The sequence below is a fragment of the Phascolarctos cinereus genome, unplaced genomic scaffold (genome assembly GCF_003287225.1).
Source record: "Phascolarctos cinereus isolate Bilbo 61053 unplaced genomic scaffold, phaCin_HiC Scaffold_726;HRSCAF=1367, whole genome shotgun sequence".
Lineage (NCBI taxonomy): Eukaryota > Metazoa > Chordata > Mammalia > Diprotodontia > Phascolarctidae > Phascolarctos > Phascolarctos cinereus.
In genome coordinates this window covers 26,871,113-26,943,201 of record NW_027556098.1, presented here as the reverse complement: position 1 = coordinate 26,943,201, position 72,089 = coordinate 26,871,113, and the positions used below count along the sequence as shown (strand labels likewise).

At 38.1% G+C, this 72,089-nt stretch overlaps 1 long non-coding RNA gene across 1 annotated transcript; it reads left to right on the top strand.

Annotated features, from left to right (window-relative positions):
- Positions 1–36,527: 36,527 nt before the first annotated feature.
- LOC110212733 (uncharacterized) lies at positions 36,528–47,950 on the top strand. The gene is made up of 3 exons (XR_002325746.2): positions 36,528–36,610; positions 47,139–47,304; positions 47,792–47,950. It is a non-coding gene; the product is annotated as an uncharacterized LOC110212733 (long non-coding RNA).
- Positions 47,951–72,089: the final 24,139 nt, after the last annotated feature.

Genomic DNA, 72,089 nt, shown 5'->3' with positions numbered 1-72,089 from the left:
ATATTTGGGTATCAGCCATCTCCTTACTCATTTCATCTTTTGTTTGCCTCTCTTTCTAATACCCTGCTTTGGATCTGTGTAGCCCCTAAACTCATTGCCCTTGCTAGCCTGTCCTAACATTGGTCAGAGGCTTGGTTATAACTCTCTATATAGATCAAGATTTCCTGCCTTGATGAATACTGGGCTAGTGTACTCTCTCCCTCAGCCATTTTAAAGGAACATGAATGAAAAATTGCATTAGGGACGCCTCTTAATTCTTGGTGAGAGCAGCTGAGTCTAAGCCCTGAGTTGCTTTTGGGAACTCCAAGATTTGGTGTATGCAGGGGTTGTGTTGAGGCTTCTAAGATCTGAGCATTTAATTCTCCCTCCGAGCATTTACGTCTAGGAAATAGGCAAATACTGTGCATTAGGGCTCGTCTTATCTTTTTATTGATTGTCTAGACCTAGTAAATCAATGGAGGAAGTGTGAATAATGCAGATTAAACTTAAAAGTGCATTTTGCATTTTTGGAGAGCCAGTTTTCAAACATTTACCAGAATAATACTGATGTATGCCTAGAATTGCCTGCCTGGGAGGAGCCATGTGGATGCAGCCAGCATAGTAATTGTTTGAATACATTTTTATGTTAACAACTGGCATTTGAACAGTACCTAAAGTCTTACAAACAAAGCACTTTCCATAGGCTATCACAGTGAGGTAGATGCTATTATTATCCTAGTTTTCCACATAAAGAAACTGAGGCAGAGAGATTTGAAGTAACTTGCTTGGGGTCACACATCTACTAAGTATCTGAAATGAGATTTGAACCTAGATTTTCTTGACTCTAAGTCCTGTGCACTATATGTTACACCACCAGTTAGCTATCCTATTTTGATTTTGGGGTAGGTAGCACAGTGGATAGAGTGCTGGGCCTCAGGAGTCAGGAAGACTCCTCTTCCTGAGTTCAAATCAGTCCTTAGACACTTACTAGCTATGTGACCCTGGGCAAGTCACTTCATTCTGTTTGCCTCAGTTTCCTCATCTGTAAAATGATCTGGAAAAGGAAATGGCAAACTACTCCGGTGTCTTTGCCAAGAATGGGATCACAAGGAGTTGGAAACAACTGGAAAACAAAAACAAACTATATGTTAGCTATTACATGGATAATCTTGAATAATATATTATTAAGCTAGGCTCAATTACCTTCATTCTAGTCATAGGTGATTCTTTTCATGATATTACGTTCTAAACAGAATAGCTAGAAGTGTTCTTCTTATATCCTTTTTATTGCTGGCGAGGACCTTGTGATTAGCTCTGATTTCCACCTGTTATCCCAGGGAGTACATGAACTTCAAAGAAGAGAATCTTACATTCAAGAAACGAACACAGTCTTGTTACTTGACTAGAGCAATCATCCTTTGAATGGTTTTAATTTTCTAAGCTGTAGATAAGGAGTCATACTATGACTTTTAACCATTCAACTCATCTCTTCCCACCTTGATTTTTTCCCAAAGTGCCACCAATCTTTTCTTTGACGTGTCTGTGCAAGCAGAGGTAGTCCCTCACAACAGAGCTAATCTTGGAGCAATATATTTTAGATCCTTTCGACTTGACATGAAAGAGTGAGATGAAAAGTGAAAAATGTAGGTTTTGAATACCTTGAGATTTAAAACCATGTGCCAATCAATCAGCAAGTATTTTTGGAGAGTTTACTGTGTGCTAAGCACTGCACTTGGCATTGTTGGGGATACAGAAACAGACTCACTCTGTCTTCACAAGAAGCTTTAGTGCAATTGGGAAAACAAAATGAACTCACCTGAAACATTAGTGAATACAAGACAGTATATAATTGAGTGCTAAATTGTGTGGTGTGGTTATAAGCCCTATAGGATTTTAAAAGAGAAAGAGATCAATGAAGACTATCAATACAGATCCAACCTTAGATTTTTGAAATGCTTTACTTTTTAATGATTTAATATTTTATTTTCCCCAATTACATATAAAAATTTTAAACATTCATTAAAAAAAATTGAGTTACAAATTCTCTCCCTCCCTCTCTCCCTCCTCTTCCCCTATTGAGAAAGCAATTTGATATAGGTTATACATGTGCTGTCATGAAAAACATATGAAGTGCTTTATTTATGGAAATGGAATATGTTTTTGATATAAGCTGGACCACCCCATTATATACAAAAGACACAAAAAAGTACAAATAAATTATGTATATGAAAGCACTTTGAGAGCCTGTGAAGTAAGGTAAATATTTTAAAGTGATAATTTATCTTAAAATCTATCCTCTGGTCTTCTCTGTCCTACAACCCGTGACTGAAGTGAACTCTGTCTCCGTTCATCTGCAGGCTGTGTGGGTACCAGTAGAATGTATGATGCTGGAGGGGCTGACACTGTTGATTGTTTTGTTTTTGTGCCCTTGGTGCCTAGCACAGAGCTTGCAAAGACCATGGTGCTTAATAAATGCTTGTATAAAGGGGTCTTTGGAACATGCCTCTATTGCCAAAAAAAGAGGCAGATTGCGTCCCCTACCACCTGGGTAGGAGTAGCATCCTGCAGTTGGTTGTAGAGCCAGAACAGACTGTATCTTTAAAAGTGGGCTCTTTCTTGCTATTTCCAGAGGGTGAAGATCATGGTTTACCTACAACTCAGGAAGATGAACAATATCGAGGAGGGAGAGATACCTCTTCTCCCTTCCCTTTTTACCTTAGCTCTGAGAAATGTTCTCCTCAGTTTCAGGGACCAGGAGTTGAGTGCCGTGGACCTTGGTGCCATGATTGCCTTTGGGACAGTGCAGCCAACCAGCCTGGAAGGGAAGCTTAGAGATACCAGGATGCCTGGGACTCATGCCCAAAGGAAACTTTTTGATTTGAAACTGAGATAGACTTTGAACTTAATCCCCTTCCCTTCCCCAGAGACTGAGGTGTTATGGTGGAGGGACATTATGCATCATGTATTGAGGGAATAAGTTTGTATATTTGTGATTATAACTTTTGAAGTAAATATTCTTTTGTAACAGCTAATTTGAATGTTAAATGGTTAAATGGAACTGGAGTATAGGGACACCTTCCCCTCCCCCTTGAGGAAACACCATGGGGGGAGGGGCTGGAGTTAATTGCAAAGGACCTAGATACCACCCAATCCCTGTCCCCAGTCCTCCAAAAGGGTATTAGAAAACACTGAGGAAAACATCAGATATGTATTTTTGTAATATGTGGATATTTAGTCATTCAACCTTGTGGACTTCAGTTTTTTTAATTTGTAAAATGATGGATTTGGCCTCAGTCAGGGATTATTAGACTTTTTTTTTTGTCATGGAAGCCTCTGGCAGTCAGTTAATAAACATTCATGTGCCAACCACTGTGCTAAGTGCTTCAGTTACAAAAAAAACACAAAAGACACTCCCTGCCTTCAAGGAGCTTACAATCTAATGGAGGAGATAACATGTAACAACTTTGTACAAACAGGCTATATGTAGGATAAATAGGAAATAATTAACAAAAGAAAAGCACTAGAATTAAGAAGGATTGGAAAAGGCTTCCAGTAGGAGGTGGGATTTTTATCTGGGACTTGAAGGAAGCCAGAGAGGCCAGGAGGCAGAGGTAAGGAGAAGAGAATCCTATGTATGAGGGCCAGTGATGAAAAATGTCCAGAGCTGAGAGATGGAGTGTCTTATGTGAGGAATAACAAGGAGGCCAGTGTTAAGGACGAAAGAGAACGGTAGGAGCAGGGGTGTAAGGTGTAAGAAGACTGGGAAGTTGTGTGTATATGTGTGTGGGGGGTAGGCTATAAAGGGCTTTGAATGTCAAACAGATTTAATTTTTGATCCTGGAGATGGTAGGGGGCTGCTTGAATAGTGTTGACCTGATTGGATCTATGCATTAGGAAAATCACGTTGGCATTCATTGGAGGCAGGATTGCAGTAGGGAGGGATTCATGGCAGGCCAACCAACCAGCAGGCTATTGCAAGAGTGCAGGAATGAGGACCCAGAGTGGTGCCAGTGACAGAGGAGAGAAGGGGGAATATGCAAGAGATGTAGCAAAGGTGAAATCCACAGGCCTTAGCAACAGATTGGATGTGAGAGGTAGGAGTTGGTGAGGAGTTAAAGATAATACCTAGATTTCAAACTTGTCAGTCTGGCAAAGTCTATGGACCCCTTCTCAGAATGATGTTTTTAAATGCATAAAGCAACATGCATATGATTACAAAGGAAACTAATAATATTGAAATTAAGATGTATTTTTTTCCCATCCAAGTTCAGAGGCCTCCTGAAATCTATTCACACACTGCAAGTTAAGAATCCCTGGCCTTCATGAGCCTTACAGCACAGTGCTTGATAGAGCAGTATTTAATAAAAAAAAAACCCAAAAAACTTTTTCATTCATTCATTTCGATGGACTAGAATTTATATGTTCCCAAAGAGGATTATCCCTCCCCCTGGGGGGCACTGGAACAATCCAGGGGGGCTGTAGTAGCCTTGGGTGCAACTGGGGAGTGTTGAATAAAAAATAAGGGGGTAATGGAAGCATAAAGGAAGAAGAGAAGATAAGAAAATTTTGAAAAACCATTTATACATATTTTATCTGTTGTTAACAGAGTTAAAGTCATAGTGATTACATTAATTTTCAAATAAACATACAAAATGTAAGTTATAACCTATCAGTGGTCAAGTTCGCCAACAGGTCTTAAAGAGCAAGTGTGGAGATGCGAGCATGTAGGGCATTGTCAGGAAGTCCCGCATGCATTGGTAGGAATGTGAGCATATAATGACTTGTTTACAATATGATACTATATGCTTACATGATGCAATACTGTGGCATCAAAATTTCCATGTAGGAAAACCCCACAAATTTACAATAAATTATTAAATTTGCAATGTGTCATTTAAAAATACATTTTTTTTAAATGGTGCAAATTAAAAAAAAATTAACGGGTTAAAGAAAGTAGATTCCTGTGGGGAGTAATTTTTTTTTAAAGGGAGCGGTAGGCCAAATAAGTTTGAGAACCTCTGGCCTGGTGATCTTGGAGATTATGCCATCTCTAATAATAATAATAATAATAATAATAATTAGCAATTATGTTGTGCCATAAGTTTTGCAAAGCAAATAACAATCCAGGAACACACACAGGTGCTCTTTTTAATCTCCACTTTATAGATAAGGAAACCCAAAGTTACAGAGGTGGTAAGTGTCTGAGATCATATTTGAACTCAGGTCTTCTTGCCGCCAGGCCCAGCACCCTATGCTCTGTGCCATCTAAGTACCATCTGCAAGAGGGTCAAAGGATGTGCCTTGTCCAAATGCAGAGAAATGTTTAGTGCCACTGAAAGCCATCAGGACTGTTAATTCTGACTTGAGACAAATTCAATGAACAAACTCTAGCCCAAGTGGAAACTAATTCTGCTTCCTTTCTCATAAAATGAGATCATATTTCTGAAGCATTTAGCACAGTGTCTGGCACAGAGCAGGCGCTTAATAAATACTTATTTCCTTCTCTAACTTTCAGACTCCACTTTGATGAGAATCAAAACAAAGCGTTGGAAGGCACTATGATGTAGTGGAAATGTCGCTGGATTTGTAGTCTTAAGATCTGGGTTCAAATTCTGGGCTCTGTTACCTATGGAAAATCACAAACCCTTTGGTCTTCAATTTCCTCATCTATAAAATGAGGGTGTTGACCTAGATGATCCTTAAGTGTCCTTCTACCTCTAAAGATGAGTTTACCACTTCAAAAGAAAAATCTTACCAGAATGGCCTCCATTTAGATGAGGTGGCAAAGAGTTATTAATCAATGTTATTTGTTACTAATGCTAATTGTTATTAATTAATTATCAGCAATGCCCCAAATAATAATACATGCTCCAAACAAAATTATAGAAATTGATATTATTATAAGCATTAATGCTGCTGGAGACTGCTTGGTGCTCTGTTTGTTGGTGGTTTCTTTCAACTACTCTTATACTTCTGATTAGCCCATACTTTGCATTCAGGCAGAACCATACCACTGAGGTGGGACTCCATTTTGTTTTGAAAAGCTTTCAGAACACTTCTCATGAGCTCATTTTGTCATTCATCACTTTGTTAAACCACAAGAAATTCTTCCTTGCTACTAATCTTAATTCCTCAATTGATTTTAGGCCATTTCTTCTTTTATTTGCTCAATTAAAAAAATTGATATGTTTTAAAACATTTCACCTTCTTTTCCTAATATATGCGTTCCTTTCCCCCCTCCCCCAACCAATCCAGGGAGCCATCCCTTATAATAAAGAATAAAAAATAAAATAGAGAGGAAAAATCAGCTCATCAAACTAGCTAAAACATGACAGTAAACTCAATGTTCTATACCCAGATTCCACTACTTCTGCAAAGAAAGGAGGGCAGCACATGTTCTCATGTCTTCTTTGGGGCCAGAGATGGCCCCTTAGCATTTAGTTTGTGTTATTATTTCCTTTTCCTTTTCCCTCTTGCTTTTAATTGTCTGAAGATGACTTCCCGTAGGCTGCTGTTGGTGAAGAGTTGCACAATTGATCTTCCTTCAAGACTTCAATCAAACACCAGCACCTGCAAGAGACCTTCCTACGTCCTGCTCTGTGCCACGCACCCAGCCCTCCCCACCTCTTAGTACTCTGAGGTAATTTTCCATCTGCTCTGCATATACCTTGTACTGCTGTTGAGTTGTTTCAGTCATGTCTGACTCTTCAGGATCCCACTTGGGATTTTCTTGGCAAGGATACTGGAGTGGTTTGCCATTTCCTTCTCCAGCTCATTGAACAGATGAGGAAATTGAGGCAAAGTTAAGTGACTTGCCCAGGGTCACACAGCTAGTAAGTGTCCGAGGCTGGATTTGAATTCAGGTCTTCCTGACTCCAGACCTGGTGTTCTATCCACTGGGCCGCATAGCTGCCTCCATATACCTTGTCTATTAATTTCCATATTATTCTCTCCTATGACAGTGTGATTGCCTTTAAGACATGGGCTGTTTTTGCCTTTCTTTGTACCCCTAGCACTTAGACCAATGCCTGCCACTTAGGAAGTGCTCAGTAAATGCTGGTTGATTGATCATATGAGAAATCAACAAACATATTTCATAGGATGTAAGCTTCTTGGGGCAGCTAGGTGGTGCAGTGGATAGAGCACCGGCCCTGGATTCAGGAAGACCTGAGTTCAAATCCAGCCTCAGACACATAACACTTACTAGCTGTGTGACCCTGGGTAAATCACTTAACCCCATTGCCTATCCAAAAAAAAAAAAAAGGAATGTAAGCTTCTTGAGGTCAGGGGAAGTTTCATTTTTGTCTTGGCATCCCCAGCACTGAGCACAGTACTCAGTACCACGTGACAGACACTTAAGAAATGCTTATTGTCTTTGAATATAGCTCACTAATTTGGTTGTCTATCAGCTTTCTTGTCTCCAAGATAAAGCAGTTTTAGTTCACTTAGCTTTCCCTCATAGATTTCCCTAATTTTTTACTTTATTTCCGAGGCTTTTATCTATATTTTCTCCATGACCTTAAGATGTAGAGCCTAAAACAGAACCAAGTATTCCTTGAAAAGGATGCTATACTGCTGTTCGGGAGCCCCCAAATCCTACTTGTATATGAAAAAAAAAATGGAACTGAGAGTAGAATGATTAAACTGTCTTGAAGCACCACATAAAAAGAGACTTCTTTTATATTGCAGAAGAGAGCCCAAGTGATCTGTCAGACTTAAGGAATTTTTGTCTGTTGCTGAAATCAGTGGCTGAGTGGGAGTCTGAGCTGGTCAGTCCTGGAGGGATAAGTGGGCAAGCATCCACCTTCTCTCATCCTTGGACTTTTACATTCAAAGCAGCATTACAGAGAGAAAGGAACACAAGCCTGTACTGCCCCCAGAACCTGTCTATCATCAGGGTCCTTTTGAGAGCCTTGGCTGAAGCAGGGTCAGGAGGTTTCCTTCCCCGTCTGGGTCTCATTTGCTGCTTGATGCTATGGCTTGGGGATGGTGACATCATAATTGGCTGCTGTGGTTATGATTATGATGTCAAAGAGGTCATGACTGCTGAGCAGTAGCAAGAACCCACATCAATAAACCTTTAAAAGGAGTGACATCGGCATTTTATCCAATTGTCCATGGAAATGGCAATGCAAAGGTGGAACACCAGAAACTAGAGCGTATAATGGGAATGATTTCCAACCAGACTATTTTTCAAAAATGTCTGTGACTATTGGCATGTTTTTTTTTTCATTCTTATTAATGGCAATAACATTACCTGCAAAGTATTTATGTAGCTTTGAAGCCTGGCCAGAAAAACCAAGATTTTCTAATAAGCCCAAAGTAGCAAGGGCTCCACACCTCCTCCTTGCCAGAGGCCTTTTATGGAATTTCCATCATTGTCAAGGTACTGTCAGGATGCACTTCAGTTTGCTTGTCCTAGGATCATACAAGTTCCCTTTCATTAGAAGGACACTATATGTCCTGAGCCACTCAAATAGTTAAGTTTCATAATACTTGCTGCAAAAAAAAAAAAAGGCTTGAAGACTGGAAACACAATGACATTTTTCCAAAATCTATCAAATCTGTGCATTAACACAGTGACAGACTTCTGCAGAATGACACTAGCCAACGAATTTGACTACCCATGTTGCAATAGATTTTGGGGAATGTCAACAATCAGTGTTGTGGTGACTCAAAACACCAAGGCCAACATCCATCTTCCTGAAGTGACAATTTAAACCCATTTTAATTTTATTAGCCCAATCATTTCAAGGGCTGGCAGGAGTAACCACAGCGTGCTTGTGTACCCTCTTGGTCATATGCTTTTCTCTCTCTTTTTTTAAATTTTAATTTTTAATTTTTCCCCTAAAGATTTGACCACATGTTTAAGAGGAGAAATTTTATCATACTAGAAAAGAAAGAGAAAGGCTTTGAGAATCTTAGTTGAGAATTCACACAACTGAAGAGACCCTGTAAAAGAACGCCTTGCATAAAAAAGGACTTGTGTTTTTTTTTTAACCTAGTGATCACAAATGTCAGCTTGAGGAGGCATTTGTCACCTGTTTTAGTCAATCCCATATTAAAGAGGTTCATCACCCCCCTTATTTTTGAGTGGCTTTTAGGGCACTGTCCTTGAAAGAAATTATTGAAGCACTCTGTAATGGGTGCCATAATTGAACTGTGACACTCTACATTGGTATAGTCCTAGTACATCTGGAAAGAATTAAGACAAATTCAGTCTTTACATATAAGTCTCTCACTATTGTAATGCTGGGGTGTATCAGTGCATCACGTCTATGGTACAGTATCACTGAAACCTGGAATATGGGGGATAATGTTTATGTGAGCATCTCGTGGAATTTTTTGCCTGCTATCTTGTTAGTGAATTATGAAAGCAGATCATAGGACAGTGCACTTTTCTATTGAAAATATAATACAACTTTTAGCAAAGGTATATGTAAGAAGAAACCACAGTTGCTTCCTAACATGAAGGTCTGAAATTCCCGAGAGTCTTTCTCTCTCTGTCTCTCTTTCTCTCTCTTTCTCTTCTTCTTTCTTTCTTTCTTTCTTTCTTTCTTTCTTTCTTTCTTTCTTTCTTTCTTTCTTTCTTTCTTTCTTTCTTTCTTTCTTTCTTTTCTTTCTTTCTCTTCTTTCTTCCTTTCCTTCCTTCCTTCCTCTCTCTCTCTCTCTCTCTCTCTCTCTCTCTCTCTCTCCCTCCCTCCCTCCCTCCCTCCCTCCCTCTCTCTCTCTCTCTCTCTCTCTTTCTTTCTTTCTTTCTTTCTTTCTTTCTTTCTTTCTTTCTTTCTTTCTTTCTTTCTTTCTTTCTTTCTTTCTTTCTTTCTTTCTTTCTTTCTTTCTTTCTTTCTTTCTTTCTGTTTATTTTGTCAAAGAAATAGAGGGAAGCTATAGCCTATTGTCTTTTACTTATTGCAGATGGCTTTTTGAATTGCTCTATTTATAGCAACATAAGATTATTTTGCTTATGGATTTCAGCTCACCAGGGGAATGATAAACACACACACTCTGCCTTCCTGCCTCAATAAAGCTGGAGGCGGGTTTTCACCTTGTCCTAGTTAGACCAGCCATTGATATGAGGTGCAGCCAATCCTATTAACTCCAGCTGTATATTTTTCTCTTGACCTACTCTTCTAAGCATGTCTTATAGCCACATATGTTCCGACACTTAGCCAAACACTATATAAGAAAGATAAAATCTGAGTGCCGAATGGTTCATATGTTTAATTACACATTCATTTATCAGAATGCTGCCCTAAACACTTGTGACAAGCTAAATAAGCATTAATTACCTAATTTAATTTAAGCCTGCTAGACTAGCTTATAAAACAAAAAAATGTAGTCTAATGCACGTACCCTTTATTGCCACTGCGTGTCAAATTGAGCTGGGATTTGCCTCAATTTCAGAAGAGGGGCTTCAATATGATATGGCTGGGGTTCTGTAGGAAAATCATTTTTACCCTGTTTTCCCTCAAGACTATGTTGTCAATTTTATTGGGTACCTCTGAATAAGAATAAGAGATATTTTAAGTCATTGTTGCTTGATTTTTTTTAATCCCTTGGGCGTTTTTTTTTTCCTGAGGACTAAAAATATGCCACATATACAAAATAGGGAATTAGATTTTTAAAATAATGCGGGCATTAATTAACCAATTTCAGGCTAGTTATATGCCACTTGGTAGATGTTTCTTTAGGGCCTTCCACCCTGAGGCCTTTTGAGCTGTATACACCTAGATACCTGTCTTGCCTGAAGGCAGGGACTGGACTGGGTGTCCCTTTTAGTTGTAAGAGTGGCTATGTGGCTATGGCTTTGTGGTAGGGGGAAATGCCCTCTATACCTCTGGGGTAAAACAGGGCAAAGCAGCCACAAGAGCCATTTTGGATGATGCTTTATGACAAAGCATAGATAGTATCTCATGTAGCGGAGATTCCAGTGAGAACTTCCAAAAAAAAAAATAGACTTCGTCTGCCAAAGGAAGGGACAAAAAAGGGCTGAGACAAGACATCATGGAGGTGAGTGCTTCTAGGCATGCTAAACTCTTTCCTGTGACTAGTCAGACCTGGATTTTTTCCCTTGAAGGAAAGCTAAGCCTTAGAAGATGCCCAGTGTCAGAACTTATCTGCCACTGGCTACTTGGCTAAGATACCAGGGCTTCATTTCCCTTTTTCTTGGATAAAAATCCTATGTAAAAATGAATCTGAGAAGAATGGGAAAGAAAGACCTAAAGTATATTAACACAGGCAAGACGCTAGGGCTCATGCATGCTTTGCAAGAGGCCAGTTATATCTCTTTCTCTATTTGGGGCCGTTTGGTTGATGTAACTGCAGGATGAGCTAACATTATAGACTTATTTGGGATTTAAGGCTTAGTTAAATATGCCCCTCAAAAAAGTTTTCTCACTTTTTTGATACAATACTTTTGTTATCATTGTGTTAATAATCTCCAGGACGTGGTAGAAGACTGTACTAAGCTGTTGCTGTGTCAATTACACAGAGCTATATTTTTGTGCTCATTATTATTCTTGGATGTCTCTAATTTACATCTAAATGTACTGACTAATTTTGATCCAATCATGTCAAAAATGATAGGTAATGTGTGGGAGGAGATGACAGTCCTACCATCAGGAATTTCCAGAATGAGAATTCCTCGGGGCAATGATTTAATGCCCAAGTCAAGCAGGGCTGTCAGAATTGGCGGCCAAATTATGACACATTATGCTGTACTATGGACTCGCACATACAATACATATGAAAAAAGTGACTGAGATTGGAGTTATTAAACTGTACTTTAACCCTCCCCCGCCTCCCAACACATGGCTCTCTGTCTCTCTCTCCCCTCTTACAGTCTATTCCCTCCCTGCTGATTCCTACTTCCCTCTTCCCCCACCCCTCCACCCCCTAACCTTTAGATGTACTAATCATAGTGTAGAAATTTCTTCTGTAGCAATGAGTGTTCTAGGCCATTGCAAGGAGGAGCTAGTGATTAAAATTAGGAATAAAATAATGGCATCTGATATACAATTCTGCTTAGTCCTTTAAAAAAAAGTCATTTACATTTTTTTTCCCCCTCACAAACTCCGAGGCATCTAGATGTTTGCTGAAAGGGAAGACTTGATTCATTCCATTGTGTGTGTTGTTTGTGTGTGTTTGTGTATGTGTGTGTCTCTGTGTGTGTGTGTGTGTGTGGTGTTTTCTTTTCTTTTTTCTTTCTTTCTAGGATTCCCTCACCCCTTGCTTTCTCTAATGGAAACCCACAGTAGATATGGAAGCCCCAAAGGGACACTGGGAGCTGCTTTGCATATTAGATAAGTAATCCTAATTATGACGCTCTAGCTGTCTCTCTCCTCTCCTTCCTCTTTTCCCTCCCCTCCTCCCCTTCTTAGCTTAAGGGGATTTGCCTGTCAAAAGTGAAGACTTTGTGATAGGAAATGTTTATTTTTGTACCTGGCCTTTTAATTCCTTTTTGGGGAGAAGGAAATTATTTACGGTGAATGACATATATGCAGTTTATTGCATGTGATGTTATTGTTCTGTCAGTGAGAAAAATCAGATGCCATATCAGCATGCCAAGTGAGGTACATACAACTATGTCATGCATTTCTGCTGTAGTTCTCTTCACCTTGTTCTTAGCTGTCTGGCTCTAGATTGAGCTCCCAGGAGTACTTTGAAGACTCTTCTTAATGGGTATGAAGTCCAAAACCCAGGGCTAGAGAAGACAAATCCTTCCCTCCCACTCTTAAGTCTTTCAAAAACTAGATTTGCTTGGGGAGGTAGACCAGCTTTAAATGTTTTGCATTGAATCTACTTATCGTGTTTTCCTTTTCAGAAGCACAGTTAAATGCTCTTGGGGTGAATTTCCTGACAAAAACTTCTCTCTGCCTTGCCCTCCCCATCCCCATTTATGATGAATTCTGCTTATGATATTTTCCTTCTGGATTTTGTATTGTAAATGGTAAAAATAATGGTGGGGAGTTTGGGAAGAGGGGAATTGTTTTCCATTGGAGAGAAAGAAAACAGTTTCTAGAGTGCAGAGTTTTTCATAATATCTATCACATCCGAGAGAATGGAAATCCTCTTCTCTCCAGACTTAAGGATGGGAATTACCAAGAGGTCCTATCTTCTTGGGAGGACAGATATAAAGCCAAAATCCCTGTAGAATTCTGTGATGGACAGGGTGTTTTGGTAGATAGCTCCAATGTGGGTAAGAAGTGGATAGGGTAAAGGGGTAGGGACAGTAAAGGGTAAAAATGAATCATTAACTTTCATCTTAGTTATACTCATTTATGAAAATTAGAGCTAGAAAGGACAGAGGATCTTAATGTGGTGTTCATGAATTTGTTATTTAAGAAAACTTCGATAATTTTATTCTAGTTTAATTGGTTTCCTTTGCAATCCTATGTATTTTATTTTGTGCATTTAAAAATATTATTCTGAGAAGGGATCTATAGGCTTCACCAGACTGTGGAAAGGAATCCATTACACCAAAAAGAGTTATGCACCCCGATCTAGTCCAATCCCTTTAGTTTGCAGATTGCAGATCTAGAAGTGGAAAGGACCTCAGGACCATTAAGTTCAACTACTTCCCTCCATCCCTATTGCACAAATGAGGAAACCAAGGCATTGGGAAGTGTACTCTTGTCCAAAGTCACACAGATAGTGAGAGGTGAAATTTGGACCCAGTTCAGAAGTGTACTGGAGCCAACTCAGACTGGTCACAATTGTTAAATTTTCACCTTGGGGAGTCGACAAACTACAAATCAGGGCTTCCATTTGTTAAAGCAATTTACTAGCATGCCCCTGACCCATTTCCTCTGATTCCCGTGTCATTGCCCAGGTACTGAGTAATGGGGCCAAGACTGGAACTCAGGTATATTAACTTGAAATCCTGGGCTTTTTCTACCACAAAACTTTACCCTACAGAACACGGATTCCAACCTGCTGCCCTACACAGGAATGCCCAATAAAGCATCTGTGAAAGTGATCCGTAAGAAGACATAAGAAAATGTAATGTATTAACGAAGATATTTAGTACCCCATGCTCCATGAGATCAGCATTTTTCTCTATCTAAGGGGGAAACAACCAACAAAAACACCTCAGCTTTACCATGATGGGGAAAATAAAATAATGAAAAACAGATGAGAAAGGAAAAAACCCAAACAGACAAGTTTTTCCTGACAATTTAATTTTTGGTTTCCTCTGTAATGTATAAGGCACGGGAAGTTCATTTTTAAAGGCTCCCAGACATAGCAAGGGGGTTAGTAGCTATCTCATTTTCCATTGCTTTGGATCAAAAAAATTGACCTACAGTGAATAAAAGGCCCACACCCTTCCCACAAAACTCGAATTGTGCTGGCATCTAATGAACAATTTCCTTGTCTGTTTTTCCCATCATGCATGGTTTGCCTTCCCAACAGTCTGCTCCTAGTTTTCGAGGATAATGGAGAGAAGCAGGTGTGCAATGATATGAAATAGTGGATAATCCCAAAATCATTTCTATTTGTATTTAAAGGGATAATTTTTTCCTCCTTCCTTTCAGATTTAGCTTCCTAACGACATTTTGATGAGGTTTATTTTATAACTGATTCTCATTCCCAGAGCCCAACCAAGGGGAGTGAGGAAGGGAGGCTCAGGAAGAGGCTAGGATGTAGCCAGAAGCCAGATTAAGGTGACTATAGTTGTCCACAAAATGTGTACTTTGGAGAAACTCAAGAGGTAACTACATTTGACATGTAACTATAGGAAGATGAACTTATATTTTTCTTTCGTGCTTATGCTTTTTTCAGCTAGTAAGAAGTTTAGGTGTGGGAGGAAGTACATTTTCCAATCATTTCCCCTGAGGTCTAAGTGATCTTGGATACATCATTTAGTCTGCAGGGACCTCAGTTTCTCTATCTCTAAAATAAAAAAGTTACTACTGAATTTTAGCTTTAGATGATTGTGGGAGGTCTGTCATATAAAGGGACCTAAGAAACTTCTGAAACCTCCTGTCTCTGAGACTATAATAATAATAAATACTGTCAGTCATATAATGCCTTAAGGTTTGTGAAATGATTCTTTCACAACCACCTTATGAAGTATGCAGTATGTATTATCATCCTATCTTACAGATAAGGAGACTGAGGCTCAGAGTTTAAAGGAATTGCGTGCGGCCATGAAACTCATGTCAATGTTAGAATTGGAACCCAGCTCTCTTTGGACTTCCAATCCAAGGTTCTTTTCACTACACTGTTTTCTCGAGTAATTTCTGCCTCAGGGGTGTGTTGTTAAATTTTAACAACTAGCTAATGGGAAAAAAAATCCCCATGACACACTTTTAAGTTTAATATGCATCATTAATATTCTCTCCATCACTTTCTATGTCTAGACAATCAACAAAACAATAAATTGAGACCTGATTTATAGTTTGTGGATTTTTGGGTTATTAATTCTTATTCCAATCGGCTCTAGTGAGAGGGGTTGAGCTGGTTTCAGCACATTGCTGCTCTGCCTATGAGGGAAGCAAAGAACTGTGGTTGTTCTTCACTGATGGGATGGGAAAAGACATGTATTAGGACCATAACTAATGACTTTTATCTAATTCTTCATTGTAGTTTAGGACCCTTTAGAGAAGTGATTCCCAGCCATTGCTTTGTTCCCCCTGATACTTGGAGAGTCTCCTCTTATCTCCAGGGATGTCACAAGACTCTTAAAGCTAAATTGATAATAATTTTGAATTAAAAAAAAAAGACACGGAGACAACATTCCCCAAACAGTACTTTGAGAAGAAGAAAAGTACTGTAAAGTTAAGCTACCTGTGATGAAGTTTTAAAGACTTCCTGGCTACTGAAAGTCAGGGCTATTTAATAACTAGGACTTCTAGGCACTTTCTATTATATATAACTTAATGAAAAAAATATTTTCCATAGTATTGCAGTGGAGACCTTATGGAGGTCATCTGATCCAACACTCTCATTTTCCAGAGAAAGAAACAGGCTGAGACAGGTTAATTGACTTGCCCAAGGTCACTCGATTAATTAACAGAAGACCTAGAACCCAAGTCTCCTACCTGCAACTTCCAGCACTACAACTACAACATATCACAAAAGAAAATAATTTTGAAAATCAAAAAGCTATACCTGGTAAAGCTGACTCAAGTCCATAAAGTCGTGACAAACTATCTTCAGTCCTCTAAACTGAGTTGCCATCTGGAGAACCTGATTTCAAACCCAGCTAGCTACCTGAAACTCTGTGACTCTGGGCAAGTCACTTAAACACTCTCTGCCTTACTTTCTTCATCTGTAAAATGGAGATAATAATAGGAACTTCTTCCCAGGGTGGTTGTGAGAATTAAATGAGGTAATAATTGTAAAGCATTTGGAGTAGTGCCTAGCACATATTAGGCACTTAATAAGTGCTAATTTTCTTCCTTACTTCCTCCCTTTTTTTCTTCTTTCCCTCTCTCCCTTCCTCTTTTCCTTCCTTCCTCTCTTTCTCGTTTCCTTTTTTCCTTTTTCCCTCCCTCCTTCCTTTCCTTCATCATGTCTTTCCTTCCTTCCTTCCTTCCTTCCTTCCTTCCTTCCTTCCTTCCTTCCTTCCTTCCTTCCTTCCTTCCTTCCTCCCTCCCTCCCTCCCTCTCTCCCTCCCTCCTCCTTCCTTCCTTCCTTCCTTCCTTCCTTCCTTCCTTCCTTCCTTCCTTCCTTCCTTCCTTCCTTCCTTCCTTCCTTCCTTCCTTCCTCCTTCCTTCTTTCTTTCCTTCCTTCCTTCCTTTCTTCATCATTGAATTAAGTTCTGTTTCACTGAGGAGAAAAGTGTCCACTTTTACTTTCTTCTTTTTTAGAGGAGATAATTTTCACCTTTCAGTTTTAGGTTTTATTCACTTTCTGAGTGACGTTTACCTATTCATCAAAATTTGCTTTATGTCTTTCCTATTCTTTTCTTTATAGGAATAGGGTTGTTGTTTTAAGCCTTGTCAGCATTTCTATGTTAATCTTTTACTTTGTGCTAATCAGAATTGTTCATTGTCCCCAAATGTATTGAACTATGGAAGACATATATTGGTGTATTGGTCTGGTTTGCATAAGGGCAAGCAAAAGGGTCATTATTGCAAACTCAGCAAATTTGTTAGGGAATAATTTCATAGAATTATAAACTGTTAGAGATGGAAGAGCCTTATTGTTCATTTGGTCCAGCTTCCTCCTTTTACATAGAAAGGACTTTAAATGTAGAGTGATAAAGTGACTTGTCGGAGGTCACCTTGAAACATAGTATCAACACTAGGGCTAGAACCCAAGTCTCCCAACCACTAGTCTGCTCTATCTGGTTGTGAGGGCAATAACAGAATAGTAGTGAGAATAACAATGAGAATGAAGTGGTGCTTTTTTTTTCTTTTGCTAAGAAGTCTCATTAGAGATAGAACATACACCCTTAAAAATAGTCCAGTGACAATATTGATTTAGCAAAAACATGTCCAAAGCTCAGCTTAAGGACAAATTATTTAAAGCAAAGTTTGATACAATATTCCAATACAATGATTGATTTGCCTGGATCTCCCTTTGTCCACCTCATAGTGATAGAGCTATTGTTTCTGCCCATCTCTGGATTCCTTTTAAATCTGTTGCTAGGAGAAACTCTCCTTCAAGTCAGTCTTATGTGTTGAAAGAAGCATTTTTGCAGTTCCTTCTATCTCCGCTCTTGAACATTCTCCATACAATTACCAAAGAGATTTTCCTTCAACATAGATCTGACTGATCATGACATTACTTGGGTAAACTATAAACTCCTCTTTTTTTACTTTTAATTCTCTTTATAATTTGTCCTCCAGCATTTGAGTTTTTTTATATATGGATTACATATTGATATCTATCTCTACATATGTATGTGTGTATATGCATACATAAAATGGAATATATTATATAGAGAACGTGAGTTTATACACACACACACACACACACACACACACACAACACATATACACATAATACGATACAATTTGATAAATATTTAAGAGCCTAATATGTGGCAGGACTGTGCTAAATTGCTGGGGATATAAATAAGAAAGGCAGTCAGGTTGGTGTTCTATCCACTGCGCCACCTAGCTGCCCCTTTATTTATTTATTTGTTTGCTTGCTTGTTTGTTTGTTTGTTTATTTATTTGTTTATCTATTTATTTATTTGCTTGTTTATTTTAGCAGCCAAGAGTTTTGAACTGGGTTGCATCTGAGACCATGAGTACTTCCTTGATCCATAGCTTAGAAACTTTTGGTAGTGGGAAAGGGAGAGGGAGATGGGGAATAATTATTTATATAGCACCTACTATGTGCCAGGCACTGTCCTAAGCACTTTTAAAAAATATTATCTCATCTGATCAATGGACTTTGTATAGAGAGATACTCGTGTTCATGGTCCCACGCATTTGGCCAAAACAAACTATGTGGCTCTTTTTTTTTTTTTGCTTTTAGGCAATTGGGGTTAAGTGACTTGCCCAGGGTCACACAGCTAGTAAGTGTCAAGTGTTTGGTCTGAGGCCGGATTTGAACTCAGGTCCTCCTGACTTCAGGGCCGGTGTTCTATCCACTGCGCCACCTAGCTGCCCCACTATGTAGCTCTTTTGTTGTGAATTAAATTAGCTGTTTTTTCCATAAATTTTATTTCATTTGATTCAATTTAATTTACTAAAACATTTATTAAGCATCTATAGTGTAAGGAGTCCTATATTAGTCACTGGGTTAGGTATTAAGTTTACATAAGATGGGACCTATTGTTGTTTACAATATAGTAGGAAGATAAGACACACAAAAAATACATAACATAAATCATAAATATACATACCACATGAATGCATTATAGAGATGCAAAAATACATTGTAGAGATGCATTCATTCCCCTCCGGCTACACTTCTGACTTTCCTGACTTTAACGTCATGCCTCAGCTGTGAGCTTTTCCTAGAATTTACCTCAGTTCCTGGGGTTCCTCACTTCTGAACATGCATCTGTCCCACTGTCCTTACACTGGCACATCCTTCTGCTATGCTGGTCCTTATTTTCCATTAATGAGTTCCTTCCAAGGCTGCCTTTTTTTTGGTAGATGTCCAGACAAGCTAACCTTTATTCCTATCTTGGATATATTTCCGATTTTCTGGACTTCAATACCATGTCTCCTCATTCCTACTACCTTCATCCCCTCCCACTTTTTAGTTGCCTGGTGTGTTATCTTCCTCCATTAGAATATAAACTCCTCCAGGGCAGGGATTATCTTTCTTTTCCCTGGTATTTGCAGCCCTAGCACTGTCATGTAGCCTGCTCCATATTAAGCACTTAAAAAAGGTTTATTGCCTTGCCTTGCCAAAATGAATTGCTATATGGGGGCAGAGGAAGAAACATATACAAGACAATATAGAGCTGCATAAATTCAAATGATTCTTTTCTTTTCTTTTCTTTCCTTTATTTTTTGAGGTAAGAAGAAAATGTAGTAATGGAAAAAAGCCTAGGCTTAAGGTCAGGAAATTTGGGTTTATGTCTTGTCTCTGACACTAGCTGCACTGCTTCACCTATCTGAGCCTTACTTTCCCTGTAAAATGATGACGATGGTTCATATTATGCACTCACATGTATAGTGCATTAAGGTCTATAAAGTACTTTCCTTCCAGTAACCCAGTGAAGTAGGTAGTATTATTTTCTTCATTTTACAAATGAGGAAACTGAGGTACAGAGAGATTAAGGGACTGAGTAGGATCATATAACTGGCAAGTGTCTGAGCTGAGAATCAAATACATATCCCCTGATTTCAGGTCCAGTACTCACTTCTACATTAGATTCCCTTCTCATTCTGTTGAGCTCTCTGGGTTGCTTTAAGCAAAGAGCTCAGTGACCCTTTAGTTGTTATCTAAATGTGAGGTTTTACTACTTCAACTACTACTACTACAACAACTACTACAACTACTACTAATATTACTACTACTGCAACTGATGGGGTGCTTGGGTGTTTGTGCTTGTACTTGGAACCCAATTTCTCCCTAGTCTCAGAAACACTGTCTCTAACAGCCACTCCGCAGCCCAAGGACACTATGCCTAGCAGTTATTCATGTGTGAGCCCCAGCATGACCCTTATGTCTCTCCCTCGTGCAGCTACACAAAGCTGGGTGAGAGAGTGCTGGGCTGCTCAGGCCCCAGCCCTCAGATCATGTCTCTGGAAGCCTCCCAATTCCTTAGTAAGTTCCTGACTTGTGAGAAAGCTTTCCCTTGTTGCAGAATATTCTCTCATCAAGACAGAGAGAGAAGGGTGCCTTGCCCAGCCCAAGGAGTTTTGTCCTTGGCTGTCCGAGGACTCTTCCTCCTGCCAGACTCCCAAGATCCATACCTCTGTCATCTCCCTCCCTGTCTGGTATACTCCCAGTACTTTCCCATCCATAACTCCCAAAGACACCTGGACCTTTGGATTACCTAATCGGTATCCATGGCATTCCTTTCCCATGCTCTTCTCCATATAAACCCTAGCTCCATCCTCAGTCTCTTGAAGGTTCCTTAAGAATCCTTGCCTGCTACAAAGCGTAACAATAAATTTTTGCCACCTTGACTTAAAGAATGCTTGAGTCTGTGAATTCATTCCAGATGACCCTGTCCTGTACTCCAGTCTTTGAGGGGTCTCAACCTCTCAGACTGCAACACAACAACAACAACAACAACAACAACTACTACTACTACTACCACCAGTACTACTACTACTACTACTACTCCAAGGTTGTTGCTAAATGGGGTGATGGATCAGGGAAAGCTTCTAGTGTTATGATCTGCTATTAGACTTCATTTATATCATTATTGTCTACTCCCCCATTATTTTGTATTTACTTTCTATCTATTTTATATTTATTCATTGAAGTATGTTTTTTCTTTCCTTCCCAGTAGAATATAGGCTCCTGGAAGGTAGGAAATGATTTGTTTTTGTCTTTGTATCCCTAGCCCCTAGAATGTAATAAAAATCTGTTAAATTGAATTGAATAGTCCCATAGCTTACCTGCAACAAGAGCTGTCAGAATTTGTTTCTTCATGGAAGTAAACAAAAGAAAAACAAAACATAATTCTGTGAGATTCTGCACTCTCTTGCCTTTGGTTTAAATAGGCCCCACCCTCAATGATTTATTTATTATTAAAATTTTAAAATGGTACCCACTCTGCTGCCAAGTATGTAAATACACCCTCTGTTTTACATCATAAATTAAAACATAAAACTACAGCAATAGGTCATCCAGCTGTGTTCGGTAAAACACTATCAAGGAATATCCACATTTCAGGCCTAATTTTTTTTGCCTTGGGGAATGAAGGAAGAATGGTGTTCTTGATGGATAACCACAGGCCTAAGCCAACAAGGAAAGCTGAGCATCCCTGCTAGAAGGACAAAGGATGAGTTCACGAGGGGACATAAGACAAATGAAGACAATCATTTCATTGCCCTAACTAGTTAAAACCTTTGGGTGAGTAGTTATTGCCTCTCATAGCTCTATTTCTGGGACAGTCAAGTTGGTTATAAGTGAGGGAGGAAGTTCCAACCTTCAGAGTTGAATATTGGAACGACCTTATCATGTGCCTCTCCGGGATCATAGTGGCCCATCATTAAGCCATTACTCTCTGGGAAGTTCACTTTCTCCAAACCCAAAGACTAGCTAAAAAAAAAAATCTGCCTCCATGTGGCAGGGGAGAGAGCCCCTGGAGAACAGCCCCATTGCTGAGCAGAAATGTCCTCTTCTCCCTTTCTGAAATGTCTTTGGCCTTGGAAAGCTCAAACAGTGGAGGAGCCCTCAAAGCTAGAGCATGACTTTTGCCTTCAGTTCTCTGTCTCAGAACAAATCCTCATTCTGTCCTTCCAGAAGATAACTGTGAGGTAACTGTTCTTATCTCCTGTTACATCTGCTCTATGTTTTCTGCTTCAGCCGAGGAATTACCAACCCTGGGAGCATTACCTCCCCACTTGCTTCTCTGGGCTCACACCATTCTCCTCTCTAAGACTGTTCCTCTTCCCTCCCTGATCAAACCAGGCCCTAATCTGCCTTTAGTACTTACACCAGGAAGCTTTCCTAAATTACCTCATTTAGTTTAAGTTACTTTGGTGGCAGTTAGGTGCCGAAGTGGATGAGAACACTAGAGTCAGGAAGACCTGAATTCAAAGCTGATCCAGACACTTACTAGATGTGACCCTGGGCAAGTCACTTAACCTCTGTTTGCCTCAATTTTCACCTACGTCATAGGGTTTTGTGAGGATCAAAGGAGACAAGATTTTTAAAGTGCTTAGCACAGTAGTGGGTGCACATAGTTGGTACCATATAAATGCTTATTCTCTTTTACTTCCCCTCCTTCACCTCATAGCTTCTTTAGGTCCTTTGTATGTGTCCTCACTGTTACATTTGGAGGAATGTAGACAGATCATTTCTAGGTCCATAATTTTTTTCCCCCTGTTACTCTTATTTGCCTGACTGAATTTCAAGATACTCAAGGTCATACTTCATTTGTATTCTCTAGAGGAGTAAGAACAAGGCTTTGTACATTTCTTAGAACATTAGACATAGAAATGGAGGGGTCCTCTGAGGTCATCTAGTCCAACTCTGTCATTTTATAGATGGGGAAAGTGAGATCTGGCAGAGTTAAGGTGATACACTCAAGCTCACTGTAGCAGCAAAATTCCAACCCAGGTTCTCTGATTCCAAATACAGCACAAACAATAGAGCATATTTCACGAATGCTAAAAGATTGACTAAAGCAGGCTCTTAAGGATCCTTAAAGCAATCCAAGAAAAAGCTCATTATCTCATTATTTAGAATAAACAATGAAAAGAGCTATGAGCTTTTCTCCCTTTGTCTTAGACATCAACATGAATTAAGTAGGACTGCTGAACTGCAGCCTGGTCCTCTTCTGGTGGTTACAGAGCACACGAAGGTTATTCTGATGGGCTCTGGGGAAAGCTAGATATCTGTTAATATTATTTACATGACATTCTTTGCAGAAATCTTTCCTTTTTGGCAGAAGAGTTACAGTATCTTAGTTATCAGATTCCAACAAACTCTGTTTTCCAGATGTGCATCCATTAATTCCTCCAAGATATTAAACTCCCAGTGCCCTCATACTTGACATGTACTTAGACGTAGCCATTTTTTTTAAAAGTATCATCTCACAAAGAAAATATCAAATCCCAAGAAAATATATCGAATCCAACTGGAGTGACAAGTTCTTTATATTATCTGGGAATAATGAAGTTTACCAGCAGCAAATAAATGAATGGAAATGATGTTGGAGACAATATAAGTTTATTAAAAAATGTGAGCCTTGAAAAGAACACAACATCCTGGCCTGGCTATCGTTGGAATGTGGGTGCGTGTGGATGTGAGTGCGTGGGCATGTATGCCTGAGCATTAAATGTGTGTGTTGGGGGAGAGGGGTAGAGAGTGGTAGTGACATGGTGTCATTTTGAATTATCTTTAATTAAAAGAAGGCCTCCAAAATTGGATCGCTAGCTTAAACATGCTTTATTGGAATTGGAAAGTTACTTGAATGCCAAAAACTCTGTCATTTTCTGTCAAGAGCATGTTGGGATTGGTGAGGCCAGCTTCCTCAAGCTTCTTGCTGTTCTGAGAGAAAGTAGGACTGATTGAGCATTGTACAGCTGCTCAACTTCTTGCTTTTCTCTCCTTCCTTTTGCACCTTTCCAAAAAAAAAATAATGGTTTTGTTGCTTCTGTCTGACTTTCATGAATGATCTATAGTCAGGAAAGTGGGCCTCTGTGGAAATGGAAGATATTAATTTCTAGCATGGGCAAAAACAGCTCTGATAGCATTGAGGTAAGAATGGTGGGTTGTAATCAGTGTGGTGAAATATTGACTCTGACTTTTGAAAATGTTCATTTGTTCTTTTAATTTGCCTTGCCTATATGGTGTGTAAGGGATTGGGGAGTTGGAGAGTTAGAAAATGTCTATAGGATGATAGATTTAGAACTGGAAGGGGCCTTAGAGGTCACCTAAAACAGTCTTCATTTGGGGAAATTAAGGTTTAAGGAGGTGAAATGACTTGCCCAGGGTCATACAGGTAGTTGGAGGCAGAGGCATGATTTGAACTCAGGTCTTCTAACTCTAAACCCAGTGCTTTTTACCCTATAAGTTACACTACCTTCAAATTATTCCACTGTAAAAGATTCCTATTGTGATCTCATTAAAAGAAAAAATAGACTAGCCTATACCATAGTCTCCCACAGTTAGTGTTTCTATATTACTTCTTAGGGGGTAGGGATAGCCTGGGAGTTTATGAGATTCAGAAGTGGATCAAAGAGTGAATGAAAAAAAGCACACATTTCCCACATGCAAGCCACTGTGCTAAGCTCTGGGAATACAATAGAAAAATAAGACATTGCCTGCTCTCAAGGAGCTTGCATTCTAATGGAGGAGGCAGCATATATGGAAAGTTTCAACTGCCATTAAGATGGAAAGGTATAGCAAGACTGGTGTGGCTGCTAAGGTTAGGACTGAACAGAAGCTCTGATTCTGGTTTGTTATGGTGGAATTCCTCCATCTGCAGATGCTCAGGGTCTTCCCTACTCATCCTGAAGGTTTTGCATAGTGATGGAATAAGATAATGTTTGTGAAAGTGCTTTGGAAAGTACAAAGTACCAAGTAAACGTGTTATTCCTTGGGAATTATCAACCCAAGGTCAGTTTCACATCTTCCATGGTCTCTTCTTGCAGTTAGTAAAGCAACTCCTATGACCATCAATTTCAAGCTGCAAATTGCCTCTGAGGTCATGTAGTCTAACTCCTTCATTTTATAATTAATGACTTAGGCAAGGTCACATGGTAAGTAGCAGAACTGAGATGTGAACCCAGGGCTTTTGATTCTAAGTCAGGCATGCTTCCCAAGGCATCACAGTGCCAATCTTGGAATCACGGTATTTAGAGGTCGGCATTTCACCTAATCTGACCAAATACTATGGTTTATTAGCTGGGGAAGTGGAACTTGAACCTAGGCTTCCTGACTCCCTCTCATTTTATTTCTCTTTCCACTCTGCCATGTTGCTAGCCTTTGGACTCACTGTATATTGGGTTAGACTTCTAGGCTAGCACAATAGAAGCAGAAGAAGGCAGCCCTTTGCTCTGAACCTCTCACAACCTTTATTCATCCTGGTCACGTACCAACCACAAAGTGTTCTGTGTTGTCTCCCACCAGCTGCTCCTTCTCCATGGTATGCTACTATGGCATATTGTAGACACTCAGGAAGGATTTGCTGCAGGTCTGCCAGGTCTAACACTCCTTTTATCCTTTGGGTTCCCCTGATTGATGTTGATATCCATTGGCATTTGACATAGATCTGAGTCACTCACTGCCGAGTAATGAAATCCTTGACGTTTCTCTATCCCTTTCTTCCTCCCCACATCAATATATCCACTATACAGCGGATAGAACACAGGAATTAGAATTAGGGAGACCTGAGTTCAAATCAGATACTTACTTGATATGTAATCCTGGTAAAGTAACCAAACCTTTGTAAGCCTCAGTTTACCCATAAATAAAAAATGAGAGTTGGACTCAATGACCTCTAATGTCCCTTCTGGTTTTAAATTCTGTGAACTCTAGCAAGTCTCTTAATGTCTTTCCTCTTTCCTATGTCCAATTGCTAATGGTCAAAGATTGTGTTATCTCCAGAAAATATATCCAGCTGGCACCATGTGGGAATAGCCAGGAAGTGATGAGGAAGCCCACTTCTAGGTTAGATTAGGTGTGATTTAACCTATGAGAATCAGAAGACCTGATTTGATTCTTAGTTCTGTGACATGGGCCAGGTGACTTTAGACTTAATCACTATCAATCTCAGTCTATCTGTGAAATGGGGATAGTAATAATGCCTGTTGAATTGAATTGAGTCTCAAATAAGATGATATATGTAAAGCACTTTAGAAATCAACATTTACAAAACAGAACTCATTTTCCCTTGGAATATCTCTCATATATGTCCCCTTCTTTCTGCAAACACAGACTTTTCTCCTTTCTCCTGGACCACTGCAATAGCCTCCTTCTTGGTCGCTCTATCTTTTCTCTTTCCACTCTGAACATTCTTCTCCATAAGAAAGCAATTTTCCCAAAGTGTAGGTGTTACTATGTTAAATCCCATTACTAAACAATCTCCAATGGCAATCCCACCCCTTCTCAACAAGCTATTATTATAGAAACTTGCATCCTAAGATGAGTTCTGCCCTCTAATATACTTAATATTCTTGCTATAATTTCAATTTCCTTGTATGAAAATGGGTATTAAAATACCCATTTCCTCTCTCTCATAGGGATGTCCTTATGTGTTCTGTGTTCAGCTCTGTGTTCTACAGAATAAACATACTACCTGATAATACCTAATATAGATTACAAATTCCATGATTTTCCCCAAGTGTATGTCTGACTGTGTCATTTCCTCTCTTCAGTAAACCACCATGGCTCCCTATTACCTCTAGGATGAACTGTAAAATCCTTGTTTAACCTGGTCCTTTCTGCCTTCTCAGTCTTCTTTATTCCCCTCCGCAAATGCTATAGTTTAGCCATACTGGCTTATTTACTGTTCTTTTCATACGACACCCATGCCTTTAGACTGAGTGTTCTCCATGTCTGGAGTGCCTGTCTGACTACTTCTCAGTCTCCTCACATCCTCTAACCATAGGCATCCCTCAGAGTTCTGTCCTGGGACATCTTTTCCTCTCCATCTACACTACTTCACTTGGCAATCTCAACTGCTCCCAGGAATTTGATTGTCATTTCTATGTTGATGATTCTTAAATCTGCCTCTTCTGCTCCAACCTCTCTCTGGATCTCCAGTCTTGAATCTCCATTGTCTTTCAGATATCTCTAATTGGGATGTCAAATAGGCATCTCAAACTCAGTATGTCCAAAACAGAACTCATTAACTCTTAAACCCTCCCCACCTCCTCCCTTCCTATTACTGCAGAGTTCAACATTCTCTTAGTCCCATAGGTCCCAAACTAGGAGCCATTTGGGATTCTCACCTTCCTATCTCTCACCCTCCATATCCAATCTGTTGCCAAGCCCTGTTGATTTCACTTTTGAAACATCTTTTGAATGTGTCCCTTCGCTCTTCTGAGACTGCCACTACTCCGGTGCAGGCCCTTATCATCTCATGTCTGGACTTTGCAATAGCCTGCCGGCCAGACTGCCTGCCTTAAGTCTCTGCCATCTCTAATCCATTCTCCTTTCAGCCACCAAAGTGATTTTTCCTAAAGCTCAGACTGGATCACGTCACCTCTGCACTCAATAAACTCCAGTAGCTCCCTATTGCTTCTAGGATCAAATACAAAATACTCTAGTTGCCATTCAAAGCTCTTCATAACCTAGGCCCCTCCTACCTCCCCAGTCTTTTTATACCTTATTCTCCACCATACGCTCTTTGATTCAGTGGTACTGACCTCTTGGATGTTCCACAAACAATGCACTCCATCTCTCTGATCTGAGAATTATCTCTGGCCATCCCCCATACCGGGAATGCTCTCTCTCTTTGGCTCTGACTACTGACCTCTGTAAGTCCCAGCTAAAATTTTACCTCCTACAGGAGATCTTCCCCAGCCCTTCTTTATTCCAATGCCTTCCCCTTGTTAATTATTTCCTATTTATCCTGTATATAGCTTATGTTGGATATATTTGTTTGCATGTTTTCTCCTTCATTAAATTATAACCTTCTTGGGGATAGGGACAGTCTTTTGTCTCTTTTTGTATCCTCAGTGCTTAGCATAGTGGCTGGCACGTAGTAGGTGCTTAATAAATGTTTATTGCTTTACCTCCAAAACTTTGACACTCAGAATCTTTTTGTGTGTGTGTGTGGGGGAAGCAATGGGGGTTAAGTGACTTGCCCAGGGTCACACAGCTAGTAAGTGTTATGTCTAGATGGAACCATGATCTCCTCAATTTCCATCCAGTGATACAGATCACCAATCATCTGTTTCCTCTAGTGATACAGTACACCACTCATCCAGGCTGGCCCATCCTATGCAACTATCATTGATGGTCCCCCATTAATTTTATCCCCAAGGAATCCATTCAGTGTTCTGGGGCCCTTCCTCAAGTTTTCATGGTTAATAGTGGAGCACACACACTGTCCATCCTTAACCTGTGATCAGATCCTTTTTTTTAATGGCATACATTTCCCTGGTGACATTTTTATTTTTTTGCTGGATCTTTGAACCTGCTATTACTGTTTGTTATAGGTAAAGCACAATTCAGACCAGTCTGGTGGTTAGCATTCAAGACTGAAATGAAATAAGACACTCACAGATCATCTAGCAGTTAACAAAAGGAAGTTTATTTAGCAATAGCATGGAAAAGGTATTCAGTAAGGTTACAATATCGCTCCAGCTTTCTGCAGCTTCTCTGCCTCTTCATTCGCCATGGTGCCATACTGGTCAGAAAAGAACGTGGAACCTAAGAGAAAGCCTCCTGACTTCTCCAGTGCTGGTTTAATACTTAGGACACCTGGAAACCATGTCAATGATTCAAGGCTTAGCTCCCTGGGCCAATTAAGTCTCAAGGATGGTTTTAATGACTTTTAAGGAAAAAAAAAACCTAGTCTACTTTGTGAGAGAAAAAGCTAGCCCAGATTAAGTGTCAGAGCCCTAGGAAATATTGCTCCTAACACATTCTTTGTATGATATTCATTTTTGTTCTTCAGAAAGTGCTATGTTCAATGTTTCAAAACCATTCAAAAATATTGGTAGGATAGTAGCATTAAACAGATGGTTCTTTTTTCCCAGATGAACCTTAAGGTTATTAAAGGAGATCTGCACTTTCCTAAGTGTAATCCAGCCTACTTTTCTCCTCTCCTCCTCCTGTTTAATTCTAGGCTATAAATAGTAATTGTTTTCTGTTTTGGCTAGAAACTTTGAGGCTTCTCAACTTCCAGACTGATATTTTTGTGATGGCAAATTGGGCCATTTTCTGTCTCAATTCTTGCCTAGCCCTTAGTCGTTGAATGGGTCTCAGACAAATTGAAGCCTAGGAAAGACCTTACTTTAGAAAGGCCAAGGTCATTCACTGCATCCTGGGCCATCACCACTCATCTTAACTTTTATCTTGCCCCCGGACTTCGACTACTCTGGAGGAGAGAGTGAGGCTGATGACTTTAAGCAGCTCTGCCTCACTGATATTCAATTCAGGAGCAAGCCAAGACATCACCCTCATGATGTCATTGGACAAACCACAACAATGACAACAACAGTAGCAATTCCAGGCCCAGGTCATTATCCACTTGCACTTTCTATCCTAGATATACACGCTGATGAATAAGTTCTGTAGTCTTTCTTTCTATCTAGCTAATCTAAGCAATATACAGTTATCCCTTCCACATTGAGGAGGTTAGGGGCATGGCACCCCTGTGAGAATCCATGTAAAATTTTTTGACCCTCCCTTTGTACCAGAAAAGAATTCTGATTTTTCCCTCTTTTTAAAGATGGGGTGTTTACATTGTAAAATTTGGGTTAAGTAGTTGGTCGTAGGCTCTGTGTCATCTGCTGGCCTTCTCACCTTCTGCAACACCCACCCCCCAAAAAAAAATTCCCATTTAATTTCTTAAGCCTACCTGCAACATATTGAAACTGTGATGGGGAAGGAATAACTGTACTTTCTTTATCTACCTGGTCTTTCCTGTATGGATGGTCAAGCTGAACTCTTCTGAGTGGTTACATATTTTATTTTTCGGGAGAATATGCACTTTTCTGAGGTTTGATGTAATCAGCACAACATCATTCACAAACAGAGGGGCCTGAGGGAACTCATCATCCACAGAAAATTCCCCTTCGAATTGGACTCTGTGGTGAATCTTCTTAAACACAACAGTAAATAGTAGCTATTATTGTCATTATTATCATAAGTAATCACTCCAGAGTTCTGAATAGGTAGGAAAAATGTGTGGACCTTCCAACCACCCCACAAACATATTATGTATTGTATACAGTACACACAAGTATGTATAGAATATGATCTGGATGCACCAGTATACCCTAATAGGACAGTGCCATTGGCCTGACCTTGAAGGAACATAGAAAAAACACATATGCACACACATTCTTTCAATTCATCAAACATTGATCAAATACCTGCTGAGGGCAGAGCCATGATCTAGGAGTTGGAGAAGATGCAAATTTAGTTAAAATATAAGGAGCTTCTTTTATGTACATTGAATTCTATGGGAAGAATAATGCACACAGAATCAGAGAATCATGGAATTAGAAAGGACCTAATAGCCATTGGGTTCCACCTGTACCTAAACAGAAATTCCCTTTACAAGTGGCCTTTCCCTCTTGTGTGAAGGATGTCACACCTCTATTCTTGCCTCTGAGCTTTGCTTACTGTATTTCCTTTAACTGAATTTAATTTATTTTGTTCTCCTCCTCTGCTTGTCTAAATCCTGATCTTCAAGCCCCAGCTGAAGTTCAGCCTTCTCCAGGAAACATAACTCTGCAACTTCGGACATATCCCTTCACTTGTCCAGGTCTAAATTTCTTAATTTGATTCCATTTCATAAATACTGATTATCAGCCATCAGAAGAAAGTTAGATTGAAAATGAGGCTAAAGTCCTTCCCGGCTCTAAAATTTTATGATACTAGAAGTTGTCACCCATGGCTGCAGCCCTCAGTGATAACTTCATACTCTTAACTTTGGTATTACTTAATGCCTTTTCTACTTGCATGGTGTCGTTATCCATCTCTTTATGTTTATATCCTCTCTCCAAAATTATACTATGATCTGCTCGAGAGCAAAGACTTTGTTTTAGGCCCTATTATTTCCCAAGATCCAGAATAATAAATGTTCACTGATGAAGAGGATGATGATAATGATGATGATGATGATGACACAATACTATCTGATATGTGCTTTGAACAGTTATTTTATTAAAAGTTCTGTATGAAGTCTGAGATGAAATATCATTATTGTCTACCGGAAGCATCTGAAATATCTTTAGAGGGTGAGATAGAATATTTTAGGCACAGTGCACAGTTTGATTAATATCACAGGGCCAGGAAAATTCATGTTTTTTACTAGGTGGACAGAGAGGGGACTATTTTAGCTGAAGAATACAGTGTATATAGACAAGTAACATAGTGAGACCAGAATGGTAGCAAAACTATTGATTGTAGAGGGCTTTGAATGTGAAACCAAAGTAATTTGTGCTTTATCAGAAGGTAATAGGGAAGAAGTAAACGTTTTTGAGCAAAGGAATGACATGACTAAATAATTTTGGTTTATGATTTTTTGATGTTGAGAGTTAATTTTTTTATGAGATGACAGTACTATAAGATATGTTCTATTTCCTTTGTATTTTTTGGTTAGTCAAAAGAAAACCCCTTACAGAAGCCTCAGAAATTGCTTTTATGGCAAAAAATCTTGTTCTACATTATTTATGTGCAAAGTCTAGTGTTCATTTTAGCTTTGTAGTTCACCTTTAACCTTCATGAGAAAGTGGAAAGATCTGTGAATCAGTAGTAAATGGATTTCTTTTTTTCCCCATTTGGGCTTCAGCTGAACAAAAGTCTTCCAGCTATCCTGGCTCTAAATTCTGGGTTATCTCATGGGCCTTTCTCAACTCCAGGGCCTCCTTAATCAAGTGAATGACTATAATGAGAAGAACAAAAAACAAGGAATTAAAAGGTGAATGCTATGCCAGATAATGACGGAAAGGACGACTCATGAGTGAAGCATAAATCCTAGGAGCTGCTGGTAAAATCCACTGTTGCCTGATAGCTTCCTAGGGACCAGACAGAGCTAGAACTTGTGGACAGGCTGTGGTTGGGGGTTGAGGTGATAGGATGGGAAGGGAATGAGAGCGGAGAGAGAGTGAATGAAAGTAGAGAGAAGGAAAGTATGTGTAACTGCAGTAACACAGGGTGATTGGACTATGTCAAGTCTGCTGTTTAGAGCCTAAAGGAATTTCTCTTTATGCCTCTCCCAGGTCCTCTACCTCCTCCCCCACCCTTTACCACTAAGAGATTAGAAACCAGGACAGGCTCATCCATGTTTAAGGGCTATTCTTTCAATGAAGACTCAGTGTCTTACTTTTTATATTAACTGACATTGCATCCTTCAGCACAGCTTGTTTTCTGAATAATAGAAACATAGCCAAGATACTGTGGTTATATAGGATCCCCGAAACCAGCTGAATGTGAATTAGTGTCTATTTTTATGATGAATTGGCTCAGGTCCTTACAAAACAAGCAACTCCTCATTTTATCATACTTTCCCCCCCTCCTTTAGCAGAGACAAATTCCTCAGGGATGTGTGTATTAAAAGACACATAGGCCTTACTGTTTGTAGCACACAGCAGTCATATTTAGGAAAACGCAAGCTCGCATATTTAGGAGAGCACGATTTACTCTGCTAATACTGATGGGAACACTTTGACATCCTAACCTTATACAGTTAAAAAGAAAACTAATGTAACATCTCACATGCTTTTTGAAGATAAATGGAAAAAAAAGTCATAGTGGCTAAATACCACAAGACCAAATGAATGGTTTTTATTAGGGTAAAACTTCCTTCCCCTCTCCTCCTCCCGTCCATCTCCCAAATAGTGCTCTGTTCAACACTGAACTCCATAAAACACTATTTTGATCACATTAATCCCCTGCTCACAAACCTTACATGGCTCCCCATTTGCAAGTAAAAGACCAAACTCTGTATACTGGCCATCAGATCAAAGCCTTTAATTTGACCTCAGGTTTCCAGTACTACATACTGTACTAGGATATAGACAGAAATTTTGGGTCTTAGTCTCAGCCCTGCTACCTACAACTTATGTATCCTTGGGTAAGTCATTTTACTTCTTGAGTCCTTAGTTTCTTCATCTGTAAAATTAGAGTATTGAAGTAGATGATCTCTCTCTAAGGTTCTGTCCACTTTGAAATCCTATGTTTCTATCTCCTTACTGCCTACTATTCCACCATACCAACGATTTTCAACTTTTTCAAGTACTGAGGACTCCTTTTTAACATAAAAATATTTCATGATGTCTGCATGATGACAATCGTGTCATTAATACCTGTTAATTGGGAAAAAAAACATGATGACAAAAAGTCAGTAATGGTTTTAAATAAACCTATCTTTTATTAATCACAATAGCCCCATGCATATTTGAAAAAATAGTAATATAGATAATTATGAGTTACATTATTCAGATTATAGAAAGATATATTTATTTATTTAGATTGAGTCACATTGTGTCTTTTGTTGGAGCTAAATAAAATGACAGTGCTTGGTGAATATGTGGCTGTGTGGATTTCTTTCAATAACTGCATGGATACTGGGGGTCCTCACTTCTTGGGTTGGGAAACACAGCCTTCCTTACATAAACTGTTTGTCCCAACCAAATTGTTTCATCACTATCCCCTAACTCACCTTTCATCTCTCTCTGTGCTTTACCCAAGCTGCTTCCCTAAACTGGAAACCTGATTTCTTTCTCCTCCTTTCTTCCTATCAGAATGATACCTAATAAAACCAAGCTCCAACCTTACTTTCTTAACTGAGCCTTCCCTGATCATCACAGCCCAAATAGAGCCCTCTCTTCTCTGAGCTTTCTGTTTTAGCAATTATTATCTATACCACCCAGATGGCAATTCACTTCCTTGTGATATCTTTCTATTATTGTCCTCAATTTCCATTCAAATCTTGTAACACCTTATCAACAAAGAATTGTTTAACAGAAGTTATCTTTTCAACTGTGTCCAACCCTTTGTGATCCCATTTGGGTTTTCTTGGCACAGATACTGGAGTGTTTTGCCATTTCCTTCTCCACCTCATTTTACAGATGAGGAAACTGAGGCAAACAGGGTGAAGTGACTTACCCATGGTCACACAGCTAGTAAGTGTCTGAGGCTGGATTTGAATTCACAAAGAGTAGTCTTTCTGACTCCAGGCTTGGCACTCTACTCACTGTACCACCTAGCTGCTTCTTAATAGAAGTAGTGTAAAGAATATCACCAGAGAGATTTATGCATGATATAGAACAACCGAACCACCCAAAGGGCTGGAGAACTCAGCCCATTCCTTTCTCCACTATGAGACTCATGTATTAGTTAGATTTAGTCCTCAGAATCCTGGCCTCTAATGAAAGGTGGGGGTAACCAAGCCATTAGTGCTTTTGGCTCTTCAACTAAAAAGGGGATTCTTTGTCATCTCAAAGTACAAGCTTTGCAGGAGTGAATCACACATGGCCAAAAGCAGCCCCTATAACTCTCATGTGGTTACCTAGAACCAGGAAGATGAACTCTGAGCATGCTTCATGGGATGGCCTTTGTTACCTATAAATGGAAATGAAAACAGGGTGGTCTTGTGGCAAGATTCATGAACACATAGCTTGTGTGCCCCCACTGTTATGTGGACAATGTAGAAAAGAAGAACCCCCCAGCACATTGGATGGTCCCCTAACTGGGGTATTACAGTTGGACAGAAACAAAAGTTGCACAGGCTAAGAAGGTATGAGTTGATTGATTTCATCATTGTAGGATCACAGATCTATCTAAAGATGAATTCTTATTTAACTTATTTTTTTTTGTGGGTTTGTGTCACCCAACTAGAATATAAGTTCTAAGCGTTAGGAACTATGTCTAATGCTTCCTGGTGTCCCTCGTTGCACTAAAAGATGGGTCTTGTATATGATAGGTGCTCAAAAGAATTTAAATATTTAATTTGTGGAGAAATTTTATTGATGATTTATTTAGCCCAGTTGTTTCTAGAATCAGTCAACGTATATCTCACTTAGGAAGGCTCCTAATTATACAATAAGCAACAGTTGTTGTTTGGATGCATATTTATTACCATATTTGAGAGTTTTCTTTTTTTCCTTTCCTCCTATCTAACCTTTTATCATAGTCATAAGATCTTGTGTTGAATGAGACATCGATTCTGGGAAGTATGATACAACCATACTAATTCAGATTAAATGAAGGAGAAGGCTATTCTGATTGCATGAAAAGTCTCAATTAGAGGAGTATTTTGGAGGAAAGTAGCTTGATAGTTTCAAGTTCATACAAAAACTCATTTAGGCAAAGTTTCTCAACTTAAATGTACTGAGAGAATGTCTTTAAGAAGCAGGTAAGAATGAGTGTTTTGTAATGAACACATCAAACTTCAGCATATAAATTCATGCTTCTGAGGTGTCTAAAGATGCTTGAAAAGAGTATGCATTCATGCAATTTTAACATTTCCCTTGCAATTGTGTATATTACCAATTTGTTTATAAAATGCTTTAAAAGCCCTAGGGGGTAAAGACAAATTTGAGTCTTGACCTTGTCAAAGTGTCATAGGATTCCTATCAGTGGGGTCTGGGTAAATATATAGGAAGAAATTTGATAATTTTGCTCTCTCAATAGAAGTCAAATAATCTAGTTTTATAAGAAGAAGAGAAGTCAGAATTTGAGGACAGGTAAAATTGTAAAGGATTGTTAAGCTCAGGTTTCTGAGAAGCAGTTTGCTTTGTGTGGAGTATACCAAAGGCAGTGGAGACGCAGAGTGGTACATTTACAAGGATCTTTCCTGTTTGTGAAGCCCAGAAGTTGTAATGAGCATTCATTGGGAGCACTTTCACATGCTATGGCTGCAATTTACCCACCATCTAAATTAGCTAAAATCTGTGGTCTTGATTTATTGCATTTGCAACAGTCGCACTAAAGAAAGGTAATTCCTTCTGAAAATGCCACATGCAGGCAGGAACAGGAAACCAATTAGGAATCAGTGGATGATAAATGGGCATTTTTACCAGCAGTTTACTTAATATCCCCATTAAATAAGCCTCTTTGCATTTATCATTTCATTCTCCCTCAGTCTATAAGGTCCTTTAATTGCTGCCTAAATAAGCCCTGTGATTCTGTCCAAATTTAATCTTGGATCGAGAGAGAGATATCCTTTCCAATGCTCAGCTGCCCAGCTGCCAAGAACTGTCAGAAATGATCACATAGCTTTTCACATTTCTCACAGTCTCATTGGAGAAATGTAAGATTGACAGAAAAAAAAAGCAACCCTCCACACCAGATTTATTTGAGGGGAGGAGGCTGGGGTGGAAGGTAGTAAACAACATCACCACACAGAACTATAACCTATAGAGCAAACAACCTTTCTCCTCAATTGTACTACCTCTGTGTGTGTGTTTATGTGTCTCTCTGTGTGTCTGCATACATGTAAACATAGCATTAAAAATATATTAAATAGCCATCGCCTTACACTGCTTCCCTTTACAAAGTTATCTTGCTGGTAGAACTAATGAAGTCTTATAGAGTTTGCGTAGTTAAATAATTTCTAGAGATTTGTCATTACTGGTAGCTGTTAATGTGATGAGGGGCGTGTGTGTGTGTGTGTGTGTGTGTGTGTTTGTGTGTGTAACATAACACCTTTCTGATCCCCCAGCTGTTAGTTCCTCACTATTGTAATTAATTACCTTGTATTTTTGTATGCATTTTGTGTGTTTTTAAATTTATACATATTGTTTACCCTAACTCCCCGGTGTAGAATGTAGAACTCCTTTAGAGGAATAACTGTTTAACTTTTGTCTTGTAGCCTCAGCACTTAGCACAGAGCCAGGCTCATCGTTGCTTACTTAATAAATGGTTGTTGATTAATTGATTGATCTTGGTACTCAACTGTAAGGTAAGACAATGAAAAATGTCAGAACAAGAGCTTTTCGCTACCTCCCTTCTTCCTTGATCTGAGTTATCCTTTTAGGCATTGTTGTCGATAAGGTATTTAAATCTGGAAAGGTCCTTAGAGTTCATCCAATCAAACTTCTTCATTTTACAGACAAGAAAATCTAGGCTAAGAGAGTTTGAACGATTTGCCTAGGGTCACCCAAATTGTCGTTCAGATGTTTTCAGTCAAGTCTGACTCTTTGTGACCCCATTTGGGGTTTTCTTGGCAAAGATACTGGATGGTTTGCCATTTCTTTCTCCAGCATTTTACAGATGAGGAAACTGAGGCAAATAGGGTTAAATGACTAGGGTCACACAGCTAGTAAGTGCCTAAGGCCAGATTTGAACTCAGGAAGATGAGTGTTCCTGACTTCAGGACCAGCACTTTATCTACTACTCTACCTAGTCACTCTGATTTCTGTGATTTGCCTTGGGTCACATAGGTAGATAGCAAATAGTTAAGTCAGATTTCAAACCCAGATCTTCTGACTCCACAGCCAGAATTCTTTCTGTTGCACTGTTGGTTTGCTTTCTACAATATGAAAGCTGATACTTTTTTTTCTTCTAGAGATGCCTCTTGGGGCTTGGAGATTTCCAGGGGTGGCAGTAAGAGGTGGAGGGTGGTCTACTTTGGTCATGAGAGTGAAAGGGAAAGGGGAAATCAGTCACTTGGAAACAACGTTGCCCAAACTGGAGTGATGCATGAAAGGGACTTCTTCTGAACTCTGGTGGACCCCAACTTGGGTGGTCCAGACCCCTTTCCTTGGCCACAAAAACAGCACTAAAAGTTATTACTCTGAACCTCATATTTTCCCTCAATGTGATATTTGGCAGAAGGGAAAAGTTATCTTCCACTCCTTCCACCATTCCTCTTCCGTAATACCTTTGGGATTTAGCTGAAGATTAATTTTTGAAATGTGTGGAAGTTATATGTGTGTGTGTGCATGCATGCATGTGTGTATTTACTATAACTTGGAAGAAACAACAAGTTTTTGCAGGCTAATGGAAACCTTACAAAGTACCTCTGTGCCTCACCCAGCTCCTCAGCTGCTGCCTGGCTGGTTCCGTGTCTCTGAATAAGTAATGGAGATCAACTTGAAGAAACAGTCTCAGAGTTCATTCTGCCCAGTTGCAAGGCCAGCTTCCTGTGGCCACTATAAACACAGTCTCTGTTAATAAAGAGCATGCTCTTGGGAACTCACCATACCATTACATAGGACTAGAATTGCCCACTAATTAGATCCAGGTAAGTGAGAACGTTATTGACAGGGCTGAAAAGTTGTGTATGATCTTTTCCATTTTTCTTCTACCTTCTTCTCTTTTGCTTCCTTCTCCTTCTCCTTTTTCCTCCTCCTCTTCTTCCTCTTTTTCTTTTCTTCCTCCTTTCTTCTTCTTGTCTTCCTCCTCCTCTTCTTCCTCTTCTCCTCCTCCTCTTCCTTGTCCTCCTCCTTCTTCCTCTTCTTCTCTTCCTCCTTTCTTCTTCTCTTCCTTCCTTCCTTCCCATCTCACTTTCTTTTTTGCTCTTACTCTCTATGCCTCTGTGACTCTCTGTGTCTCTCTTCCCCCTCCTCATTCTTTCATGTTTTTGCTTTCACTCTTATTCTTCTTTTCTCTTTGTCTTTTTCTGTCTCTCTCCATCTCTTTTTTTCTGTCTCACTGTCTGTCTTATTTTCTCCTTCTCCCTACCATATGTAAGATGAGACTATGACCCAACTCCGGATAATTACTGAACTGCCAGATACTTTTGTCTTCCTTTTCTTAATTGACTATTTTGTCTGTGAAAAACAACATGACATAAACAGTGCCAGAAGAATTTACTTACTGACTTGTTTGATGATATTTTTAAATTAGTTTAAGGAATATGGTATCCTTAAATAGTATCTTTTTATGTATTTTTCAAATTAAATTTTGTTGTACAATTAACAACTGCCCTCCCTCCCGTTCCCCTACCTCCACTAGAAAAACTAAAAGAAAAATAAAAATGCTCATAATAAATATGAAGTTAAATAAAGCAAATGCCCACATTGATCATGTCAACAAATATATGCCTCAGTCTACATATTCAATACATCACTTTTCTATCAGGAGACATTTAAAACTATGCATCTTCTTCAATAACATCATTGTTGATCATTGTTGATCCAATGCTTGGATCAGATTTCTTAAGTCTTTCAGAGTCTTAAGTCTCAATATGAATATGTTCAGTTTTACAATAGTTATTGTAGTATAAACTGTTCTTCTGGTTCTGTCCACTTCACTCTGTATCAGTTCATATAAATCTTCTCAAGTTTCACTGAAATGATTGCCTTCACCATTTCTTATAGCAAAATTATTTATCTGTTACCTTCATATACCATAATTTGTTCATCCATTCCCCAATTGATGGGTACCCCCTGAGTTTCCAGTTTTTTGCCACCAAAAAAGAGACATTATAAATATTTTTGTAATATAGGTCTTTTCTTTCTTTCTTTCTTTCTTTCTTTCTTTCTTTCTTTCTTTCTTTTTCTTTCTTTCTTTCTTTCTTTCTTTCTTTCTTTCCTTTTCTCCTCTCTCTCTCTCTCTCCTCCCTCGCCTCCTCCCTTCCTCCCCCTCCTCCCTCCCTTCCTTCCTTCCTTCCTTCCTTCCTTCCTTCCTTCCTTCCTTCCTTCCTTCCTTCCTTTCTTTCTCCCTTTAGGATTTAGTAATGGTATCTATCACTGGGTTAAAGGGTATGTAAAGTTTAGTGACTTTCTGGGCATAGTTCCAAATTGCTTCCCTCTAATAGCTCCTTGTTTTAAGAGGCATTTTAGAGGACATTTCCTTCTGAGTCTTGACAATGTCCTGATGAAGTTGTTAGGAGGTATTGCTGTCTCTTCCAGTTTACATATGCCCAAACTGAAGCTCAGAGTCATCTGATGGCCTGTTTAGTGTCCTGTGATAGCTCAAGGAGAAATATAAAAATTGATTCTGGGTTTGCTTTTGTGTTTGAATTATGCTAAAATAATTTAGAATGTCTTTTATGATAGTTTTGATAGTGGGCTCATTATGAAGACATTAAAATATGAACATACACTAGAGAATTAGAAACTGGACCTGTGATTTCACTGGTATGGAGTATAGATTCCCAGCTGAGGACACTCTCTCTTCCAAAGTAGGTTGACATCTTTGCTGAAATTTAGAGGGCTACCCAGAGCACTGAGAGGTTAAGTGATTTGCCCAAGGACACAGAGACAGTATGTGTCAAATGTGGGACTCGAGTCCAGATTTTGAACACAGGTCTTCCCAGTTATGAAACCATCTGTCTGTCCATTATACCACAGTCTCTGTATATAACACACATGCACATATGTTATCTATATATGTCTATATAGAGACACATGTATATGGCTACATATAGGCACATGTATATGTATATACATATACACACATTATATAGACCTACATGTGTGTATGTTATATACAGAGGTATACACACACAATCATGCCCTATGCTTACTTTCCCAGCCCACATGATATATGAATATATAAATATGTGGACACTTTTATCTAATATAAAATATCTGGCCTGCATGTAGGCCATGCTTAGGCAAAAGTATGGTTACATAGGGTAAGAGAGACAGACTTTAGTGTGGCATAGGAGATAAGGAGCTGGCCTTGGATTCTCAAAGATCTATGTCTAAGGTCTGCCTCAGACACACTATCTGTGTGACCCTGGGCAAGTCATTTAACCACTTAGTGCCCCAGACAACTCTAAGAAAACAAATTACAGAACAATTATTGATCTGCATTGGTAGAAGAAATTCAGTACACCAGTAAAATCATCAGTATCTAGGCTAGGGCAATAAAATTGCAATAGGGTCCAGGCTAGAGTAATAAAATTTAAGAAGCTCTCTCCCTTTTGAGTTGTTTACCCATCTTTAGTAATTTTGTTTTGAGAACCGTATATATCAAGACGTGAGCAAGGATGATTTTCCAGGGTGGGAAGGAGCCATGAGTGAGATAGCACTATTAATATTTTGAAGAAAAGGCTGCTCCTTTTGCAGTTATTTGTTACTCTAATGGTAATCAGTGAGCTTTGAGAAAAAGAGATCTCTGAGGATGTAGAAAATGAAGAGAAGCCTTTGTTCATGATCCATTAAATACTCATGAAACAAACTTTCTGAGAGCTATCATTAAAAATGAAACAAAACCAACAACAAAATCAGCACCAATTCTCTAGGTTTTCAGGAATAATATAAATCATCTTGAAAAAATTTAGCATTAAGCATACCTAAAAATGAAGAGAAACTCTGTCTTTACATAGCATGTCAATGGGGTTTTTAAGTGCTATAGATTTTCAAATATGTGTGTTAGCTTTAAATGCAGAGTTAACTCCAAATGGTGGAATCCCATAAAAGTGACTAATAATGACACCTCTTGCCAGTGACATATCTTTGTCTTTGGAAGTGCAACTGTCATTAATTTGCACTAATCTTATACTGACACCTTTAAACGAGTATTTCCCAGTATGACAGTATAGAAAAGAAATTTAATGAGAAAACTATTTCTTGTACTTGTTTCTTACAACCAGCACCTGAAACTAAACCAGACAGCTCAATGTTTAGTAGTCTGGTTTAGATTCCTTTTGCACAGATTTACAGTTTTTGGAAGAACTGGTATATTTTTCTAAACTATTCACCTACCAGTGGGCACCTGTTGCATTTAAAATTAACAAATGAATAGATAATTGGATTGGAAACATCCTGACTGCTTATGCTTTAATTTGACCAACTGGTATCTGCAGTGAGGCAGGGGGAGAGTATTGCAATTATAAAGTCTGTCTCCTTTTAACATTCTCTAAAATGAAAATAGTCAAGTTTCCCTTGGCTTTAATATGTTACCATTCCCAGAAGCACCTGGGCTCTTTTTGCAGAGGATTTTGCTTGTATGTTCAGTGTCCTAAAAGCACACTTTTCAGGGTTTGCCAATCCTCCCTAATTTGGGATGGAACATGTTGAAATGTGTTAATCCATCTGATTATGGAAATTGTAGAATAGTGGAGAATTTTTTCAAACATAATAAGAGAACTGAATGAGGAGGTCTGGTCTCCTATTTTTGGAAGTGGCCCATATATCATACTCTGGAGTATGGAGGACTTGGGGAGTAAGGCAGAGGTGAGGGAAAGAAATGCCATTCAGCTTGAGTAAATCATGACATGGGACTTAAAGTTTCCTTCCTGCCTATTTTGGTCATTCAGTTTTCACTCCTGAGAATAAGATTTGATTGCTTCTCTTTTAGTCAGAGTTAATGCATCACTGTCATAGAGTTACCCCATTGTATTTAAAGTCCTGTCAAAATATTACAAGGCACTTCACACAAAATAGATCTTTGGTATGTGGTAGATTGATTCTCCAGACTCTACACTGACAAAGGGTTTTCCATTGGTGCCCTACCCCATTTCCATGAGTCTAATTAGCAGTGATCAGTTCAAGTGTCCAACTCCAGAAATTGCTCCTAAAAAGCTCTATTCAAAGCTCTTTGTATGTCTCCACCTCAGCCCTCTATACAATCTAGGCTACCTCTGAATATGCCTTGCTGTTTAAGCCTTTGTGATTTTGCCTCTGCTTTTTCCTACACCTAGAATTATCTCCACTCACCCTCCATCTTTGTCTATTGAAATCATGCCCATCCTTCAAGATCTGGTTCCAAGCTAATTGCTGTGATCTTAGAATAACAGATATGATCATCTGGTCCAATGGTATCAAAATCAAGTAGAAACAGGACCACTAAACAGTATATACACATCCACACATGAGTATCCCTGCAGGCTGCTTATTGACTTAGAAAACCACATATAAACACTATCTATGGTTTCTTGTGTTTTTTTTTGTTTATTTTGTTAAGTTATATTTTAATTGGGTTCTGCATTGCTCTGAAGTGTTGACCCATGGGTGTTTGACACCTCTGATCTAGTCAAACACTCATTTTACAAGTGAGGAAAGTGAGGCCCAGAGGTATTAAAAGATTTTCCTAGAGTCACTTAGCTAGTAAGTGGCAGAACTGGGATTCAAACCCAGGTCCTCTGATTCTGAAGACAATATTTCTTTCCCTTGTAATACATTGGCAAAAACCTTCCCTGAACCCCCCAGCTGATGTCTATAAACTCCTATGGCATTTATTATCTCTACCATTTATATGGTTCATCAAACTCAATTCAATTGAAACATTTAAGTGACTACAATGTGCAAAGAATATATTTGCCTTGTTTGGTGTCTGGTTCTTATCTACCCCTCACAACTAGACTAATTTCTTTGAGAGTAATTACCAGGCCTTCTTGGTCCTTTTATTTCCTATGTGCCTGACATAGTACTTTGCATACTGTGGTCATTCAATACATGTTTATTGAATAAAGGATTAAATAACAAAAGGGGGAAAAACATGAGAAAATACTTGTGAGAATAAGGGCAACCCTTTGTTTCACTGATTCTTTCCACTTTGGTTTCATGATAGTATATGTGAAGAGATTTTTTTCCAGACCAAAGTCTCCTGATTGAGTGGTTTCCACTGACCATTATCTTACAAACCCATCCTACCTCTAAGAAGCCCTGTACTATTTTTTTTGGGTATCTGGTCAGTGTTATGGACTGATGAGCTTAGCCTGAGGATGGAGTTCATGTAATGACCTAACCCAGAGAAATATGAATCCTAAATAAAGATTTTCATCAGTTATCCAGAATTGGTGGCTATCCCTATATTCTACTATATATACAGTGTTCTGACCAGTGGTGCCCAGAAGGACCAAGGAAAACAAAAATAAAACTAGAATCAGAAAGACCAGCATGGTATTGCAAGTAAGGGAGGAGAAATATCTTATATACAGGAGTGTGCTGGAGACACCTCATGAGAGGTAATTGTCAACTATTCACTATGAGCATTTACACTTCAGAAATCAGGAAACACTACAGATTAGAGTTTAATTAAATTTTTTTGGTTGTTGATTGTGATTGAGTGATGGAGAAAATGTTGATAAAGCAGTTTAAACTTAAAAAATTTTAAATGTTAAAAAATTAAAAATAACATTATTTTGGAGAGCCAGTGGTCACTTACTAGTACACCCTGCTATGTATTTCTAGAAGATAAGTTATTACATTTATTTATAAGTTATTACATTTAAGTTATTACATTTATTATATTATATATTTCTGTTATTATAACAGAGTTGTTTTTACTCCATTTTTTCCCCAATTAAACAAACATTTATTAAGTACCTACTATTTCTAAAGCAAAGCAGTAGGATACAAAGACCAAAAAGTATAACAGATCCTTTCCTCACAGCGGTGACATCCTACAGGGGCTACCAGATTAGCAAATTCAAGATAATCTGAGGATAGAAAACCCAAATAAAGACTGGGAAGATCAGTCTTTGTACCAGAAAATCACCAGCCCCTCTTATTTATCTCTTCTTTCTATGTGCATTACTGTTTGATCTTTATCCTGGTTTTATATCAGTATTTCTAGGAGTCATTGCATGGTTTCCTTTGGAGAACATGCCCTGGGTGATTTAATCTGTGCTATTTTGGAACCAACCTGGGGCAATGTTGTCCTGATAGATGAGTCAGCTAATCCAAGCATATTTGACATACTATATGGAGCTGGTTCCAGGTCCTATCCTATAGTTTACACTGTATCTCGTTATCTATCCCAGGCATCTCTTTGCCATCCCGATATCTATTCTTCTTTCTGTAACCCTTCCCCCTACTTTCTACCTCTTGCTCTGGGAATGATAATCAAATCAATACAACCCTTGCCTTAGGAAAGGAAATGTCAGTTGACTCCCTTATGGCTCCAATCACCATCTCTGCTGACACCCCAAACCCAAACCTCCTTGCCTGGCCCTTACTTCATATATATGTTGTTCTCCCCTGCTAGGTTTTAAGCTCCTTGAGGACAGGAATTTTCTTGCTGTTATAGTTGTCTCCTTAGCCACAGTACTTGGTACATAACTCTTATTAAATGTATTCATTCATGCACAGGGCTCCTAAGAAAGATTGTGACTATATTCCATTTTAATAATAAAAACTAATATCTATATAGTACTTTCAGATTTATAAAACACTGTATAGATAGTATTTCATTTTATCCTTACAACAACCTTGGGAAATATTATTATTATATCCATTGTAAAAATAAGGAAATGGAGGCAGATAGAGGTTAAGTGACTTGCCCAAGATTACACAATTAGAGGGTATCTGAGGCTGAATTTGAATTCAATTCTTCCTGACTCCAGATCTGACACTGACACCAATATATCTTATTAGATTTTATCTTTGAGCCTGAATCACTGGACTGGGACTGAGCTAGATGGGGCCCAGAACAGGAGATATGACATAGGATTGATGGAGGATAGGAGGAGCAGCTATGGAATCATATAATTAAATGACTTTATTAGGTTACTATATGAGACCAAGAAGATTCAAGATTGTATAGTTCTGTGACAAGCTGACTAGGGAGAACTACAAGCAGAGAGATACTAAAACAATTACCTTTCTTGTACTATATTGAAGATAATTGCTCGCTATCAAGCAAGGTACCAATCAATAAACATTTATTAAGTGCCTACAGTGTATCAGGTACCAATAAAAATATGTATGTATATACATGCATGTGTGTGTATGTGTGTACACATATATATGCATACACATATACACACATATGCAGATAGATCAGGAAAGACTCTATGCAAAAGATGGATTACATCTTATAGGAAGAGAAGGATTCAATGAGATAGAGGTAAGAAAGGAGTGCATTATGGACATGAGGAGGGGTGGCCAATGCAGTCTGGGAAATGAGAGGAACAGAGGAAAGACCAATTTGACAGATTCACAGAGTGCAGAATGAGGAGTAATGCCCAATGAGGCTGGAAAGATAGGTTGGAGTCAGGTTTTATTGGGCTTTTAAAGCTAAAAAGAGTATACATTTTATTCCAGAAGCAATAGGAAGCCAGTGGAGTTGGTTAAGTAGATGAGTCATGTCATCATGATGTCAAATGCCAAATGGTATTTATAGATATCAATTAACAATAATTTACTGAACACAGATTATGACCATTTCTTTTTTTTTTAATCCACAGAGGTGAGCATAATGACTTACGCTTATGTTAACAAATGCATGTTGAACTGAAATAAATTACACGTAAAGCATTTGGGCAGGTAGTAGGGGGATTAAAAAGAGGGAGAGATGAAAGATATTATCCTTGCTCTCATGGAGCTTACAATTTTCTAAGTTTATCTCTTTGTTCTTTAAGTAGAGGTCCTTGGGGCTGGAGACAGGGTGGGTATTATAAATATATTCTCATATAAAAGCTTAATTAGATTAGTCTGAGCTCCAATTCATCCTTGACTAATTTTTAAAACAATTTTAAAAAAATCATCTTAGAGAAGAACTCTAGGGCCTTTTCATTACTAACTTCCCATAGTTAAACATACACCAGCATAATTAGAAGACTTGGGTTTGAAACTTAGCTCTATTTCCTTGAGGTCATTGACAGATTATTTAATCTCCTTGGGTCTCAGTCTTCTTATCTATAAAATAAGATGATCTCTAAGGTTCCTTCCAGCTTCCTATGACCCTATAATCCTAAAAGGGATGCATCCAAGTTTTCTATTCTCCCAGTATTACAAAGACAAGTAAGTCCCTTCCTGGGATCATTGTCCCATCAACTTTCTATTTCACTTTATTTGGATAGACAGAGTCTAAGCATTTTTATCAAACTTGCAGGTGAAAGGAGATTCTTTCTTCAAACTTTTTTTTTGGAAGTATGTTTGAGAATGTTTCTGTGGCTATGAGGTATCCATCAATAGATAAGCTTTTATTAAAGGGAGAAAGACAAAAATGAAAACAGTCCCTGCCCTCAATAATAGCCCAGAGGATAGTGGTGGTGGTGGCAGTGGGGGTAGTGGTGTGGTATGGTGTGATGTGATGTGATGTGTGTGTGTGTTGTGTGTGTGTGTGTGTGTGTGTGCACGCCCGTGTGTGTGTTTTGGAGGCAGAAGTTAAGGGTGTCATAAACAAGATGCTACTTGACACCTGGCACACCATTTAGTCTACTTTTCTCAAACTCCCCATTTAACTTGGTCTTAGAGTATAATACTTGAACAAATTTCCCTAGGATCTACAATAGCAGCTGGTTCTCTGGTACTGCATAGTAGCAAGGCTTGTCTGAGGCTAATATCTGACTTCCACTAATGTCCTATCCTGAAACCCCATTGTGGCATGGAGGTGCACGTTGTTCTAGTGATGGTTGCAAATCTCAGAATACCACAGTCTCTAAGGAATTAAAGCTGTGGGTTATTCAAAGGGCAAAGAAGAAATTCATGATGGGCATGAGTAGACTACTGCATATTTCTAACGGTTTTCTGTTCACAATATGGGAGAAGCATAGGCTTAGAAAAGGAGGCGGGCCAATCACATAATGGAAACAAGGACAGCCACAGACCTACATTGGTACCTTTGACATATAAAAAATCTTACAGGACTTTGGGTGATGCCTCTGTGGAACATCTGAAGAACATAGAAAGGAATTCCATTAAATGAGAAAGTACAGATGAGTTGCAAGGGAGAGAATACCCACATTGTTGAGATCAAAGACCAGCTGACGAATTGGAGAGGAGGACTGTCTGAAAAGAAAATAAATAAAAGGTGGGATTGGTCTAATAATTTCTTCTGGGCTCTTTACTCAGTTGTCTGTTCCATTATAAAAATGTAACCTTACAGTATAGGGGATTGGTTGTGGCCACTGTCCTCTTTTACTTCCAGGCCCAAATGCAAATGCAGTCCTAATGGTGCCTGAAAGTAATTTCTGTCCAGTTAGCTCTTTGAAGTATTCAGCTGTTCTCTCTCCAGACCCTGGTTGACACATGTATGCCTCCCTGAAACCACCAGCCTGAGGGGGAATTAGGAGGTATGCTTGTGGGTTCTCCCTGCAGAAAGACTAGGGAACAGAATAGGTGGGACCTGGATCTGTAAAGGTGGTCTTTCTTGCTCAAGCTTGGGGCTAGTTAGAAGGCTGAGCTTTTGCTGTAGCTTTTTGTGGGATGGGCTTGAGCAGAATATTCAGTTTGAGCCAACCTTTGATTAGAGAGGGATAACTTTCTCTGCATAATTCTTTTCTTCTCTTTTCTTCTAGGGGAATGAAGGAATGGGAAGAGAAGACACTGTTGCTCAAGTTCACCCATTAGTGAATAGGTAGAAGGAAGCATGAATATACAAGGCACTAAACATAATATTTGTACTTACAATTATGCGACAAATGCCTTTATAGCATTTTAGGAAAGGAATCTGTCAATAAACCCCTTGAAAATTAAAATTAATAATAAAGATGATGATGATGATGATAATAATAATAAAAATAGTGCTTGAATCCTACCTTCAGTGTTTTCTCTGGGCTTCCTGCTGTCTCTCTGTCTCTCTTTCTCCCTCTTTGTCTTTCCCCGTCAGATCATCAGCAGGGAGGAATTAAAGACTCCTGCAGTATCATACATCCTTCTCGCTGAATGAATAACATGATTAAGGTACGTGTGGAAATGGAGTGACAGTAGCTGGTTCCATAGGTACAGACCCCTCAGGGGCTATGCTGCAATATACAATGATTTATTCTACAGTGATTTGCATGCAACAAATGCCTGCTAAAATTTGGGAACATTTCTTTGGCACACTGCACGTTTTTCTTGATGGATGAGGTAGTAGGAGACTGTCCTGTGAATGGAGGGCAAGGGCTTCATTTTTCCTCTTATGTTCAGGTGGTTGGAGACACAGCTGTAACATTCAGCAGATGCCAACACAAACTTGCTGGGTAGTGAGCTGTGGAGCTCACCTTGGCAGGGGGGTGGCATTTTAAAAGTAAATAAATTTAAGTTTTATAAGGTGACTAATACATTAATATCCTTATAGGAATCAGGTGGGCTCTTGGTTTTCCCAAGGATTTCCTTCGGGGCTTCAAAGTTTTGGCTCAGGACAAAAGTGCTATGGCGTTTTCCATGTCCACAAAGAAACCTGGTTTTTTTAGGTCTTGTCCAAAGGACACACAGGCACACACACACACAGAGAACTCAATTTGTCTGCTTCAGAGGGGATGAAAGGCTGAATTGACAGCCTAACCCTTGGTCTCTAGGGAATTCAGACATGTTCTTTAGAGCGGTAGGCTTTGACTTCTATCTAATAACTTGTTGCTCTTCTGGTATCACTGTGAAGGGACCCCATACGGTAATTTAGGGCCTTCCGTTCTAGACTGTTACAGTGCAGAGAGTCTAAGGAGGCCAGCTATTATTGAGCATTTAGGGGTATATGTATTTATATGTGTATGTATACAGAGGGGGAGAGGGAGAGAGAGGAGAGAGAGAGAGAGAGAGAGAGAGAGAGAGAGAGAGAGAGAGAGAGAGAGAGAGAGAGAGAGATCTCCTGACAGATTCCCTAATCGATTGCTGGAATGTTGTCTATGTCCCCTAGTGAGTAGTGACAGGCTAGTAAAGATGTACAAATGTGGAACAAGTAGAGGGCTAATTCTTTCAGAACAGGCATACATTCCAACACACATTGTTGCTTATTTCCTTTGGTTAGAATCTAGTATTGAAGAGATCATGATCGTAGGTTAAATCGCTGCATGGACCAGTTAGTAGCAGCTATAAATGGGAGGACAAACTGAGGTTTTGACCCAGATAACTGAATTTAGAGGGTGCTGATAGCCCTTTTAGCCTTCTGAAATAGCAGAACTCAGCACTAGTTATCAACCAGATAACTGAATTTAGAGGGTGCTGATAGCCCTTTTAGCCTTCTGAAATAGCAGAACTCAGCACTAGTTATCAAGAATAATTAATTAAAATAGGAAGCCACCAGATGGTGTACTTGTAAGTCCATCCCTCCCCCCAACCCCCCGCAACCTCACCCCAACTCTGCCACAATATTGCAGGGTGTATTTCTAAATTTTATGCTGCTTGAGCTGGACATGGATTGTGACGCTTCCCTGAATTGGAAAACTTCCTAATAAAGTTTTACCAGGTTTGTTCACTTCTGTAGTCTGCACCTCTAACTCTAGTTAGATGAAATCTTTGGTGTCCTTGGTTATAGGTGGATCCAGGCAATGCAAAATCGTTCATTCATTCAGTAAACGTAAAGGACCTCTCTCCCTCCTCATGTTATTTGACTTTCCAGGCTTCTCCCAAGCCTCAGCTTAATTCCCATTTTCTACAAGAAGATTTCCTAGTCCTTCTTAAACTCAGTGCTTTCCTTTTGGTGATTTCTCTAAATTACTCTGTATTTATCTTGTTTGTGTAATACTGGTTACCTGTTGTCTCCCGCATTAGACTGTGAGCTCCTTGAGAGCAGAGACTGTTTTCTGTCTTTCTTTGAATCCTTGACTGCTTCTTAGTAGCAGCGTGCTTGGAACATAGTAACACCTAATTGACTTGCTATTGATTTGACTAGGATAAGCTGGTAGATACAGGCATATAGTCAGATCTATAGGTTAGGTCTAAAAAAATTATATAAAAGGTCAATTAGCTGATCCTGGAGAGATATCAGAATAAGAGGAAACAGAGTTCAGCTCCCCCATCAATACCCAAAATAAAAAAGAATACCTACATATGGAGCAAAGGAATCCACGAAAAGAAGAGGAAAATGGCTAGAATCCCAAACAAGGAGATTCTTTCAGGTGATCTTACCCCTAGTGCTCTCTCTGTCTGCCATAGCCCATGGAAATAACATTCTATGATGATCCTGCATCTCTCATCATGGTTACAATTATAAGGAGCAACTTTTGGAGTTAACCCCTTGGCCACCAAACCAGGGTGCATAGAGGTCCAGGAATCAGATGAAACCCAAGATCTGAAAAAAAGATAATAGAGTAGCAATGGATAAATGTGGACCCCACATTTTTCATGGGAGGCAAGACTGTGGAGGATGGAGAAATTCAAAATTGTGGTGGTAGTGATAACGATTTAATCTTGTTTGGAGAAAATAGGTACCTTACATGAGCAAGAGAAAAGTGGGATTCAAATGCAAAGTCTTTCCTCAGCAAAGTCTTACAGGATCTAGCACCATTCCCTTCATGAATAGCCCAAGAGAGTAAATCTAGGGATTGAAGAAATTTAGTCAGAGAGAGGAGGTTGAAACACTGAAGAGTGCTACTTGTTAAAATGGGAATGGGCTGAATGACGGAGTTCTTTTAGAGTACTGCTGTAGGAGTGTCTCTGTTGTTTACCCTGTTCATCCCTGAAGACTATAGATCTTCTTCAATTCCAGTTGCGTGACAGAACAGAGAACAGGCAGCATACGCAAAGGAAAGAGAAACCTTGGGCCAGATGGATTTATATCTGGACGTATGAATGATTTAAAGAATAATGAACAACTATTATTGCAAAAAACAAAGAGACAAAGAACACTTCCATTCCCCTTTTATGAGACAAATCTCATCTTGATTTCCAAGCCAAGGAGAGGCAGGGCAGAGAAACAAAAGTATGAAATAATTCTACTAATGAATATTGATACAAATATTATAAATAAAATCCTTGTAAACACAATTTCCATTCTCTAGCAATTCTTCCAGAGAATAATTTTTCTGAATATTCTGGATTCATACTAGGAAGGCAAGTATGGTTCAACATTAGAAAAAATGTTAGCGTAATTAATTATATAAACAAAATAACCAAAATCCCTCCTCCATGATTAATAGATATTAAAAAATTCAATAAAATATAGCTTATTGTTTGTGTTAAAAATGCAGAGACATGGAAAGACCTATCTTGAATGTGATATTTATATTCTTATGTGTATGAATTATGCTTGAAAAGTATTATATTGTAATAGCAGCTTGCATTATCTTCAATGGATAAATATTGTAAATTTTCTCAGTACAAAAAGGAATAAAGTGAGGATCCCCTCCCTTCGTATCATTCTTTTAAATGAATCTAGAAATTCTAGCTTTGCTGCCCTTTGTGTGAACTAAATATATTAAAAAAAGAAAATAAAATCAAATGTCAACCAGAGCAATTATTCAAGAGAATAGCTCTCCAAAGATAAAGAATAGACTAGAACAGGCAAAATTATCTCTATTTAGAGATGCCATAATGCTGTACTTAGGAACTCTAGAGAATCAGAATGGACTTGAATGAAAGGTTTTTTAGCTTCAGTGAAGTAGCAGTATGTATAAGGAATCCACCAAAATCATTAGCATTTCTGTACAGCACTAACAAATAGCATTGAGAAACTATGAGAGAAATCCCAAGCAAGATAATGAAGAAATACTTAAATATATTGGAGATAACTTGCAAACATACACCGAAGATTTATATAAATATGACTATACAGAAATAGAAAAGACAAATAATTAGGGTGATATTTATTGCTCATGGTTGAGCCTTGCCAATATAAGAAAAGTGGTATTACCTAAATTACTTAACAGATCTTGCTGTTCAGTCATATCTGACTCTTTGTGACTCCATGGAACATTTCATGCCAATACTATCCATGGAGATTTCTTGGCAAAGACACTGGAGTGGTTTGCCATTTACTTCTCCAGTGGATTAAGGCAAACAGGTTAAGTGACTTGCCTAGGTTCACACAGCTAGTAAGAATCTGAGGTTAGATTTGAACTCAGGTTTTCCTGACTCCAGGCCCAGCACTCTATTCACCGAGCCATCTAGTTGCCTCAGAAGATTTTGTGCTATACTAATAAAATTATGGGGAGACACTTTATAGATTGAGATAAAACAGTAAAAAAAATTCATTTCGAGGAACAAACAAAAAAAGGTCCAAAATCTCAATGGAAAAAATGAAAAAAAAAAAGAAAAGGAGGCATAGCATTATCAGACCTCAAACTATATTACACAGCAGTATATATCAAAACATTTGGCAGTTGATAAAAACATTGGCATAGTAGGTACACCTACTGTATCCCAGGCACTGTTCTTGACAAATCATTTACCCACTCTGTGCTTCAGTTTCCTCAACTATGAAATGAAAAGATTGGATCTGATGACCTAGTAAGGACTTTTGCAGCTCTGAATGTATGATCCTCTGATTGAATGTTTGTGATCTTATTATTTATTGATTATTCTTCAAAATGACAGATTTAGTCAATGACATAGATCTCACATAGTCAGAGGGGAGGAGAGCTTAAAAGGAAAATTTGCAGGAAAAAATCATGTGATTTTTCAATTTAACAGACATTTATTAAGCACTCATCTCATGCAGAACGTCATGCTAGTCATGAAACAAAATACAGATAATATATTTACATAGCAGCTTTGTCTTAAAAGTGGCCTCACTTTGACTCCTGTGACCCAATTTATGATTTAAAGTGCTATTGATGGATGAACTTCTACCTTTAGAAGGGAGGTTAAGCAATAGAGTGAATCAGTGTTATTATTGTTGTCATTGTTATTTTTATTATTACTTATTGTACACTAAAACTAAACGGGCAGCCTCTCCAATCTCCACTTTTGCTTGCATATCAAGATTTAATTGTTTTCTTTGATGCATAGCTCCTAGCAGACTTATAAATTCAGGTGTCAAAAATACAACAATTGGGGGGCGGAGCCAAGATGGCAGAGTGAAAGCAGTGACTTGCTTGAGCTCTCCCCCAAACCCCTCCAAATACTCATAAAAAATGCTCTAAACAAATTCTGAAGCAGCAGAACCCACAAAAACACAGAGTGAAACAAATTTCCAGCCCAAGACAACCTGGATGATTGATCAGAAAGGTGTATCGCACCAGGCTGGGAGTGCAGCGCAGCGTGGCGTGGGCGTGCAGGCCGCAGCAAACCTGGAGCAAGGCCTCAGAGGATTGAATCGCGGGCAGCTGTGGAGGTTTCCAGATTCCTCAATCCACGAATGCCAAAGACAACTTAGAAGGTCAGTGGGAAAAGTCTGTTTCTGTCGGTGGTCAGAGAGGAAGGCAGGGTTTCAGCTCCATTCCCCAAGAGCATGGGGCAGCTGCTTCCTGAGCTTCCTGCCCACAGACTGAGGGGGAATCCAGTGGCTGATCAGAGAGGGACTGCAGGGATCTCTTTGCCAGTGCTGAGGAAGGAATCTCTTGCTTTGCCCGTGTGTGGATCTGGGTCACAGTTCTGGGCGGCAGTGCTGGGGTGAAGAGGAGCTCTGGAGTGGTGGAGCTTGTAGTGGCTGCAGAGAGGAACTTCTCCTCACAGTTACTGGACAGAAAGGAATACTTGTGGTCACAGGCCAGGAAAGAAGTAAACACCTCACCCCTTATCATACCACCTTGGTAGAACTGAAAATTTACAGGTCCCTACAAGTATCTCTGAAAACAGCTACACAAACCCCTGAAGCTTGGGATAGTTCACTCTCCACATTGGAAGCAGACTCTTACCTTAACAAAGAGTTTAAAACTCAAGTAATTGGCTGGGATCATGAGCAAGCAGCACAAAAAGAGTCAGACTATATTATCTTACTTTGGTGAAAAAGAAGATCAAAATATACAACCAGAAGAAGACAACAGAATCAAAGCTCCTTCATCCAAAGCCTCCAAGAAAAATATGAATCAGTCCCAGGCCTTGGAAGAGCTCAAAAGGGATTTTGAGAAGCAAGTAAGGAAGTAGAGGAAAAACTGGGAAGAGAAATGAGAGTGATGCAAGAAAATCATGAAAAACAAGTCAACAGCTTGCTAAAGGAGACCCAAAAAAATACTGAAGAAAATAACACCTTAAAAAACAGCCTAACCCAAATGGCAAAAGAGGTCCAAAAAGCCAATGAGGAGAAAAATGCCCTAAAAAGAAAAATTGGCCAAATGGAAAAGGAAGTCCAAAAGATTACTGAAGAAAATACTTCCTTAAAAATTAGAATAGAGCAATTGGAAGCTAGTGACTTTATGAGAAATCAAGACACTGTAAAACAAATCCAAAAGAATGAAAAATTAGAAAACAATGTGAAATATCTCATTGGAAAAACAACTGACCTGGAAAATAGATCCAGGAGAGAGAATTTAAAAATTATTGGACTATCTGAAAGCCATGATCAAAAAAAGAGCCTAGACATCATCTTTCAAGAAATTATCAAGGAAAACTGCCCTGATTATTAGAAGAGGGCAAAATAGAAATGAAAGAATCCACAGATCTCCTCCTGAAAGAGATCCCCAAAGGAAAACTCCTAGGAATATTGTAGCCAAATTCCAGAGTTCCCAGGTCAAGGAGAAAATATTACAAGCTGCCAGAAGGAAACAATTCAAGTACTGTGGAAACACAATCAGGATAACACAAGATTTAGCAGCTTCTACATTAAAGGACTGAAGGGCATGGAATATAATATTCCAGAGGGCAAAGGAGATAGGATTACAACCAAGAATCACCTACCCAGCAAAACTGAGTATAATCCTTCAGGGGAAAAAATGGTCATTCAGTGAAATAGAGGACTTTCAAGCATTCCTGATGAAAAGACCAGAGCTAAATAGAAAATTTGACTTTCAAATACAGGACTCCAGTGGAACATGAAGAGGTAAACAGGAAAGAGAAATCATAAGAGACTTATTAAGATTGAACTGTTTACATTCCTGCATGGAAAGATGATATTTGTAACTCATGAGAACTTTGTCAGTATTAGGGTAGTTGAAGGAAAAAAATTATATGTATGTATATATAGATAGATAGATAGAGGGCACAGGGTGAGTTGAAGATTAAGGGTCATATCTGGAGAATAAAATTAAGGGATGAGAGGATGATACTAGAGAAAGAAAGGGAGAGGTAGAATGGGGGAAATTATCTCACAAAAAAACAGAAAAGAAAAGTCTCTCACAGTGGAGGGGAAACAGGGAAAGGTGAGAGGGAATGAGAGAATCTTATTCTCATAGGATTTGGCTTAAGGAGAGAATAACATATACATTCAATTGGGTATGGAAATCTGTCTTACCCTACAGGAAAACAGGGGGAGAAGGGGACAAGAGAGCAGGGGGGTGATAGAGAGGGCAGATTGGGAAAGAGCGTAATCAGAAGCAAATACTTCTGAGGAGGGACAGGGTCAAAAGAAAGAATAGAATAAATGGGAGGGTAGGATAGGATTAAGGGAAATAGAGTTAGTTTTTCACAACATGTCTACTAAGGAAGCGTTTTGCATAACTGCACATGTACCACCTATATTGAGTTGGTTGCCTTTTCAATGAGGGTGGGTGGGGAGGGAAGAAGGGAGAAAATTTGGAACTCAAAGTTTTAAAAACACATGTTTTAAAAAAAATGTTTTCACATGCAACTGGGAAATAAGAAATACAGGAAATGGGGTACAGAAGTCTATCCTGCTCTACAGGAAAATAGAAGGGGAAGGGGATAAGAGAAGGGAGTGGGGAGAGATAGAAAAGAAGGCAGACCAGGGGAAGGGGTATTCAGAATGTATGCCATCTTGGGGTGGGGGGAGGGGTGAGAAATTTGGAACTCAAAAACTTGTGGAAGTGAATATTGAAAACTAAAAATAAATACATTTATATATTAAAAAAGAAGAAAATGCAACAATTATTTGGTCCTTTTCTTCTCACTTCTGTCAAGATTATTCTCAGGGTATTATTATTAGTTCTTGAGCTAAGCAGTTTGCCCATCCTAAAATAATTCTGACCTCTTAAAGTTATGAACCATAATTAGATTAATTAACCAGTCCATAGTAGCATTTCCCTGAGACAACAGACACCCATACCTGAGGCTGCTGAGAACCTTGATGGTCAAGGTTGAGATGCCCCAAACAGCAATCATAAACATGGAAAAGACTATCCATTAGCTAGGCACCTATACCCTGGCCAGTTACTAGTCAGAAAAATACTGTCCACATTGTATGTCTTGTCAAAATTGTGCCTGTAAGTCTTCAAGAACTCTTGAAGAATGTGGGCCTGACAAGAAATCAAATCAGAAGAAGAGCTTTCTCCTTCCCCTATAAAAATAGCAGAAATTTGGTATCAGATTGCATTGCTTGAAAAGATCTGTCTGTTGGAGAAGATGTGGGAGAATTGGAACACTAACACATTGTTGGTGGAGTTGTGAAATGATCCAATCATTCTGGAGAGCAATCTGGAACTGTGCCCAAAGGGCTATAAAACTGTGCATACCTTTGATGCAGCAATAGCACTTCTAGGTCTGTATCCCAAATAGATCATAAAAATGGGAAAAGGACCTACATGTTCAAAAATATTTATAGCAGCTTTTTTTTTTTGTGGTGGCCAAGAATTGGAAGATGAGAAGATGCCCGTCAATTGGGGAATGGCTGAACAAGTTGTGGTATATGTATGTGATGGAATACTATTGTTCCATGAGAAACGATGAGCAGATGGACTTCAGAAAACCTGGAAAGAGTTACATGAACTGATGTTGAGTGAAGTGAACAGAGCCAGGAGAACATTGTACACAGTAACAACCACATTGTGCAATGACTAACTTTGATAGACTTAGTTCTTCTCAGCAATACAAGGATCTAAGAGAACTCCAAAAGAGTCAGGATGGAAAATACTCTCCACATCCAGACAAAGAACTGTGGAGTCTGAATGCAGATCGAAACATACTATTTGCACTCTCTCCCTCTCTCTCTCTCTCTCTCTCTCTCTCTCTCTCTCTCTCTCTCTCTCTCTCTTTGTTGTCTCTGCTTTCTTATGATTTCTCCCATTGGTTCTAATTCTTCTTTACAACATGACTAATGTGAAAATATGTTTAATATGAATGTATATGTGTAGCCTATATCAGATTGCATGCTGTCTTGGGGAGGAGGAAGGGAGAGAAGGGAAGAAAATTTAGATCTCAAAATCTTATGGAAGTGAATGTTGAAAATTAAAAATAAATAAATAAAAAGAAAAGATTTGTCCTTTGACTCTCACACAGATACTGTTGCTAATATCAGTTTGAAGAAAGCTGGATGAAGATCAGAAATTTTTAGGTCCATTGGAACATTTTTGATTCTCATTTAGAATGGAAGTGCCTGAGCAGGAGACTATAGCAGCATAATTAACAATCAGAACAATGAACATCAGTGGAATTAACTCACCAATAAACCAGAGAAGGATGGAACAATATGTTGGAAGGCAGAATCCAACAAATGTTATTTATAAGAAACACATTTGAAACAGAAATTCACACAGAATTAAAATAAAGGGCTGGAGAAAAATGCTTCAAGTGAAATAAAAAAAAACCAGATGGTAGCAATTAGGATATCAGAAAAAGAAAAAAATTAAAATATTATAAAAAAAGAAAGAAATGATACTACGTTTAAAACCACTATAGGTAATGAATCAATAAGAATGCTTCATACACACACATACATACACATATTTGTATGTGTATGTATTTATATGTGTACACATATTTATATATATACACACACTTTGTATTTATGTGTACAGACACATTGAATGACATAGAATTAAGTGCTTAAAGGATAAGTTAATATTTTGGAGAGAAATAGTAAAATGAATAGTGAGGAACTCAATCTTCCATTTTGAGACCTAGAAAATCTAATAAAAAGATAAACACACAAAAAATCAGGGGCTTCAATAGAATTTTAGAAAAGTTATATACAATAGATTTTTTTTTGTGCTTTTCTTAATGGGAACAGAGAAAAGTTTACATATATCTTAACTGGACATGACACTCTTATAAAAATTTCCTATTTGTTAGAAACATAAAACCTCATACACAAATGCAGAAGAGCAGAAATATTAAACACATTCTTTACTTATCACAGTGCAAGAAAGGGTTAAAAATTAAATATTTTAATACTAAAACATTGGTAAGTAAAAGGATATATTATAGAAGTATAAAACATTTCATCAAAGAAAATGGCAACAATCAAACAATATACAAATCTTTAGTGATGTAACTAAAGCAGTCTATAGGTGAAAGTTTATATCTCTAAAAGCTTTCAACAAAAAAAAATAGAGAAAGAACAGATCAATGTATTGGACATGCAACTGAAAAAAAACCCTAGAAAATCAGGTTGGATTAGTGAGTAGGTATGATTAAATAGTCCTATTTTGTGTTTGCGCATTAGATTTAGATTGCCCTACTTGGGTAATTAATTCAACATTTGAAATTTTGATGTAACATTGTCTGGTATTACTTTTCTGTCCTAGTGGAAAACATAAAATCATTTTATTAACATTTTGAAATAGTTATAGCAGATGTCAAAAGCAAAAGTTTTTAACTGTTATATTTATTATGCATTTGACTCTTCTATTGTAAATTTAATTAAAAAAACAACATTGGGTAGATTTGCAATGTTGTTGTCCACTGATCACGAACTGCAAGGTGGGAGAGATATTGGATGAATCTACCCAACAGCAAGACATTTAAACAAAAAGTAAAAAAAAAATATTCATTAGATCTCCTAGATTGACAACATGATGTGTCCATATATTTGACTGTAGAGGCATCCATGGACATTTGTCTCCTTACATTATGGGTTGTTACATTTGGAAGTAGGTGCCAACATGTATATATGCAATGTTAGTAGATTTCTTTCTACCATTAAGTGCCCATCCTGTTACTACACAGCTGTTTTCATAGGTCCACAATTCAGTGCTAGGGGCTCACAAAATTTGGGAGTCCAAAGGAACTGCTGAAGTCATCTGGTTCAGCAAACCCTGACCTATGGGTCATTCAACTTCTGCTTGCACACCTTCAGTGATAAAGAAGTCAGTATCTCCTGAGGCAACTCATCCCATTTTGAGTCATCTCTTGCATCAAGCCAAAATTGTCTCCCTGTAACTGCTGTTCCTTGCTTCCATTTCTGCCTCTGGATCCAAGCAAAATAAATCTCACCTCTCTGCTATTGGTTTTCAGCCTCTCCAACATTTACAGTAGAAAGAACATTTACCGTTCAAACTATACTTCAAGATGGAAGAATTCTTCTTTTTCCAAATTTCAATTGAATTCCTTGAAAAAAAAATGTATTGTATAGTCTTCTTTCATGCGTATGAAAAAATTCCAGTATAGAAATGACTATTTGGGAGCACAATCTAAGTGTGATTTCTGGTCAAGTGTTTACCAATGGCTTCCATCTCCAGATAGGATCAAAAACATGAAGGCAGGACTTGTAACAGTGTCAGTGACTCGTTCTGCAACTTAGTCTGACAACTTGCCTTCTGAAAATCTTAGGAAGTGATGATGGTGTTGGTGGTAACGTAAATAATGGACTATTTCTATTTGATTCTTTCTCCTTGACCACTGATGTCATTTAAGTCTTAGCTTTAGATGATGAACTTAGTCACTCCTTGAACAAACATATGAGGGATTTTCCTCTAGAAACAAAAATTAAAAATATTTTTCATTATCTTGGGGAGTTTTTTTATTAGGAAAAAATTGTGCCATGTTTTTGACAGCTAAATAAATGGATTTTATTAAACAGATGATTATAGGCTGAGATTATTTAGTATTCCTTTTTTTATTATGTAGTGTGGACTCTACTGGGAGCTTGGAGTTTCTTTTCTTCATTTCCAACATTGATTCTTGCATTAGAGTGTTACATTGAATAATTAATATACTTCCTGTGATTGATGATTTGCATGGCCTGAATATTAGGTTATCAATCATGACCCACTTGTTCTAATGTAATCATATTGAAAACATGTCAAAAGCTGTTTACTCAGCGATGACAACAGGAGCAGTGGTATTGAAGAGGTGCGAGTGCTGCAACAAGAAATATACTGGTGGAACATACATAATGCAGGGATTATGAGTCCTTCAAATTGATGTAACAAGAGCCTGGAGACCTTGGTGAGAATTTTCAGTTCCAATAAGAAAAACCCTTTTTTCAGTGAGAAAATGGTCCTGATTCTTTTGCCTTTTATCAGCTGCTTAGTGACTTTTTGAGCTTACAGAGAAGAGTAATTATGTTCTGAATGGTACCGTATAAAGAAAATTTTTTCTTCTACTATTTAAAGGGATGAAAATATTTTGAAAGAGGAAGGATGCTGTTTGACTTTCACAGTTCCTGGGAAGGGAAGCCTCCTTAGGTAGTCTGAAGCTCCACGTTTTGTCTTTTCAGAAACACCTGCAACACAGATCCCAGCTCTGGTGGTAGAATTTTGCTCAAATGTACATTTCATTTGCTCTTTTCTTTTCTCTTTTTCCCTGAAAATGCTCTAAAATATGATATTAGGCCTCTGTAAGGATCTTAATAGTGTTTCCCCCTCTTTCCTGCGGTTCTATAGATTTAGTGCACACATTTGAATTCTTTGTAGCCGTTTTACTTTTTTTTTGCTATTTTGTTTAAAGCTGGGTGTATTAATTTGTATCTTAAAACTGGTTACAACAAAGCAAAGAACCAATGCTCAGCAGAGAGCATCGTTGACTTTTAGATGAGGTCTGGTTTAGTCTAATCCGTGGGCTTGGTTCTGTTCTGGAGGACATGTCTTTAGTTCGCTTTACTATAGTTATAACTTGAAGAGAAAGACACTCCAATTGGTTTTCTAATGTTTAGTCCAGACTTTTCATCTATTATTTTCATTTGTATGTCAGGTAAGTAACTAAACAGATCAGAATGATACCAGACTATTATGAGATAACCCTGGATTAATACTGGCTTCTATATATGTCGGTACAGGAAGAACATCTAGGTGACACAATGCATAGTACATGAGACCTGGAGTCAGGAAGACCTGAGTTTAAATTTTGCCTCACTTAGTGGCTAAGTGACTATGGGTAAGTCACTTAACCTCTGTGAGCCTCAATTTCCTCATCCATAGAACAGTCATAGTACTAACATCTACCTCACAGGGTTGTTGTGAGGATCAAATGAGTTAATCTATCAAAATCACTTTGTAAATAGCTAGCTATATAAATGCTAGCTATTATTAAGAGCATATTTATTATGAGATCAATTCTTGGCTGTCCTGTGTACTAGCAGTTGGATTAGTAACTAGATTTCTCTGAATATCAGGTTCCCCATACTTAGAATGGAGATAATAGCATTTATACTACCTATGTCACAGGATTGTTCCAAAAACTCAAATGAAAAAATATATGTAAAGTGTTTTGTAACCATAAATTCAATTGTTATAAGTATCAGACACTCACATACCTAATACCACCTTTTACATGAAGTCTTTACTGAATCCCCCAAATAGCTAGGACTCTCCCCAAACTATCTTCTGTTTAATTTCTGTTCATTTATACTTACTTTCTTTTTATTTATTCTGTGTATGCTTATATATGTACTTGTTGTTATCTGTTAAAATGTAAGCTTCTTGAGAGTAGGGACTGTTTCAGTCTTTGTATTTGTATGCTCAGTGCCTAGCATGGTGCCTGGCACACAGTTCGTACTTAATACATATTGATTAATTAATCTTGCTGACTTGGATGTCCTTCTAACAAAGCAGATCACAACCCATCCATCAATCATGCGTAGCCTGTGTGACTCTTGTCCCTGTGTTCCCAAAAGCTCAATATTCTTCCCTCCCTTTTTCCTTCCCTCTCTTCCTTTTCCCCTTCCTCCTTCCTTCCCTCCCTCTCTCCCTTCCTTATTTTCTTCCTTCCTTCCTCCCTTTCTCACTCTTTTTCTCCTTCCTTCTTGTCTTCCCTCCTTTTCTCCATCCTTCCTTCCTTCCTTCCTTCCTTCCTTCCTTCCTTCCTTCCTTCCTTCCTTCCTTCCTTCCTTCCTTCCTTCCTCTCTCTCTCTCTCTCTCTCTCTCTCTCTCTCTCTCTCTCTCTCTCTCTCTCTCTCTCTCTTTCTCCATTTCAAGGATAAAAGAGGAACATTCAGGTTTTCCATTCGTCATCTCTCACCCTTGCCACATAAGCAGTCCATCTTTTCTTCCTTTAATACACTTCCCTGATGACATATTTGGCTTCAGTTCTTCAAAGTTTCTCATCTGTTATATAATGTAGCCTGCTCACATTCACCATATAGCTCTCCACTGCTCTCTGTGATATGCATTTTAAATTCTTTAGAGACTCCTATATTGCCTCTCTCACAGACATACAACACTTCTAGTAGACTATTAGTAATAAAAAGATGGGCTTGTGTTTCTGGTAGAACTTTGGGGTTATTAAAAGAGCTTTCTTGAAGGCACCATTTATCCTTCTATTTCATTTTAGATCCAACTTATTAACCAATCATATTGTCTGTCTCACATGTACACATTGATTGACAAGCTCTTTATCCAAATGCATGTTATAATCTGGACAGAAGTTTCCTGATGCAGCTTCCCTTAACCTGACATACCTTCCCAATCATACACTAGCTCCACACAACTTCCTTAAATCCTTTCTTTAGAGACTTCTCTGATAAAGTTTCCTCCTCCCATGAAACCTGATTGGTCCCAGCTTCTCTGATGCAGCTTCCTGGCATAGGGCCAAAAAAAAAAGTCCAAGCCATATGGGCTCCATACTTCCCAGACTTGAGAAAGCTAATGCAATCTTAGGCTCTATTAAGAGTGATATAGCTTGCAGCTTTATCTTCCCTTTACTCTTATTTCTTATATGCCAAAGACAATTAATTCCCGCCACGTGCCTTTCCATTGCTCTCTTTTTCACCAGTCATCTGCCCATGCAATCTCGCTATCTACCTACTTGCTATCCACTTACATCATGGCTTCCTCCTCCACCTTTCTGCTTTTTGCTCATGCCTCAGCAATAAAGAGGTGATAGTAACATTGAACTCTAATTGAGACCACTGATAGATTATTATGCTCAGCTTTAGGTACCACATTTTCCAAAGAACATGGGAAAACTGGAGAACAACCTACAGAAGGCACCAGGAATGACAAAAGTCTTTAGGATAATGATATGTGAGGAACTGGTTGAAGGAAATGGGATGTTTAACCTAATGATAGATAATAGTTTTCTCTTATTTGAAGGGCTGGTATCTAGAGGAGAGATTAGAGCTATGTTCAACCTTAAAGGACAAAAATAGGAACAGTGAATGGAGGTTGCAAAGAAACAAATTTAGGCTTGATGTCAGGAAATATGTCCTTAACAGAGCTACTTAAAAGTGAAACAGGCTGCCTGGGGTGGTAGTGATTTAATCCTCATTTGAAGTCCTCAAGCAAACACTAAATGACTGCTCGTCATATATATTGTTGGCAGAGAGTTGGACTAGATGGCTCAGAAAGTCCCTTACAACCCCCAAATTCTGTGATTCTCTGAAATGAAGGACAACTGAAGTAGAAATGAATTATGTGACCCTGACAATGAAAAAATTCACTAAGTTTATCATAAAAACCTATCTGCACAAAAACTATTTCTAGTGGCACTATTTGCAGTAGCAAGCAAGCAAACACCCAGCACCTCAGCAATTAATTAGATATCCATCAACTAGGGAATTGATGAACAAATTAGGGTTATATGAGTGTATCAAAGTATTGAATTACACCACAACAAGTGATAAGTATGAACAACTTCAAGAAACATGGATAGAGTTACATGAAGAGGTGCAGAGAGATGAAATCAGAACCAAAAATAAGTTAATTAAAGGCAACAACAATAACAGCAGCAAATTCATTTTATAAACGTGAAGTAAAGAAGGTTAAAAAGGATTGAGAAAACTAGATCGATGTGGGTAAATCTTTTGGGTTAGGAAAGTAGTGCAAGTTTGTGGATGCATGTATGATAGGCAGTCTCTTTTTTTGTAGTTTGCAGGCTGATTTTTAAAAACTCCATTTGTTTTCCTCTTGTTTATGTATTAGCTTTTTAACATTTATTTATTTTGTTAGATATTTCCTAATTACACATAATTTTTTTAACATTCATTTAAAAAAATTAAGTTTCAAATTCTTTCCCTTCCTACTGCCCCTTTCTACTCCTTGAGAAGACAAGCAATTTTATATTGATTATATATGTGATAAAACAGTTTTCTGTTTTCCTTCTAATTTTGGCTCCATTAGTTTTATTTGGGCAAAGCTTTTTAATTTCATGTAATCAAAGTTATCCATTTTCCTGTGATCCTCTCTGTCTCTTGTTTGGTCATAAATTCTTCCCTTATCCACAGATCTGATACGTGCATATTTCTGTGCTCCCCTAACTTACTTATGATATCACCCTTTATGTCTAACTTATTTATCCATATTGACCTTATCTTGGTATGTGGTGTGAGATGTTCTATGCCTAGTTTTTGCCAAACTGCTTTCCAGTTTTCCCAGCAATTTTTGTCAAATGGTGAGTTCTTACTCTGAAATTTTGGATCTTTGGATTTATCAAACACTAGATCACTATGGTCATTTACTACTATATATTTTGTGCCTAATGTATTCCACTGATCCATCATTTTATTTCTTAGCCAGCATCAGATTGTTTTTATGATTACCACTTTGTAATATAGTTTGAAATCTGATACTGTTAGGCTATCTTCTCTCATATTTTTTTCTATCTCTTACTGCTAGGTTTTGTTGGTGGTATATAGAAGTATTGATGATTTATGTGAATTTATTTTATATCCTGTAACTTTATTAAAGTGGACAATTGTTTCATTTGATTTTTTAATCGATTCTCTAGGGCTCTCTAAGTTTAACCATCATGTCATCTGTAAAGAGTGATAGTTTTGTTTTCTCATTGCCTATTTTTTATTCCTTCAATTTCATTTTCTTGTTTGTTGCTCTAGCATTTCTACTATATTATGGAATAACAGTGGTGATAATGCACGTCCTTTCTTCACCCTGATCTTATTGGGAAGCCTTCTAGTTTATCTATATTACAGATAATGCTTGTTCTTGGTTTTACATAGACAGTACTTATCATTTTAAGAAAAGCTCCACTTATTCCTATGCTTCTTAGTATTTTTTTAAAAGAAGAATAGGTGTTGTATTTTGTCAAAGGCCTTTTCTGCATCTGTTGATATAATCATATGATTTTTATTGTTTTTGTTATTGATATGGTCAAATATATTGATAGTTGTCCTAATACTGAACTACTTATGCATTTCTAGTATAAATCCTACATAGTCAAAATGTATGAACTTTGTGATATATTACTGTAATTTCTTTGCTAAGTAATTTATTTAAAATTTTTGCATTGATATTCATTAAGGAAATTGGTCTATAGTTTTTTCCTCTGTTTTTGCTCCCCTTGTTTTAGGTGTCAAAACTATATTTGTGTCATAAAAGGAATTTAGTAGGACTCCTTTACTACTTTTTGAAATAGTTTATATGGTATTGGAATTAATTGTTTCTTAAATGTTTGGTAGAATTTGCTGCAATTTTTTGTTAGGAAGTTCATTGATGGCTTCTTCATTTTTCTAAAATAGGGTTATTTAAATATACTATTTCCTGGTCTGTTAGTCTGAACAGTTTATATTTTTGTAAATATTCATTCATTTCACTTAGATTGTCAGTTATATTGACATATAATTTGGCAAAATACTCCTAATAATTTCTTCAATTTCATGTTCATTAGTGGTACATTCACTCTTTTCATTTTTAATACTGGTAATTTGGTTTTCTTCTTTCTTTTTGAATCAAATTAATCACTGGTCTATTTCATTTGTCCCCGGCCCCCCATAAGTCAGCTCCTAGTTTTTTAAATTCAATTTTTAAGAACTTTTAATTTTATTAATCTCTCCTTTGATTTTCAGGATTTTTATGTTGGTGCTTAATTGGGAATTTTTAATTTGTTCTTTTTCTAGTTTTTTCTAGGTTTTTTCCTAGTTTTTTTAAGTTGTATTCATTGATCTACTCTTTCTCTCTTTTATCAAAGTATTCAATTAGAGATATAAAATTTCACCTAAGTGTTGCTTTGGCTGTATCCCAGCTATTTTGGAATGTTGTCTCATTGTTTTCATTCTCTTTAAGGAAATTATTGATTGTTTCTATGATTTGTTCTTCAACCCATTCATTCTGAAATATTAGGTTATTTAGTTTCCTATTAATTTTTAATATATGCTTCTATGACCTTTTATTCAATGAAAATTTTATTGTATTATGGCCTGAAAAGGGTACATTTAATATTTCTGCTTTTCTACATTTAATTGTGAAGTTTTTTTATGCCCTAATACATGGTCAATTTTTGTTAAGGTGCCATCTACAGCTTAGAAAAAAGGCACACTCCTTTCTATTCTCGTTAAGTTTTCTCCAGAGAGCTATCTTATCTAACTTTTCTAAGATTCTATTCGTCTGCTTTATTTAATTTTCTTTATCATTTTATGGTTAGATTTATCTAGCTCTGAGAGGGAAAAGTTGGAGTCCCTGGCAGTATAGTTTTATTTCCTCCTGTAATTTATTTAATTTTTCTTTTAGTAGTTTGGATGCTATACCATTTGATATACTTATGTTCAGTAGTGATATTACTTCATTGTGTATGATACCTTTTAGAAAGATAAAGTTTCCCTGCTTATCTCTTTAATTAGGTCTATTTGTGCTTTTGGTTTATCTAAGATCATGATTACTACCCCTGATTTTAAAAAATTTTTAGCTGAAACATAATAGATTCTGCTCTACCCCCCCCCCTTTTTTATTCTGGGTGTCTTTCTGTTTCAAATATATTTCTTGTAAACAACATTTTGTCAGATTCTGGTTTCTAATCCATTCTGCTATCCACTTCTATTTTATGAGTGAATCTATCCCATTCACATGCACAGTTATGATTATTAACTGTGCATTCCCTCATCTTGTTTTCTTCTTTTTATCCTTCTCTATCTTTATCCTTTATCTCCTCTTACGTCTGTTTTGCTTGTGACCACTGACTTCTTTTATTTGCCTTCCCTTTTATCTCCTCGTTTCTCTTATCCCCTTCCCCTTTTACTTTTCTGTTGGGCAAGATAGATTTCCATTACCATTTGAGTATGTATGAATGTATGTATGTATGTATATGTATATATATATATATATATACACACACATATATAATGTGTATATATATATATAAAATATATATGTACACACACACACACACACACATATATCCTCCCCTTTGAACCAATTTAGATGTGACTCTAAAGGTCAAGCATTGCCCAATCCCCCAACATTTTCTCCTCCTCTTTAAAATCTCTCCCCTACACACTTCTTTTATGTGAGGTAATTTCCACCATTCTTCTTCTCCCTTCCCCGTTTTCCCAGGGCATCCTTCTTTCTTACCTATCCATTTAAAAAAAATATCATCCCAACATAATCAACTAACTCCCACACCCTCTTTCTATGTAGAATCTTTCTAACTGCCCTAATGATAAAGTTCTCGGAAGTTACATGTATCATCTTCCCATATAGAAAGGTAAACAGTTTAACCTTATTGAGTCCCTTATAATTTCAGTGCTTCGCTTGAGTCTTGTATTTGAAAGTCAAATTTTCTATTCAGCTCTGGTCTTTTCATCAGGAATTTTTGAAAGTCCTCTGTTTCATTAAATATCCATTTTTCCATGGAAAGATTGTACTCAGTTTTGCTGGGTAGGTTATTTTTGTTATAATCCAAGGTCTTTTGCCTTCTTGGATATCATAGCTCTCTGATCCTTTAAAATGGCAGATGCTAAGCCCATGTAATCCTAACTGTGGCTCTGCTGTATTTAAATGTTTTCTTTCTGGTTGCTTGAAGTAGTTCCTCTTTGTCCTGGGAATTTGGCTATAATATTGCTTGGAGTTTTCATTTTGGAATTTCTTTCAAGAGGTGATTGGTAGATTCTTTCAATTTCAATTTTGCACTCTGGTTCTAGGATATCAAGGTAGTTTTCATTGATAATTACTTGAAATAAGATGTCTAGGCTTTCTTTGATTATGCCTTTCAGGTAGTCCAATAATTCTTAAATTACTTTTTCATTAACTTATTTTCCAGGTTAGTTGTTTTTCTGATAACATATTTTATATTTTCTTCTTTTTTTCATTCTTTTGACTTTGTTTGATTGTTTCTTAATGTCTTGTGGAGTCACTAGCTTCCACTTGCCCAATTCTAATTTTTTAAGCAATTGTTTTCTTCAGTGAGCTTCTTGATTTTGAGCTTTATGTTAAAGTTGGGATTATTATTATTATTTTTTGGTATACGGTGGTAGTTGTGTAGAGGAACTGTCTCAAGCTTCAGGCTTTTCACACTGCTATTTTCAGAGCTAGTTCTGGGGGTTTGGAAGTTTTTGATGCTTCCAAGGTGCTATAATCTCAGGACAAATGTGGTTACTACTCTCCTGGTCTGCACTCTGGTCCTTACTCAGGAAGGGCCTTGATGTCTTGGGATTACAATCAGTACTGCTCCTCAAGGCCCCTGTTTCCTTGTAATCAAAAGTAATACTGTTCCTCAAGGCTCTACTCTCTTTTCACTGAAAGTGCTCCTCTCTACCTTTGAACCATAACCCAGAATTGTATATTGGCAATGGATTTGCCAATATACAATCTGATCATGTAGTTAGTGCTAGTGGAGGGGTTCCCTGTAATTCTTTCTGACCAATTGTCAGGTCCCCTTACTGTCTCTGGCTTGAGAGCTTCAGAAGCTGCTGCTGCTTATATCACATTCAGTCTCTCTGAATGTGTTTCATCCACATAGGCTCTGGGCCATCTTCAACCCCTATGTCACAGATCTCTCTCTTGCTGACCTCCTAAGTTGCCTTGGGCTGGGGGAATTGTCTCATCCTGATCTTTTGTTGGCTCTGCAGCTCCAGAATCTGATTTGCAGTATTATAAAGTTGTTTGGAGAGGGAATATTGGGAGAGCTTGGTGGAGTTCTTTCTTTATGCCACCATCTTGGCTACACCCTGTTTATGGATTCGAATACCTGTACTTGTCAATGAAAAATTTAAAAATATGTTAATATATAAACATTACAAATCAAAATTTTACTTATAAATATGATAGAATTGTTTGATTGAGAAGCTGATGACCATAATATTAACAATCATGTGGTCATATAGCTAGGTCCCAATTAGTTCAAATAACGAATCCCGCAAAGTGGTTCCATGCAACTGAATTCACACAATTCAAAGTTATAATTATGTAACATATAGTAATTGGTTCCAGTCCTTTGGAAATACCCTGTATGATGTTGAATAGTGCACTTAACAGGATCCATTATTTGCATTAATCAGAACCTAGCTAAATTTTTAGCTTTTTCACTAGTTAAAAGTTTCCACTAGAGGCAGGCCATTATTGTTTCCTTACTTCCTCTCACCATACTACTAGAGGAATTATGGAATACTCAAAAGAATATTAGACTTGGTATCAGAGGACCTAGGTTTGAGTCCTGATTCTGACATTTAGTAGTTTTGAGACTGGTTAAGTGACTCAATGGGTGGTTTACAAAACAGTACAAATCCCTTTCAATAGAGAATCATGTTGTCCTGATAGTAGATGGCCTCTTGGGATCCTATGACCACACCTAGTGGTATGGACTAATAAATTATTTAATAGTCCTTTAATGGAAAGCTTTATTCGACTTTTAACATAATAATAATAGTAATAACTAGCATTTGTCTTTGGCTTAAAATGTATGGTTTTAGATAGTAGGGCAACAATTTTGTTAGCTTGTAATTAATGTACTAGGGATGCTTTAGTAGAGACAGTTATCTCACCTAACCTGACCTTGGAGACAATATATCAATCAATCAATCGATGTTTATTAAGTGTCTACTATGTGCCAGTGGGGTTTTGTGAGGTTTGTCTATTGTTTTTTTTGCATTACCATTCTACTTCAGGAAGTATACTGTATGACGCTTACTCAATTTAATTATCTGTATCTTAGTTTTTGAATCTGTGAAATGGGGATTCAAAAGTCCCCCTCACATGAAAAGCATGGTGCCTGCAGTGATAATTTCATTTGAGTTTGAGTTTTTTTATTTCCATTTGTTATATGTTCTCAGAGCTCACTGCAAGGCGGAAGGTCAGATCATCACTTCTTCCAGTAATTGTTCTGAGTGACACCATTCTGCCAATTTCAAAAAAAAAATACACACTCTTAGGTGTCTAGAGGATGGGAAAGCAACGCAAAGTGTCAGACAGCATTAGAAAACTGTGCACACTTATTGGAAATTATGGGAATAGAATGATTGGCTTGGGATAGATGGCATCTGGAACCAAAGCCTCTCATATTATGACATTGTGTCAGGCTACCACTGAAACCACTGCCCAATCAGGATACGGAAACGATGACCCCAGACCACTTTAGAGAGCTTGGGGAGGTAACCTTGCTGTACAGCCCTTCCTGAGAAGAGGAGAAAAAGCAGCTCCTGACATTGGATTCCTGATGCATCCGACAGCTGCTTCATGTTAGATGCCATGATGATGTGACAAAGTTCTCTCTCTCACTCAAGACATTCCTGGTTGAGTTGCTGGCTGCTGCTGCTGCTCCCTGTCCATTGAAACTCTTCAAAGTAGCTGTTAACTGTGACTGCAGCAGCAGGAAAGGTGTCTTGTTTGGTTAACCCTTTCCACCTATAAAATGAGAGCAATCTGGTTACCATGGTAGTTCTAACCAGAGACAGTTGTACCCTGCTTTAAATAAAACAAATACAGACTTACCAAAAGGATACCTCCTTTGGTAAGCACACTGTTTCCTTGTCTTTTGGAGAGATGGAAGGTGAGAGTACAATATCACAAAAGATAAGTTAGAAAATAAAAGATAAGCTAGAGAACAAGAATTCACTTTGCATAGAGGTCCTTTAAAAAACACAATCTCTTTTTGCGCGGGGTCTCACTTTATGTCTTAGTTTTTGAAATGGGAGTAGCCCTGGTTCATTTAAAATATGATTGACTTTCTAGAAATGTGATTAACATAACTTTTTACAGCTTTTTCATTAAACAAGTTTGTTGGGCACTCTTTTGATGTCATTATTCATAAAGCACAGGCTTAGGAAGCTGTGATGAATGGTCTTGGGCATAACTTTTTACAAGACAGCTTTAAAGAACTACAGAAAAGCAGGAGACAATCCAAAGCAGAGCTCTAGTTGGTGCCATTACCTTCCATTGCTCTGAAAGACAAGGAGACTCCCTGGTCATGTTCGTGTTGGAAGGAACCATGTGTTTAAGCTTGTTTTGTAAGCATTGTGCAAAGTTAGCCTGGAGACACTGGGGAATGTTTTTGGAGCTGGGGAAAGATAAACAATTTATAAAGGCAGTCCTAATTTAAATAGGGAACTACATAGGAACCAGACCTGCAATTTCATTGGTATGAGGAACTCCTTTGGGGGAGGCAATTCTCTCTACTAACACAGGTCAGCATCTTCTCTGCAAATTAGAGTTCTAGAATGTTGCTCTTAGAAGTCACTTTACCAGAGTCATATAGCTCAGTATGTGCCAGAGACAAGACTTGAACACAGGTCTTGCTTGGCCTGGAGGCCAGTTTTCTCATTAATTGATTCACTTCAGTGTCTCTTGCTAGCCTCCTGAGCGTAACTAATATATCATGTTCTTACCTAGTTGTCGACTAATCTTTTCTTCCTGTTAGGTGATGCCACTCAAGGAATGATGAATCTTCTGGAATAATTTTGATTTTAATCTATGCCTCTTAAAAAGTTTTCAAGACTCAAAAAATGAATCTCTAGTAGTGAGATTTTTTTTCTCTTTTTGGTGAGGCAATCAGGGTTAAGTGACTTGCCCAGGGTCACACAGATAGTAA